General features: G+C 52.4%; 1 protein-coding gene across 2 annotated transcripts; it reads right to left on the bottom strand.

Moving 5' to 3' along the window:
• Positions 1–11,625: 11,625 nt before the first annotated feature.
• Positions 11,626–41,434, bottom strand: RHCG (Rh family, C glycoprotein). Of its 2 annotated transcripts, XM_012643696.1 has the most exons (11): positions 41,227–41,434; positions 32,641–32,827; positions 29,318–29,468; positions 25,899–26,046; positions 24,950–25,116; positions 23,530–23,667; positions 23,214–23,350; positions 22,776–22,900; positions 22,465–22,538; positions 19,432–19,585; positions 18,533–18,590 (listed from the first exon to the last, which is right to left on the bottom strand). In XM_012643696.1, the coding sequence occupies exons 1-10, from the start codon at positions 41,411–41,413 to the stop codon at positions 19,445–19,447; spliced, it is 1,455 nt and encodes a 484-aa protein (XP_012499150.1). In that variant the 5' UTR covers positions 41,414–41,434; the 3' UTR covers positions 18,533–18,590; positions 19,432–19,444. The 2 variants fall into 2 exon arrangements, with proteins under 2 accessions (XP_012499151.1, XP_012499150.1); XM_012643697.1 differs by lacking the exons at positions 18,533–18,590; positions 19,432–19,585 and adding an exon at positions 11,626–12,028.
• Between the last annotated feature and the right edge of the window lie 29,306 nt (positions 41,435–70,740).

Raw genomic sequence — 70,740 nt, forward strand, 5'->3', positions numbered from 1 at the left:
CTTTGCAGGTGTGGAGTGAAGCAGGGAGGTGCATTGTAAATAGGTCAGGGAGGGCTCATTAAGAGAGGGTGACCTCTGAGCAAAGACACGAAGCCAACCCTGAGGCCAGTCCATACTTTCTTTGTAATCAGGCTAGAACGTGAGCCCGGAGAGGCAGGGCATTGGCTGCATTCACGGGTGTATCCCAAGCACCTGTTAATGTTCAGTGCCTATTTGTGGAATGATTGAAGATATGAATGAACGAATGAGTCAAACATTTGGCGTCCACACGTTGCAGGGCTGGTGCTGGGGCTCTCCTGGTGGAGAAGATGCCAGTCCCCACCCTCCTGGGGCGACTGTCTGCAGCCAAGACCGTGTGGGGGAAGCAGTGATGGGGAAGCCCAGGCCAGCTCCAGGGCTCAGGGGGTGGCAGTGCAGGAGCAAGACCACATCATCTCGTTTGTGTCCCTGGGCCCCACAGGGTCTACGACACTGTGGTACCATGTGGACAGGGAGAACAGACCATGGTGGTGGCTGAGACCCTCTAATGTGCTTCTGGCAGCAGGTTGCGGTGACCCACATGGGGTAGCCTGGGGTGTTCTGTGTCAGTGGGGATGGGGACAGGGGGCCTGGGTCCTGATTGCCTCCTAGAGCCCCCTGGGCAGGCATCAGGGGGGGTCTGGCCTGCCTGGGAGTCACCTGCTCCGCCGCTGGGTCCTGATGCCATCCTGTCTTTGTGGGGTGGTGTGGCAGCTTGCCAGAGTGCGTCTACCTGGGAGATACAGGCCTCTTGCACCTGTGCACCCTAGAACAGGGAGCACCAGTGTCCGCACGCGTGAGACAACAGCCTGCCTGCCTCAGGGTTGGCAACAAGACCGAGGGGAAGGAAGGACCTGGCAACACCTGTAAAGGGCAGCAGGGGCAAGGCTGGGTTAAAATCCCACCTGCGCCCAGTTCCCAACCTGAGTGCCCTGCAAGGGCTGCATCCGCCCCTAGGGGACGCCCTTTCCTCATTTTCACAAAAGACTTGTAAGGGCCAGCAGCAGAGATGGGGCACAGGCCCTGTCAGGAGAGAGCCCTCCGGATTCCTTGGGGTTGAAGCACTTTGCTGGGTGTGGACATTGGCAGTTCTCTGGGGCAGGCGAGGCGGGGCTCGCATCCCCAGGGGCGGAGGACAAGGATCCTGGGTGACCTGTGCGTGCGACCTGTGTGTGGAGGTGTGGCCGTGGGCCCTGGGCTGTGCCGCACAATCTGCCCTGTGAGCCGCGCATCTCCTGCCCGGGCGGCATCTCACCGACGGTTCCCAATGCTGGACACCCCTCTCCGTCCTCCAATCCCAGCCCTCCTGCCCATCACTCCTTCTCCTGGGAAGAAGGAAACAGATGATAAAGTTCTTATTTCCATCATATTTGCCACTTCCTGGTCTAAATAAAGAGTGTCAAGAGAATGACAAGCTAAAAGCTGATTACCGTGGCTCCAAGGCAGTGGCCGGTGCAAAGAGCCAACAGGAGAAATGACGAGGTCCAGTCCATTTTGGGTGCCTAACCCTGCAATTCATCAGCACTGGGGGGAGGGGGAGGAGAAGGTGGGGGAGGGTCTGTGCAGGAGGTAGGAAAGTGGCAATTAAAGGGACAGACACTCTCCTCCCCTCAGGGGGTGGTGGGTCTGAGGATGGAAGGGCCAGGGTAGTCACCAAGATCTTAGTTTGGTTATTATTTTGAATTCAAACCTATGCCATTGGTCTGTGGCTAGGGTCTCCTCTTCCCCTACCCCCAAATCCCTAGGATTATGGCTCAATCCAGTTGAGCAGCCTGCCTCTGGGGCCTAATGGTAGAGCAGATGAGGCTGATGGAGACTCCCACCGGCATTTAATCAGCCTGGCAGGAGGGGCTGTTTACAGAAGTGATTTTGTCTATTTGCTCCCAATATGGAGCAGCCTTGGCAGGGAATAGCCCTTTCCTCTGGATAGGCTGGTAAACTCTGCAGCTTGTTTGCAAGCTTATTTTAAACATATGCTATCATAGGAATAAGGATAGCGTGAAGCCTGGTCCAGCTCACACTTTTCATTTTTGACTCATCCACGTTATTAATTTTGATGGCACCTGTAGCATCAAGCATGCTGCAACCTGGCTTGGCATTTCTGGCATTCCCGTGGCTTGTCCTGCGCTGGCGCTGGCGGGACCCCCTTTGTCGCTGGGGCTGTTTTTCAGGATTCCGTGTGCTGCCAGCTGGGGCTCAGGAAGAGGCGTGGAGCCCCAGCCATCCCGGGCCAGCAGCGGTGCCGTCCTCAGAGGCGGAAGTGTGCCCACACTTCCAGGTGGCCAGGCTGGGGAAATGGGGCCTGATCCCGTGTCAGAGAAGCGTCTGAGGCCACAGGAGGCCCTGATCTTCTGACCTCTTAGTCCCCTAAGGATCAGTAAATTAATGCACTAAGCTTGGTTGTTTTTATCTGACTCCCAACACTGTTGCCCCACCAGTGGCCTTTGTATATGCCCTGGGGGCTGAGAGACTACACAGGACTAAAACCCACAGAGGGGTCAGAGGGGAGGGCCTGGCAATTAACCCTGCCTCCTGAGAGGGGTGGAGTCAGGGGTCAGTGGGGGCTGGGGAGGGGCTGACCACCAGCTGCCACACCCGGGAGGTGGCCTCCAGGGGCACCCACAGGTGGGATTCCAGCCGGGCCGCCTGGGAAGAGAGGGCCGCTGTGCTCTGTCGTGCCCCCACGCCACGCGGGCCCTGGGCAGCTTTGCCACGTCCTCTCGCCCCGCAGCAGCGCCACCCTGCTCCTGCCCAGGCATCTTCCTGGGGTGGGACCCCTGCCCCCACCCCATCTGAAGCCGCAGCTGATCCCCCCACCCCCGGCTCTCCCCCGCTACTCTACTTTCCGAGGAGAATAACCTGTGATAATTTTTTCTTCTTCTTTCTGGCAACTAATGGACTCCTTAAATAGCAAAAATTGCGGCCTGTAATTAAGATCTTGCTTTTTAAATGATTAATCATTGTAACCCCTTTGAGCAGCATCCTACTTTCCACTCTTCTCACATTGAAATGCAGATCGTTGGCAAGGGAGGGAGGTGCTCCCAAGCCACTGAGGAGCAATTAAACCTTCCCAGCTGTCACTCGCCCGCCTCGTCTGCCTCCCGGCCTGTCCAGACGCCTAGGAGAGAGCCGGCCCTGCGCTGCGGCGGCGCCAGACTCGCCCGCGGCCTGGCTGGGGGCACCGGCCGGTCTGCCTCTGCCTGACCCTTGCCCTGCTCAGCGGCCCAGATGCCGGCTCTCCCCCACGCCTAGGAAAGCGCTTCCCGTGTGCCTGGCACGTCAGTCGTCAGATCTCATTCAGTTTTCGTAATAGCCACCTGAGAGAATAGGAAGGAGCCGTTGCTACAAAGGCACCAATTCACAAAATTCGTAAGTGGTTGTACCAGGATTTCAAACAAGGACAGGCTTTTATTCTTTCATGCAGTTGGCAGAAGGCCACGGGACACACACGTGTGCCCGCACACCCACACAATTCTTCACCAGCTTGCAAAAGGCTCTCTGGGTTGGTCTCTTTCAAGCCATCCTTGCAAACAAGCGCCATCATTTCTCAGCCCACGGAAGTGTTTTCCAAGCCTTCTCCCTTTGACCACATGAAGGGGTGGCGGTAGGTCGTTAGAGCTAGAAGGGAACTTGGAATCCCCTGAATCCATGTCCCTGACTCATGTCACTCAAGAAGACACTGGGGCCTGGAGGTTAAGGTCACAGGTCGCATTTCCAGCACTTAGCAGGTGCCAGGCCCATAGTTGATGCTCACAGATCTGTTGAATGAGTAAATGTGGAAAGATGTACTTCTCCCTTTAGAGTTCTGCTATTGTGGTTTTCAGAAACAATTTGTGTGTACCTGTGGTGGTGGGGGTTGAGGGCAGGGGGCTCCGCCCTTAGTGACTGTTCCAGAGCAAGAGGCAGGAGACAGAGGAAGAGCAGATTCCTGCGTGAACAGGGCTGCTGTGTGTGGCTGTGCAGATCCCTGCACAGATGTGCTGGCCTGGGACGCTGGAACGATCCTTGCACTGCTGGCTGAGCCAAGGTGTGTGCCTGGATCAGCATGGCCTGGGGCCGGGAAAAGCCAGCTCGCTGCAGAAGGAAATGCCCTCTCAGTCCACGAGGGAGAGCTGATTCCGGTGGAAACTCACGCTACATACAGACGTAAACAGTCAGTGACCCACTGTGGTTAAGATCCTACAAGCCACGACTGCGGGTGGGACGTGGCACCTGCCCCATGGAGGACCATTTGGCAAGATACAAATGCATGTAAGCTTTGGCTCAGCAAGCCTCCTCCTGGGAATTTATTCTGCAGATACACTCACACCGTGGGAGCTGACTTACGTGCAAGGCTATTTGTTGCAGCAGCATTTATGAAAAAGGTTAGAAACCTTTTTCGAAAGGTTGGAAACAACCCAAATGAGTCTCAAGAGAGGACCGGTTAATGAAACACCATGTGGCTGAGTAAAAGGATGAGACAGAAAGGTCCCAGAGATCCCCATGACACTTTGTCCTCGAGAGAAAAAGCAGGGCATAGTAGAGTATGCCACCTTTTGTGTAAAAACAAGGGGAAAAGGAGAATCATGGCTGCATCAGCTTGTTTATGGGCGAAGAGGCTCTGGAAGGACGCACAAGACACTAATAACAGTGATTATCTTTTAGGGAGCGGTGAGAACTGGGCAGATGCATGACAAGGCCACGAAGGAGACTTCTCACTGCCAAACTTTTAATTTTTGTATTAGGCGAAAGTATTAGCTATTCAAAAAATCAGTATGAATGATCTCATATGCCCTCATTGATCTGGTACATGCTTGCTTACAAGCGCCTACGAGTGTCACCCACCCCACCCAGTGGGTACACACTGTTGTGGGAGGTGCACACCTTGAGAAAGCACCACTTGTGGCTTGGCTACGTGAGTGTCCAGGGCTGAATGCGATGACACAATGCCGAGCCCGCTGTTCCCTTTCCTTCCTCGGGGACATTCCAGCTAACGTGGCCTCTTACTTAGGTGGCCTCGCGTTAGGACTCAGCCGATCACCCAGGCGTGGCTCGAGGAGCTGGGGTCCTCCACCCCAGGGCCCCTGCCTCACGCCATTCAAGTCCAAGTCAGGCAACGAGGCTCCACATCCCTTGGGACCGCGGGAGCAGAGAGCGTGTGAGCTCAGGAGGCAGGCCACCCTGGATTGGACCCCCAGGATGTATCCTTAACATTGGCATGTCTGGAAACTGAGGCACGGAGAAGTCAACTGGCTTACTAACGTTCCCAGCTGGTGGCAGAGCCGGGTTCCCCCCAGCAGGCTGTGCCCTTCCCCACGCTGCCGGTCGCCTCCACGTTCTGCGGGTACCGGGGCTTCCAAGGTGTCTGCGTAAACACATCTCCTCCAGGGCAGGGTGCACAATAGGTGCTCAGCAGCAGGAGGGTCATCACTAGCGATTTCTCCTCCCTACCCCCGCAGGAGGTGGCTCACTGGCCTTCGTTCAAGGTATGACTTACAGCAGCCAAAGCGGCAGTGGCCTGGTCCTGCTGGGCAGGTTTAGGACAAGTGCCCCAGGGAGCATGAGGGTCCCCAGGAAATGCCTTCCCTACCCAAGACCTCCCAGGGACGAGGTCTCCCGGGGCAAGGGCACCCCAGGGGGCACCACTATTTTGAAGGGGCAGCCCAGCTCGCCATGCCCAGAACCAGCGCCCTGTCCTGGTCCTCACACCATGGTGGCTCTGTTGCCTCCTCCCAAGATGGCTCTGAGTGGCACAACCCCTTCTGTCCCTCCAGAAGTGCAAGGCCAGGAATATCAGTCCCGACCGCCCTGCTGTGTCAGGTAGGGTTGTTTCCTTACACAAATGCAGCCTTAGGCATCCACACAGCAAGAGGGTGGCGGTGCTGGGGTTGGGCCCGTGACTCAGTGATGTCGGGCAATGGGCTCAGCTTCCCTGGTAGCCCTGGGACTCAAACGCAGGCTCTCGTGACTCCTGGCCCCTCGACGACACATCACACCAGCCCATCAGGGAAAAGGGCCAGTGAACCCTAACCAGCACAGCCAGTAGCTGTCGGGGGCACTGGGCCACTTTGGCAGGGACAAAGGCTTGGGGAGGGAGCCTGGCTGAGAGAGGGGATTTGTGTGGCTCCCAGACTGCACCCCCACACCCCACATCTCCGGCCTGGCCAGGAGCAGACTGGGAGGGAGGCCAGAGACTCCTTCCTCTCCCCGCCCCCATGTCGCATTCCAGGACACCACCCAGAGCCCCACAGTCCGCTGGGCCAGCCCAGCCTGTTCCCATCCTCCCTGGGTGTGATGAATGCCAGGGCTGCTTATAGAGTCACAAATTAGTTGCCAAAGGCATCCCCAGCCGGGCCTGGAAACACCTCCCGAACTGAAAGGGGGCGCGTCTGGGCCAAGCAGACGTCTTTATTCAGCTGTAATTGACGTTTCACAGCCGTCTGTAACTCCGTCTGGAGGCACACAAAGCGCCCCCATGCTTGGCCCGGGCAGCCTCTTTATGTCGCCCCCTTTCATCTGGCAGTCAAAAGTGTAGGAGCCGCCTGGGCTGTCCTGCCTGGTCCCCTGAGCCAGGACAAAGGCAGGCGATGCACACAGAGGCCACCCGGTGAGCCTTTACCTCCCGGAGTGCGTTATGCTAATCCAGCGCCAGCCCAGACCCCTCCTGCATATAGATGGGCGGCAGGGACAGCCTGGAAGCCAGCAGAGCCCTGGCTGCCCCAGAGCAGGGCGGATCCAGGCAGTCAGATCTGAGCGGTGTGTCCACCTGAACCCAGACTCAGTTGGCTGAGGCAGAGGGGGAAGAGACCTCGTAGCACAGCAGCGGTTCTTAGCCTGGGATACGGCCCCCAGGGGGCGGGGCATGTGAACCTCTAAAGTCACAGGCAAATCTATGCACAGGTCCCTTTTTCTAGGAAGGAGATCCATATGTCAATATTTTGTCGGATGCTCAGAAATGTAAGTCATACCGCTGGGCTCATCCAACCTCCCATTTTACAGATGGGAAAGCTGAGGCCCGTAGAGCAGTGAGTCTTGCCCAGCGTCATGGGATGAGTAGGTGTTAGTGATCTCTCTGCTTGTCTAGAGACCACACGGTTGTGAGCATAGAGAGGCCAGGCAGGTTACTGCGAGGGGACGTCTGGGTTCTCAGAGGAGGGGCCTGTCGGGGCAGGGGAGTGTGCCAGGGCAGCTGAGCAACCACAGCCCAGTGTGGCCAGGTCCTCAGGAGAAAACTTAGACTTTTTTAAAATGTGAAATTTGCCAATTTTAAAATGCTGATTTGTATTTTAAAGGCATGGGGTGGGGCACACGTAGCCCACGGACTACGGTTTGAGATCTTTGCTGTCTGCCTCGCTGAGATCCTCTCCTCCACTCTGCAGGCCAGGAAAGTGCCACTGTGGCCACTAACCCAGGCTCTCCCTCCACCCCTCTTGGCCGGAAGCATAAAGAGGATTGCGATGGGGGGCTGGTGCCCAGAAACCCACTCCAGTCGCCCTCAGTGCCCCGGGGCAAGCCTGCAGCCCTCTGACCGGGTGGCTCCTGCTTTCTGTTGTCAGTCCTGACTGAGTGGTCCGTCCCCAGTGACTGCGATTCCTTGCAGCAGATACATGTGTGTAAGCGCGCACACGCACACGCACAATCCATCTTCCAGCTCTGCCCAGGGGCTCAGCCGAGTGATCTTTCATAGCAACGGGAGTAACAGCCAACCAGAGTGGCTAGAACACATGTTGGGGGCTAGTGTGCCACTCATAACTGTGGCCTTCGGGACACTTCCCCTGTGTGTCTTGGTTCTCAGTGACTCAGGTGGGGGAACTTCAGGCACAAGAGAAAGACACACAAAGCTCGGCCAACAGGGAGATGTTTAAGGGAGAAGATGAGGGGAGAGGCCAGACCCCCCTTGCTTATTCAGTGATTGGTCCCTCCTAGCAAACATTCACCGTAGTGTTCATCTTCATGCAGTTAATTTATGTGCATGTAATGGTTCACACTCAAAACGTTTTAAATTAAAAATACAGTACAAGTAGACTTAAATATGTAGTCTTTCTTGTATACTACATATTAGAACATCCATTATACATTTATACATGTATATTACTGTATGGAGTTGTATACACACAACCATGTATACGGACTTGCTGGGTGATTTAAAGGCCCACCATGGGTAATCTTGACTGTACTGGAAGTTCACCTCGAGTACTAGCTCTAACCTCATGGGAGGTAAGACTCCACTGGACCTAATCCGGACCCTGTGCCAAGCACCCCATTGTGCCCTGGGGAGACAGACACAAATTGTGGATATTTTGTCTGTTGGGGGTAGCCATATAAGCACATGAGGAGACTATAAGATGGCCCATGCTACTCAGGAGGTATGCCCGTGGTGAAATGGCATCTGGGAAGCCTTCAGGGAGGAGGGGACATTGGAGCAATTTCTCAAAGGTGAGTAGGAGAGGTTATGGGCAGTCACAGTTTCAGACTTGCTCCTCATGGCTGGGGGACAGCCTGGGTTCAAGTTCTGGTTCTGCCACATACTAGATGCATGACCTTGGGCCAGTTATGTCACCTCACTGGACCTAACCTGCTCAATGGAAACTGTTGATCACCCACCAGCAGCCATCCCTGTCATCCTTGCTGGCTGGGCCTGATTTTTGTCCAGGGCTCAGGGAAGGATAACCCAGCTCTAGAGCCCTAGCCCCAGGCTCAAGGGGAGGGTTCTGGATGGTTTAAGTCATTCACAGGGGGCCAGTCCCCACGCCAGTGACTGATTCAGGCATCGCAATGTGCTGTGCTATTGGCACAGTTATCTACCGCAGCCAGCACTTTGGAAGGCCAAGGTGGGAGGATGACTTGAGGCCAGGAACTGAGACCAGCCTGAGCACCACAGCGAGACCCCATCTCTACAAAAAAACAGAAAAATTAGCTGGGTGTGGTGGTGCACACCTGTAGTCCCAGATACTCAGGAGGCTGAGGCAGGAGGATTGCTTGAGCCCAGGAGTTTGAGGTTGCTGTAAGCTATGATGCTGCCACTGCACTCCAACCTGGGTGACAGAGTGAGACACTGTCTAAAAAAGCAAAACCTAAAACAACAACAATCTTTGATTTTGCTCAATACATCTTTCATGGGGGCAAGAATTAGTGGGGACAGCTTGTCTCTGTTCCACATGGTGTCAGCTGGGGCGGTTTGACTGTGACTAGAGGATCCATTTCCAGGAAAGTTCACTCACGTGGCTGGAAAGTTGGTGCTGGCTGGAGGCTGGTCCCTCAGCCTAGACTGTGGGCCAGGGGTGTCAATTCCTCCTTACTTGGACTTCCTTAGCGCACAGCGGCTGGGTTCCAAGAGTGTCCCAAGAGACAAGAAGTAGAAGCTGACTGTTTCTTAAGGTCTGGGCCTTAAGAAACCAGCGCAGTGTCACTTTTGTCATAATCTATTGGTCAAGCAGTCACCTTGCTCAGATTCAAGGGAGGGTGTAGACTTCATCTCTCGAAAGAAGCATAGCAAAGGATTTAGGGGCCATGTTTTAAAATGGCCATAGCCAGTGAAACATGGGAAGAAATATGTGAGATTTCTGGGAAAGGTTTCTTCATTCTTAAAAAGAGACATAAGTTTACCTGAATCACAAGTGGGAAGCCAACATAAGAAATGAGACAATCCCAAGAAGAACGAGATGATCATGTGCTTGACCCTTCATGATTATGTCCCCAGTTTCATAAGATTCAGGGAAAGGAGAGGATCACTGTGACATCTTCCACAGTTGTTACATTTGGGATAATAACAAAGCATGCCTAAATTCCATATAATTTTTTATGACTTATACTTAAAATCCTGTAGGATTTCAATATTTGATGGGAAAACTCAATATCGTCAAGATGTCAATCCCTCCCAAATTAAAGCGTGTATTCAGTGCCATACCATTGAGATTGGGATTTATGAGCAGACTTTGAAGTTCCTCTGGAAAAGTCAACGTGAAAAATTAACCAGGAAAATTTAGAGAGAGAAGAGATGTTCTCACAGGATGCCAAATCACGTCAAAACGGATGTATGGTAGCACAAATTTTAATGGCAAGAAATTGAAAACAATTTGGATGTCCACCAACAAGGGAATAAGTAAAATGAAATAGAGCAATAGGTCTCAGCTTTGAGCACAGACCAGGATCACCTGGAGGCTGGTTAAAACACAGATTGTCCCAGTGTTTCTGATTCAGCAGGTTGGGGCAGGGGGAGCTCAAGGACTAACACGTTCCCACTTGCTGGTGGTGACAATGGTCCAGACTGTACTCTGAGAACCACTGAATTAGAGAATATTCTCAAACTGATCCGAACACGAGGTGTGTGAGCTGCAAAATAACACCATTAAAAAAAAGAATCCCTAAGGTCGGGCGTGGTGGCTCACGCCTGTAATCCTAGCACTCTGGGAGGATGAGGTGGGATGATCGCTTGAGGTCAGGAGTTCAAGACCAGTCTGAGCAAGACAGAAACCCCGTCTCTACAAAAAATAAAAAAATTAGCAGGGTGGTGGTGTGTGCCTGTAGTCCCAGCTATTCGGGAGGCTGAGACAGGAAGATTGCTTGAGCCCAGGAGTTTGAAGTCGCTATGATGAGGCCTCTGCACTCTAGCTGGGGCGACCGAGCGAGATACTGCCTTGAAAGAAAAAAAACAACAAAAACACCCTAAAACTAAAATGAAACCAACATAGGCATGTATATAATTACACTTGCGATGCCCAGAGCTGCCGTGACCACCTTGATCCTGATGTCAGGTTGAGGCCGATGGCAAGTGGAGGTGGGGCCATGAGACCCACAGGAAAGCAAAACCTAATGAAACTGTGCCTAGAGCCTGGAATATCCCTGGAATGTTCTTGTAATGTGAATTAATAAATCCCTTTATGATTTAAGCCATTTCTTGGTTGGGGTTTTCTGTTATTTATAGTCAAAACTGTCCAACTGCTGTAGTAATGACTATGCAGACTTCTTTGTAAAGATTGAACAAGATCATATAATGAGACTCTTCCTTGCAGCCACCATTTGCTATATTTATTCCAGAAAAGCCTTCTGAGCCAGGCCATGCGGTAGATACTGTCAGGAATTTGGCAGATTCCCTGACCTCCAGGAGCTCAGAGTCTGCAGGAGGAGCCAAGAGAAGCACAAAGAGGAATTCAGCGGCCCATGCAACTGGGAAATCTAGGAATGCCGCCTCAGGTGTGACAGGGTCCCCATTACTCAAATAATACCAACCAGCCTCTTTTTCAATGTGTCTCAGGACTCCTCTTTGTGAGGCAGTTGTATTCTTTCCTGCTGTGGAGGCTTTCCTCCAGGCAGTAGGAGGAGAACATGGATTGTTCGGCCATAAGCTTACATCACAGCATTGGAGCAAGCGTAAAGGAAAGAGAAGGCTCCTCTTTCTCTGCCTCCATATACAAAATCCCAGGGAAGGAATCTGATTGGCCTAGCTCGTGTCGTGTGCCCTTATCTGCGCCCGTCACTGTGATCGGGGGATGGGATACCACAGTTGGCCAACTATGTGTGATGTGTGGGTGTTTACATATATCCCTTACAATTGACAGTAGGCAGATAGATATCTGCATAACAATATTACCACAAACTCAGCAGCGTAAGATGCACATATTTATTATTTCACAGTTTCTGTGGGTCGAGAGTCCTGGAATGGCTTAGCTGGGCCCTCTGCAAGCCTGAAATCAAGGTGCGGGTCAGGACTGGGTCCCCATCTGGAAGGTTGACTAGGGGACAGATCCACTTCCAAGCTCCTGCAGCTCTTGGCAGAAGTTGGTTTCTTGCGCTTACAGGATGGGGGGCTCATTTCCTTGATAGCTGTCAGCCGTCCTCAGTTTCTAGGGGCTACTCTGATTTAGGTCCCAGCACGGCCACCTGCTTCATCAGTGCCAGCAAGGGCATGAGAGACTCCAGCCAGGTGGGTACTACAGTCTTGTGTGGTGGTAATCATATAATCACCTACACAGAATCACATGCATCCCATCACCTTTGTTGTATTCTATTGATTAGAAGCAAGACACAGGTCCTGCCAAGAGAAAGCAAAAAGGAGATGAGGTTATACAGGGGCATGAATACCAGAAAGTGGACATCGTGGGGCCGCTTAAGTGTCTGTCCATTTTATATATATCTATATCTATATATACATAGAGAGAAGATATATACATACACACGTATGTTTATTGAATAGTTTACATGACATATATATCATTGTTCTACACAAATAGTAGTAGCATACCATCAAACGTGACATTCCACTGTACTAGTTAGCATTCATTGCCAGGCTGCTATATGCCAATTATCCCCTTTAATGCTCACAACTCTCTCTGAGATAGATGCTATTTTCCATGTTTTACAGGTGAGAAAACTGAGGCTCAAGGAAATGAAGTGATCAGCTCAAGACCAAACATGTAATTTCTAGCAAGATGGATTTAAAGCTAAGTTGGTCTGACTGTCAGGCATCTACTTTTCTCCCCGTATCAAGATGCTAATGAACAAACCAAGAATCACCTCCTGGATGTTGTCTAGTGAAGCCAGCTGTCTCTGGGCTTGGACACAACTGTATCTATTCCCTCACTTTGAAGTCACTGTGTCTCTTACTCTCAGCCCTTCCCCAGTGACACTTGTGCCATTGAGCCCAAGTAAGCAACTATCAGTTTATATCCTTTCCCTGTGCCTGTATTTTTCTCTTTTCTTTGCCCCCATTCGAATGGGTAGTCAGTTGTGCACTCACTGCCATCATGTTGGGATGCAGCAGCCCACATAACAGAGGTGAGTTCCCCATCCTCCTGGCTTCTGTTTCCCAATGCCTAAGTCCCTAAAAAAATTCCAATTTGTGGTCAAAGACAGAACGTCTTGGAGAAGCAGAGGAGGAAGGAAAGGATTCTCCGTTTTCCAAAACCTTTGGAATATAAAAAAATTCTCCCAGGCTAGGGAGAGGAGAAAGGGGTGACAGAACCATTGGGCATTGTTTCTTGTGCACCTGAGTTTGTGGACTGAGATTCGTAAATGCTCTCAACTTTGGGATGTTTCCAACCCACACACCCTTCTCTTAGTCTTTCTTGTCCCTCCCACCAGGGGTTGGTGTATTTGTGAGGACATTAGTTTGGTTGCTGTATCAAAAAGACCCGAAATAATAGGGCTTAAACAATTAAAAGCTTATTTCTTTTACATAAAACATCTGGGTAGATGGCCTAGTGCTAGAATGGTGGCCCAATAATTATCAGGGACCCAGACTCTTTCTGTCTTGTTGCTCTGCATTTGTTATCATGCAACTTCAATTTCATCTGCATGTCAGCTGGTAGGAAGAGGAAAGGGCTTCCTATCTGGAGCCTGACTTAGAATTTGTACACTCCACTTCTACTCATTGGCCAGAGTTTGGTCATGTGATGATAAGCTAGCTGCAGGGGAGTCTGGGAAATGTAGTTTTACAATGGGAGTCCTTGTGCCCACTTAAAATTCTACCATTAGTTAAGAAGGGTAGAATAGATGTGGTGGGACAATCAGTCTCTGCCTGTTGGCCAGGACAGCAAAGTTTTTCCTATGTGGTCCAGCCCTGTGGCCTTAGCTCTGTATCTTTGTTTAGGAGAGTTGTAGGGGGTTTCTGCTAAATTCAGGCATAGACATTTTGAATATGGTAGCTTCACTTCAGTTGGCACCTTCAGGGAACAGATAAGGGGCGGACAGGGGCAAATAAGTCATGCCCATGTGTGTGAGCCAGTGAGGCAGGGAGGGTGAGCATGGGGATCCTGCCAGCAGTTCTGCACCCAAAGCAAGTTCCAAGGACAACAGTCTTGCCCACCCTTACCACCTGTCTTCCAGATTGGCAGTGCTGTGCCCACACCCCTCACTCTGGTTATCCCTTCCCCCAACTGAAGCACAACTTACCAACTTTTTTTGGCGTGTAAGGTGGCAGGGGGTTGGAGAAAGGACTCTTCTAGGTGTCATCTGGGATTCTACTCTTCTGGTCCCTGCTCAAATCAGGCAGAAATGCTGTGAGCAGTAGGTTCAGGTCCTCTACCCCATTCACACCCGGTATCTCTTCTTCCTGTCCTCTACCCCATTCTCCTAGTGTAGCCAAAATTCATTCATTCATTTGACAAGTACTGAGGCCCTGCGATGTGCCAGGCAGACAGGGTCCCTGCTCCTGTGGAACTCTCTGCTGGGGAGACTGGCAGTTAGCTAATCACACAAAAGAATACATGTCACAGACTTGATTATGCTATGAAGACTGCCGTCCCGGGGTCATCTTTGTCCTCTGCGTCCTCGATGCCTCACACAGAGTTGGGAGGCAGTCAGTCCTGTTTGCTGGCTGAAGGAAGGAATGAACGCACATGGCGGGGGCGGAGCAGAAGGGCAGAGGGACCAGACAGAGCTGGGTTTGAATCTCTCCTCCTCCTCTGCTAGCTAGTGGTCTTGGGCACTTATCTTCTCAGCGTTCTTCTCTGTGAAATGGGATACCCGGCACTTACCCCCCTGGGTTGCTGTCAGGTTCGTGAGCCACTGTGTACACAAAGGATGGCGAAGTGACTGGGGCCAACAGAAAGGCTCCGGAAACTGGTAAGAACTTTCTCTCAAGTCTCTACACGTTCCCGAGTCTGTGTGTGGTGGCCTCACCACTTCAGGACCCATTTCTCTGGCACCTCCTGTGCCACTCCGCAACTGCTCCAGCCTCAGTCTGTCCCCCAGGGGACCCGACGCTGGGGGCGCAGAGCTGCCCACCGTCCCCCTTTGTCCAGCCCTCCCTCTGGCGGTCCTTGCCTCCATCCCCACCCTTCACCTCAGCCAGCCCAAAGGGACACCCGAGAGGATAATCCAAGCTGGACTTTTCTGGAATTTGTGGAAAAAGGCCCCAGGCTGGTGAGGCCCGGGTGCCCCACGCCCCTGGGCCCGCCTGCTCCGTGAAGAAGGGTCCTGCTACCTTCCATTTTCCCAGCCAGGAGGCCCTCGTTCCCACATTACCACATGAATGGGGCACAAGCCCCCCGTCCACTCGAGCAAACAATTTGGCTAGCAAATTGACATAATTACAAGAGACAGAGAGGGAAGAAAGACACCCCCAGCCCCCGGGCCCCCTGGCGGGTGGTTCCCGCTGAGTTCCCCAGGCTTTGTGGGCCCGGTGCTCAGGGCTGATTAGGAACCTCGTGGCCTTTTCAAGAGCCCTAAGTGATTGGTCCCCTTAATCTGATTACAATTTGCAGAGCCCCTCCAGCCGCCTCTGAAGGGCTGTTCTCAAGCACCCTGCTCCATCGTGGGCGAGTACACACACACACACACACACACACACACACACACACACACACAGACTCACGCACACGCACACACGCACACTTAGCGCCCATTCGGGCCTGCCGGGGGAGGGGCTGCGCCAGTTTGCTCACCAGGCCGCACCTCCTCCGTCAGGGACCTCTAAGTCATCCAAGTTGCTGCCCCCAGGCCCCATTTTCTTTGCCCCAAACCTCAGACATGCACGGGGCCTGCCCCTGCCCTGGCACACAGGGTTGCCAGTCTGTAGGGAACCCGCACAGACACAACACCCAGCCGGGGCGTGTGTGAGCACACCTCCCAGTCACCCGCCCCCAGCGTCCGGGACAAGGCTGCCTGACCCCAGCAAGGGCAGCCTCTCTCCACAGCAGCGGCATTTCTGGGGCTCCTCGTCCCAGGGGATTAGCCCCAGCAGGCAGCCTGGACACAGCTCAGGCACAGGCCGCTGGCCGCTCCCCCCTTGGGCTCCAGGCGCTGCGGTCAATGGCCTCAGCCCTCCTCTCCAATTTGTAGCTCTTAATCCCCGGGGCTGAGCCACAATGGCTCCTTTTCCAGTCCCCGATCCTGGCTCTCACGGACCCCAGCCTGGCCTCCCACCCCACAGGGCGCCCCCACTGGGCAGCAGCTCAGAATGGGGGTGGGGCGGGGGGCAAAGCTGGGGCCGAGGCAGAGGGGGCCCTGCCTTGTTAGCCAGTCACCCCTGCCCCAGGAGATGGAAGCTGGGCATGTGTGCGGGGATGGGGAACGTGTGTGGGGCCCTCTAGAGTAACGGCCGGCTTGCGGCACCCCCACCTTTTGGCCACCCAGCCTGGAGGGCCTGAGAAGGGAGTCCCATTCTCCACCTGGGAATCCCGCCCTTTTCTCAGACTATCCCGAAGGCCTTCATCTCTGGACACCAGCCTGGGGCCAGGAGCCAGACAGCAGGGCATGTGGAGCCCAGGTTCACACACTGGAGTCAGTGGCCCGGGCTCAGGTGGCGCATTTGATAACACTCGTGACCTTGAATGCGTTACTTCTCCTTTCTGGGCCCAGTTTCCCCACGTGTAAGGTGGGAAAGCTGCACCCTCTCTCTTGGGGTTGCTGGGAGGTCAACTGGTGTAGGGCACGTCGGGCACAGTGCCCGGCAGCCAGTGTCACTGCGGGCTGCTGTCAACATGCATGTCAGGAACGGGAGGGCACTTGGAGGACAACTGCAAACACAGATGGAGGGACCTTCCCTGGGTACGTCCCTATAGCCCTGGTGGAAAGAAAGTCCAGGCTCTGCAGGGTTCCCGGGGACCTTTACGGTTGAGTTTTCCGGGACAAGCCCCACAATTGCCAATGAGACTTACGCCTGATCACCTGACCCAGCACTGGTTTGGGAAACCGGGACCTCAACCCAGATCTCTCCCAGGGAGGGGCTGGGCGTGGGCTCCCAGTGCAGCCTCAACATTGCCTGGGGCAGAAGCGACTGCTTGACCCCAGTCCTCCCTGCAGCCCCCAGGACCCAGGTCATGTGATCAGGCAGAGGGCTCACCCCAGATCCCTCAAAGCCTAGTCCTAGTTGGGCCTAGCTCTGTTGGCAGGGCCGGGCATGGGGGCTCGGAGGCCCTCCTCCACCCTGCACCCCTCCTGCACCAGGCGCCCTCCATTCAGGCGTGCAGGGCTGGGCTGGGCGGCTCTGCTGCAGAAGGAGGCTGGGGGCGAATCAAAAGAAAACAAACCCACCGCTCCCCACCCCGCCACGCTGCACCCCTGCCGAGCGCCGTGCACCTCCTCCTTTGTCACAATGTTTTTCAATCCGGTGAAGCAAACTGTCCAATTAGAGCTGGGGCCTCCGGCTTCCATCTTTGCCGACGTTTAATTAACATGCTCCTCTTGGCAGCTGCTGACACGTTCCAGAAACAGGTTGTAAAGCGTTTTTGTCTTTACCCAGCATGGAAAATGAGGGGTGTTACATCGCAGGAACATGAATAGGTTGCATTTCAGATCCCTCCTCTCCTCCCTCTCCTCCCCCTGCTCTGGTGAGAGGAATGAAGCCCTGAGTGTGTGTGTGTGTATGTGAATTGCAAGGGGGGGCAGGCAGGGCGGAGCTGGAGGCAGGAGAGACCATCCTCTCCCTCTCCTCTCACCCCTTCTTCCCAGGAGCCTTTGCTCCACAAAAGATATGGATTTTATATCTTATTCTCCAGCCGGCACACTTTGCCTCATCTCTCTTCTAGCCATACCAAACCTCACGTGTTGATTCTTGCCCTTGGGTCTGTGCCCATGCTCTTCCTTGCCATCCTCTTGGTAAACTCCTATTCAGCCTCCAGAACCCTGCTCAGGTGGCCCGCACTGCTTCTCTAAGCCCCACCTGTCATAGTTCAGGTTGTATCAGGTCTGTCCCCCAGCTAGACTGTGAGCCCCCTGAGGGCAGGAACTGTGTGTTACTCTGCCCAGGGTGGTGGTGGGCCTGGGAGATCTAAACTCTTGGAACCTTCCCCCACTGCACGGGGAGAACAGGGCTGGCTTAGCAGAGGAAGGAGGGAAGGGGTAAGGAAGGGGAGATGGGCCCAAAGGAGCCCTCCCTCCCTACTCCCCCACCCTACCAGAGTGCCCAGAGCAGACCCGAGTGGAGGGCACGGCAGGGATGTCAGCTTTCTCAAGGGGCGGGTTTCTGGAATAGTTGATGTGGGGTAGGGAGGGACCTTGAGGAAGGACCCTAGCCCAGAGCTGAGCCCTGCCGGGCGAGCCAGGCTGGAAGCAGTCTCCAGCATCCTAAATTCTGCCTCTTCAGCTGGGGTGGTTTCCCTTGCAGTGTGGGTGGCACCTTGGGTAAGGGCAAGGGTCGGAGCTAGAGGCTGGGTCCCTTGGGTCCTTTTCTCCCTCCAAATGGCCCCACTGGAGCATTCACACCCTTTCTATAAAGAACGTCAGGAATGTTTATTCATGGAGGCTGCCGCCTACATGGCACAGAGGGATCTGGGGGACCCAGGGAGCATGGGAGGTGCTGGCTGAGGGGCAGGCAGGGGTGGAAGAGTCTAATAGGTGGTGGCTGGCAGCTGAGTTGTCTCCCGGGGGGCTCAGGCCTGCCCCAGGCCCCAGCCCACTCTGGGCCTGCTTTTCTGAGTATATGGCCACCAAGACCCCAGGCACGGGCAGGCCTTCTGCAGCCAGAGGCTGGCCGGGATGCCCAGTTTATCCGCAGCTCCTTTCTCCATTCCTAGGCCGGTCCCCTGGGATGAAGGGGAGCAGGAGGAGGCACCCCAAGGCCAAGCGATCAGGCAGGAGTGCCGCTCACTTCTCTGTGTCCTCAGCGAGGTCAGCGCCAGCATCTTCTGGAGCCCCCAGACAGTCCGCGGAGCCTGCAGGGAGACAGCCAAGAGCAGCAGGTCACTGCCGGGTCCTACCGTAGCCTTTCAGGCACCTTCTTCTTTTCTGGATGGGGCTGACATTAGGAGCAACTGGTTACGACCTTGCCTCTTCCCTAGAACTCTAACATCCTCTCCTGCCACGTCACTCAGCCTCTCACTCCAGATCCAGCTATTTCCAACCTCTGGCCCCCAAGGAGATCGAATAACAATAAGAACAATCACAATGACCTGCAAAGACCCCAGTTCCTGCACTTGCCAGCTGTGTGGTCTTGAAGAGCCTGAACCTCTCTGAGCCTGAAGTTCCTCATCTATTAAAAAGGGGGAAGTGGCTACCTCTGCATTGTAGAGATCTGGGGACGGTTAGAGGCAACGGACACGGGCAAGGGCTTGGTGCACTCCGCAGAGGAGGCAAAGAAATGTTAGTTGATGGAAAGAAGGAAGGAGGGAGTGAGGGAGGGTCTCGTGTGCACTGGTCAACTGAATAGAGCCAGACCTGTGAGCTCTACTTTTGTAGATGAGGAAATTGAGGCTCAGTCTCTGGGGTGAAGAGGTTCTCAGAGTCACACAGCTGGCAAGCACAGTCGCAAAGCCAAGTGTGCCCCCAGCACTCCTTCCATGCCTTCCACTCATTCCCTGTGTGTCCAGCACGCATGTGGTCTGACTCTGAACATGCTCGCTGCACCGTAGGCAGGGGGTTGGAAGCTCATATCCTCATTTCTTCAGGCTTGCTTTTTGACCTTTTGCTGCTGGCATCTGAGAGCTGGGCCCCACTGGGAGAACATGCCTGTCATCCCCCACGGACAAGCCAAACCCAGGCTTACCTACTTCTCACCTGCTGTGGGAGCTTAGGGTACCAGGGGCATTGCTGAGGCTACTACGGGTATCGAAGATACCGTGGATAGCACGGGTACCAGAGGTGCTGAGTGTACCCCTGGCTTGAGAGTGGGGTCCTCAGGTATGTAGACAGTGCTCTTCTCTTGAGGTATCTGCAGAAAGAGGAGGCAACTCTGAGAGCCCTGTCCCAGGCCAGGGAGGGTGTCGGTGGTGGAACTAGAACGGCCTGAGCAAGCCAGGAGCTGCAAATGGTGTGTGGCGAGCGCCACCTTGTGATCACCTTGCAGATCACATGCCACAGGTATCCTGCCCCTGCCACACCTTAGGCACTGTCCTGGGTGCTGGGGCCAGGCAGGGATGAGACAGCGTTGTTGCCCCATGAGAGCAATGGTGAGGCATTGCAGTGAAACACATAGTGACAACGAGAGTTGTGAATGCACACAAGAGGATTTTAACCCAGCCTGGGGGGATTCTGGGAGGTTGTGCTGAACCCACTTTTGAAAACTGGGAAGGAGTGCGCCAGGTGAGGGGCAGATGCCAGTTGAGAGGCAGCATGGCAAACTCCCCCGACTGCAGACAGGTCCATAAGTGGGGTAGGGAGAGGTGCGGGGGAGGCCAGAAGTGGATGGGGAGGTGGAGTGTGGGTGGGCGGCTTGGCCCTGGCTTGGCTTCATGTCTCATCCCTATCCTCTGGGAAGCCACCTTGCCTCCCCAGTGAACCACCTAGGGGCCTCAGGGACAGCCTGCTGGTGTTCACTCCCACTGGCATGGAATTTTATCTCTGCCAACCAAGTACAGTCGGCCCTCCATATCCACGAGTTCAATGAACCGGGGTCAAAAATATTCAGAAAAAGCAACAATAAAATAACACAAACAAAAAACAAAACAGCACTCACTTTGTATCAGGTATTACGAGTAATCTAGAGACGATTTAAAGTACATGGGAGGGTGCGTGCACATACAAATACTGCTCCATTTATGTCAGGAACTCGGGCATCCCTGTGGGGGATCCCGAGACCACCCCCTCGCCCCAGGACACTACGGACGACAGTACCTCGCAAGCTATGTAACTGAGAGGTGCGAACTTGGAATGAATTATAAAGATCAAAACAGAACCAAGAGGGAGCTTCTACGTGTGGGAACCGATAACAATTCCGATTTATTTCATCAGCATGAAATCTGTGTGGTTTCTACTTGTGGTGTCTAAAATAGTTTAAGTTCTGACTTTAAATACAGAATGAAAATAATTATGCTGGGAAAAAGAAAGTTTATTCAGAATGTGATAACACGGAACAATGTTTGCGATAGAGAGGCCAAGAGAAAGAGCAGGGCACTGAATAGGGTGTGTAACGTGCTCTCCGCGGGGCAACAAGAATCTACGCAGAGGAAAAAAAGACAGAAAGGAAATATACCAAAAAGATGAACAGCGCTTGCATTAGGGTGATGGGATTTCTATTTGTCTCTATTTCCAGACTTTCTTTTTTTTTTTGAGACAGAGTCTCACTGTGTTGCCCGGGCTAGAGTGCCGTGGCGTCAGCCTAGCTCACAGCAACCTCAAACTCCTGGGCTCAAGCGATCCTCCTGCCTCAGCCTCCCGAGTAGCTGGGACTACAGGCATGAGCCACAATGCCCGGCTAATTTTTTCTATATATTTTTAGTTGTCCGATTAATTTCTTTCTATTTTTAGTAGAGACGGGGTCTCGCTCTTGCTCAGGCTGGTCTCGAACTCCTGAGCTCAAACAATCTGCCCGCCTCGGCCTCCCAGAGTGCTAGGATTACAGGCGTGAGCCACCGCGCCCGGCCTCCAGACTTTCTTTAATAAACTTCTAGACATTTTTAAATTAAGAAAACAAATTTAAAAAGAGTGAATTTGGAAGACTTATTAGTTATGTACGTGAAATTGGTTTATAGTAGATATGAGTTAAAATTACCCTGAAAACTTCTGGGATGGTTTTAAAAATACAGAGTCAAAGGAAAGACAATTACAGGCAGTCCCTCGTCCCTGGGACCACAGAAACAAGCCGGTCCTCACCCTTATCACGAGGGGAGCTCTGCCATCCTGCACCTCCAGTGACTCATGGGGGAGAGTCCTGCCTGAGGTCACGGAAAGCCCGAATTGTGGCATGTTTTTAAAGGAAATAAGCTCCGCAACATTTCACTCCTTTCAGCTCCTAGAACAACATCTCTCAAGTTGGGTTTTTGTACTGACGCTCCTCTAGACGCTGAAAGTGGTAAAATGTCACAGAACACAGTTCCTGCATCAGAATCATCTGGGAGCTTGTCACTTGCAGAGTTCCAGGCCCTACTGAATCAGAATCTCTTGACCGGTGCCTGGGAAGCTGCATTTTTACAAGGTCTGCAGGTGGTTCTTACGGAGACTGGTTGAGCACTGTGCTGCGATTCCTAACCCAGGCTGAATATTAGAATCACCTGGGAAGTTTTAAACACATTCCACCATGCAGGCACTACCCCAGACCAAATGAATCCTCGTCTCTGTGGCTGAGGGAGGCCCGGGTTTTGCAAGGCGCTCAAGCTCCCCAGGTGATTCCCATGTGCATCTGAGGGCTGAAACCCCCTGATCAAATGCAGTGGTTCGCAGAGGTTTTTCATCAGAATCACCTGGAAGGTTTGTTAAACCAGAGTGCTGGGCCCCACCCCCTCGCCTTGGATTGGGGAGGTCTGGGTGGGACAGCACGGGGGACCAAACCATGGGAATCCTGCTCTAGAATAAAGCTGACTGAGGTCTTAGGGACAGGAGTGACCCTCAGCTGCTGCCTGGACTGTGGGCTATTTCTGTCACCCCCTAGGGTGTGCAAAATGACAGGTATACACCACCCCCTCCAAGCCCTGGGGCCCAGAGCGGAGGGAGGAGAAGGGAGGGAAGAGTCTTCAACCCACAGGCTGAAGGAGCAGAATGACATAGGCTCTGTCCCCCACCCTGACTTCTGGCTCCCAGGCCCAGCCCCGCTGATGTGGTGGGGGGTCGCAGAGGCGGCTGCCCTTGTGCGGGGAACACGTCCGTAGAACTCACCTCCCAGTAGACTGCATCATCAAAGCAGTTCTCATCAGCAGCTTGTCCCCAGAATGGCAATCTCAAAATTAACCCTAAATAAAGTTGGAGGTCACAGGAGGTCGGGGAAGACTTTCTCTCCACCTGCCCCAGCTCCTTCCCTCAGCTGGGAAAATCCCTTGGGCTGAGGCCCGAAGCTGCCAGTCCCACAGCAGCAGTGCAGAGGGGGATTCCTGGCAGCTCCAGGCGGCCCTCTGGTACATGCCCTTGGGTCCCCTACCCAGGGAGCCCATGGCAGCGCCCGCTTCTCTGGCCCAGCCACTCTCACTCACCCACGATGATGCCGCCCATCAGGGCCATGGCCAGGCTCACCAAAAGGCCAAAAACCTGGAACTTGCCCTGCCTTCTTGTGGTCCAATCCTTCTTGAAACCTTGAAAGTCAAAGGAATGGGCAAGCCTGGGGTGGAGACAGGAGGGGCGGGTCAGGGCCCACAGAGAGGCCAAGTAACCCCTGGCCGCCACCCACAGATGTGAGCGAGCACCAAGGCTCACCGAACCTTGGGCCTCAGCCTCCCCGTGTACTACACGGGGGGCATGGGACATAGCAGGTGGTCTCTAAGACTCTGTGGAGGCAGAGAGGCCTAGGAAACAACTGGTCTGAGTGGGGAGGGAGGGGAGAAAGGCACAGCGTTGGACGCTGGAGGAACAGCAGGCAGGAGGGGTGGAGAGGGAAGGAGGTTGTTCCGCCCCGCCCGCCCCTCCACATTTACCCTTCTTGTCCATACACTTCAGGGCTGGCACAGGCTGCCGTCACAGCCCCCACGATGGCACCCAAGATGCCGGGAATGCCGTGCAGGTTGTGAATGCCACACGTGTCCTGGATCTGCAGCCGGGACTCCAGGAATGGCTACAGAGGGGGGGTTGGTTTGCTGAGGCCAGAAGCTGCAGCAGGGGTGTGGAACCCTCAATACACAGAGACCCAGGACGTTCCAGCCATGAGCCCCGTTCCTAGAACCCCCTCCCCACTGTCAGAAACACGAAGACCCCAGCATTCTTTGCCCCCCAGCCCCTGGCCCAGGGCCTCACCGTCAGGTACACAAAACCCAGGGTGGAGATGATGCCGCAGAAGAAGCCAACGATGAGGGCGCCGTAGGGCATGAGCATCATCTCAGCAGCTGTGCCCACGGCCACCCCTCCCGCCAGCGTGGCGTTCTGGATGTGCACCTGGGAAGGGCGGGCAGAGTGGGCAGGGACTCAGTCCTCTCCCTGGAGCGCCGGCCTGGAGGAGCTCACTCGTGGTGCGAGAGTGCCGCCGGGGCCCTGGGAGCATGCAGAGGGCTCTAGCCTTGGCCTGGGCTTGGCACAGCCACCCCTGTGTTCTCTGCATGCGCCACTCACCCCACCCAGCAGGCCTGGGCGTTTTCCGTGTGCACACGCCGGTCAGCCCTGAGAGCAATCGTGTGTCCGCCTCCTGTGTGCCACATCCACCTGTGTGCCTAGACTCGCACGTCTGAATGTTCTCAACGTGCGTGCATGTCCACGCCAGGCGCCTGTGGGGCCTAGACAGACCCACGCGCCAGCTGGTGCTCTCCGAGTGCTAACCTGCACCCAGCACCGTGCTGCTGGCTGGGGCGACTTCATCCCGTCTCCTTAAGCCCTCGAGGTGAGGACAGCTATCTTTCCACATTTGCGGATGAGGAAATTACATTGCAGGGAGCTTGACTGACTTGCTGAGGACCACAGAGCTAGCAGGAGGCAGAAAGGTGTCTTGATCCAGAGCCCCTGTCCTCGACCCTGTTCCCGGCCGCTGCCTGCGTAGGTCTGGGCGCACACAGGCACACCCACGCCAGCGTGCTGGATTCTCGTCCCCACCTCTCTGCAGAGTGACAACGTCCCCCGATAACAGGGACTTCTGACAGTGTCTCGGCACACATATGCCATGTCAAGAAGCTTGTGTCAGACTATGAGATGGAGAGTTAGTGTCTTTACTTTTCTCTGTATAGAAAAATCTGCCAAAATCTATGGGTTGTCCCAATGGTATGATACAAAGGATACTATGCAACACCATCCCCCAAATCTTCCCCAGTGGAGGGGACAAAGCAGTGAAGGGACTGCCACTCTGAGTGTGTGGGGGTGGGGGCATCTGGAGGCTCAGAGCCTGGCACAGAGCAAGTGCCTGGCAGCCCTGTTGGGCAGCCCTGTGGCAGAACAGGTCACCCCAGAACAGCCGTCAGCACCCCAGGCTGTGGCAGGACAATGGGGAGGAGGAACCAGCTCATCTAGAGCAGCCCACAAAGCCGAACCTCCGAGAATCTGGTTCTGGGTTCTGCCGAAAACTGACTATGTGCTCAGGATGAATCATTTCTCCCCGAGCCCCAGTTTCTTCATCTGCAAACGGGTGCGATGATCCTGATGCCGCCTGTTTCCCAGAATTGTTGGCACAGCGTGGTGATCGGCATCTGCCAGCCCAGGCAGGCCGCACCTCCCCCAGGGCCCCCCTGCTCACCATGTCCAGCTTGCCCTTCTTGTGCAGGGCGCTGGACATCGCCACCGAGGTGAGCACGCAGGCTGCCAAGGAGCAGTAGGTGTTGATGGCGGCTCGGTGCTGGCTATCGCCGTGGTAGGATATGGCTGAGTTGAAGCTGGGCCAGTACATCCACAGGAAGAGGGTGCCTGGGTCAGACCAAACAGGGCCAAGGCGCCCAGGAGGAGAGGCATTAGATGGGGCCCTGCAGAACCCAATCAGAGATCCTGTCCTTTAGCTCCAGAGATGTCACTTGACCCCCCGCCCCACCGCAGCTCAGCTGTTCCCACCTCTGCAGCTTTGCTCATGCAGGGGCTCTTCCCGGAAGGCACCCCCCCGCCTTACGCACCTGCCTAACTCCTGCTCAGCCTTCCACGCTGCCCCAGGAGTCTACTCTGCCCCCCACTGCTGGGCTAAATGCCCCCGCCCTGCTCCCACGGCTCTAGGAGGGAGAATCTTTTCTCCCTCCTGGGGAGATTATCCGAGTGGCACTGCCGTCACTTCCACTACACTAGGAGGAGCCCCTGGAGGGCAGGGCTGGGTTTTAGGAGACCAGAATGGGTACGGTCAATATGTGGTCTCTGGAATGAGTGGACAGATGAAGTAGGAAGGCACGTCTTGCCCCAGCCCCGGGATGTAGTGACCAGTTTCTAGTTGCCACCTTGTCTGCCTTGGGGCATTCTAGGGAAAACACAGGATGAGTGACCAACTTCTTTCACCCCCATGGGGAGGAGGGACAGACATCTGGGATCCTGAAGTGTCTACAGGCAACCTCCCTCTGCCCTTCCCCCAGAGGGAATTGGCAGCCACCCACCAGAACCCGTGGGAATCACGTGTGATCATGACGGCCTGAACTCGTCACGGAGGCCCTCACCCATCGTGGCCCCTTTCACCAATCATGGTGGCCCTCAGTCATCATGGCAGCTCTCACCAATCATGGCAAAGAGATCCGAGTGGTACGCAGAACTCTGTCTCTCCTTGGTTTGCTCTAGGTTGCGTCTGTAGAGGATCCGGGTCACCGTGAGCCCAAAGTAGGCGCCAAATGTGTGGATGGTCATGGAGCCCCCTGCATCCTTCACCTGGGGTGCAAAGGGCCTGTCAGGATATGGCACCTTCTCTCCCTCCCTCCCCATAGCTCTCCCCACACCCCTACACACACACACACACACACACAGAGCTCCAGCTGTCTCGGACTCTTCAGGGTGCAGGATGGAGCCTGGGAGCCCCCACAGACCAGTCCACTGCTAAGAGGGAGAAGGCGGGATCCCTGAACCCTGTCTGTCAGCCTGTCAACAAAACGCCAGGGCACCCAACAGCTGGGACTGCTCCTGGATGGGGAAACCCAGGCGTGGAGAGAAACCCGCTCAGTCACACAGCCGGAGGAGGCGAGGCAGAGTTAGAACCCAGGGCGACCCTCTACCTCGTCTGTCGCCCGCTGGCTTCTGCCTTGTCTTAACGGCTGGGAACTCTCTTCCCTCTGGTCTCCCCTGCCCACATTTCATTTCACACCATTGCTCCTGGTTCGACAGCCCCCTCAAGACTGCCATTACCCACCTCCCCCCTGCAGCCTGTCACACCCTCGCCCTCCGATCTCCCAGACGACCTCCCACCACCCACCCCAGCCCTGCCCTCCCCTCCCCAGTCCCCCAAAGTCAGAGCACGCAGAGTCGGTCCCCCCTCGTCTGTCCTCTGCACCTCTCACTTGACCGCTTTAGGTCTCAGGTTCCTCATTTACAAAGTGGGGGGCAGAGCGACTTAGCAGCGCTGTCCTCAGGACCAGAGCAGACCCCTGTGCGAAGCCCCTGGCAAGGGTCTGGCACTCAACGGGTGCTTGATTGGTGTCAGCCCCCTCCCTCCCACCCCCCACACAACTCCCCTCTCTTCAGCCTCCTCTTCCTCCCCACTCAGAGCCAACCCCAGGGGACCAGAATCACAGACTCACTCCTTCACTCCAGATGGGGAAACCCTTGTGATCCAAGGTCACACAGCTAGTTGTTGACAGGGGTTTCCTGACTCCCAGCCTGGTGGGTGCCTCTACTAGCTGTGTGACCTTGGGTGAGCCCCTTAACCTCTCTGAGCCTCAGCTTTCTCATCTGTAAAATGGGGGTAGTAAGTGTGCCTGTGTCAGAGATGAAGATTTAAAGAGTTAACCCATGCAGGGCATTGAGATCGGGGCCCAGCAGAGGGCAAGTACTCCTTTCATGTCAACAGCGATTATTGTGTTTAAGCTTGTCTCAGAGGGAGGCTGAGACTGGTATTCGTTAAGAGAATTTCCATAGCAGATTGGGGAGGGTTTTGGGGGTCAAAGGAGCTTTCCCTGCCTCTTAACTTACCCCCAAGATACTACCTTCTCAGCTGTCTCAGAACTCAGCGACTGGCCCCACGGCCTCCCCCGCTACAAGCCTCGTCCTTTCTCTGCCTCCCCCCTGGCCCACTCCCCGAGGCCTGTGATGCAGCCGCCCCAGCTCTGGAATCCTCCACTTTCTCCTCGCTGCACTAGGCCGGTCCCGGCCCCACCCCCTCTCGCCAGCATGGCCAGGGGAAGCCTGGTAACTGGGCTCCCGGCCTCCCAGATGTTCTTCGACAGGCCACAGCCAAAGTGGCATTTCCTTTACCCATGTCTGCCCATGTCACCTCCCGGTTTAGCTCCCCACTGCCCCATAATGTAGCCGAGATGCCTCAACACAGTCCCCAGGAGTCCCGCCCCAGTTACCCTTCCGAACTCCCCTCCCAGCACAAGCCCCCGTCCAGCCAGACCGAGCTGCAGGGGAGCCGTCACCGTGGGTCAGCCACCAGACCTTTGGACGCTGTGCCCCCTGCCCCCAGTGCCCCTCTGCCTGGTGAGTTCCTAGTTGACTTCCAGCTTCGACTTCTCTTCCTCCAGGAAGCCTCCCTGACCTGCCAGGCTGGTTTAGGCGCGCTCCGAGGGGCCAGCCAGCCCTTGGCGCACCCCGCATCGCAGTGCATGGTCACTGCCTGCTCACTTCCTGGTCCTCACCAGACTCTGAGCCTCTTCCCTGCTCACCTCTCTGTCCCAGAGCCCGAGCGGTCCCTGACACGCAGTCAGACTCCCGGATTCATTCACTTGACAAACACGTGTGGAGCACCTGCCCTTACCAGATAAGGATAAGCGTCTCCAAGAAGAAATAAACCAAGGCACCGTGACAGAGAGTGAGCGGGTGTGACAGAGAGTGACTGGGCCAGTGAGGTGGAGCCCTGCAGCCTGGGGGCGTCCGGCAGGGCCCAGAGGGCACGTGTGTGCCGAGACTCAGCAAGGAGAAGGACTGGGGACGACCACGCCGGCAGAGGGGACAGCCTGTGCAAGGGCCTTGGGTGGGACCGAGGTGGCATGTGCGAGGAGCAGACAGCAAGCTGAGGCCAGGGCGCAGGAGGATGGGAGGAGGGGGCCCATGCGCCTGCGGAGTGGGCGGGGCCGGAACCCGAGCCTTACGCAGTTTGGGGTTTGTTCTAAGTGAGAGTAACAACCATGGTAGGTCTTCACCAGGGGGATGGCCTGATATGCGTCATTTACAGGCCACTTTGGCTGCTGGCGGCAACTGGCTGGAGGGGTGTGTGAGGCAAGGATGAAGCCAGGGAGGTGAGTCAGGAGGAAGAGATATGGTGGCCTGGACTAGTCTGGTGGCTGAAAAAAATGGCAAAATGAATGACTGAATCTAGGGTGGCTACCCACCCTCCAGGAGGGGGGATTCCAGGCAGAGTCCAAATGTAGAAGCGGAAGGGGCAAACAAATGTGTGGCTTCCCTGAATGACCCACCCTCTGCCCCCACTGCTCAAAGGCACCAAGGAGGTTTCTGAGATACAGTCAGAGATCTAAGGTACCCCTTACCTGGGCCATTGAATTGACCACTCCTAGGTGACAGCATTCCTGCCATAGTCTATGCGAATGGCACCTCTTGAGTTGTGCAGTACACAGCCTGTGCAGCTGTACATGCCACCTTGGCCACTCCCCTGGGAGCCATCCTTACAGATTTGCCCTTAGAGGGCAAATACACTGGGTCCTTTCTTTAGCAGAGCAATCTGGAAATGTGGTATGCGTGCAAGACTATGTGCAGGAACATCCCATTCCTTCCATCTGATGTGTGGGGAAGAGAAAGGAGGGAAAACCCCAATATTCAAGGAGCCCCTGCCCTACCCCGGCACTGGGCTGATACACTGGGTGAACTACTGCACCTGCCTGTGGATGCCATTACTCCCACTTTACAGATGTGGAAACTGAGGTTCAGGAGGTTCAGTGACTTGCCAGGCTGACATGACTCCCAGCTCTATCTCTATCCCCCTGCCGTCCCCCCAGTTGTCCCCTCCCCGATCCCTGTTCTGAGCCCTGCTCACCTCCAGCAGTTGGAGGAGAATGAACTCATTCACTGAGAACAGGGTCACTTGGAAGAAAGTCATGATGAGCAGCTGGACAGGGCTGACTTTGCCCAGAACCGCGCCAAAGGCCACGCAGACAGAGGCCACGCAGAAGTCGGCGTTGATGAGGCTGTGGGGAGACAGGCCAGGGAGGGCTGGGGCGACAGCAAGAGGTGCCACTCCAAGCCCTGGGTTTGGGTCTGGACTTTGACTGGACTTTGATCGTCTATGGATTTGGGCCTATGGCTTAACCTTTCTGAGCCTCAGTGTCGCCACCTGCAATAATGGGCACATAACGTTTAGGGCTACTCTAAGAACTAAGAGAAACAATACAGCGAAGTGCCCAGGGCGGCAGTGGCACACAGTAGGTGCTGCCCCTTCCACTGCAGCCCATCTCCGCCCCCACTCCTGGCAGACAGTGTGTGCTCAAGGCACCCATGCGGTCTGGCAGCTGTTGTTGAACATGCCCCGTATTTGAAGCCCTGCCCTGCCCTCTATCTTCCACCTGCCCTTCCAGAACCTCCTCTCACTGCCTCCTCCTTCAGGAAGCCTTCCTGATTCCTCCCACCACACATGGTCTCTGCCTCCAGACCCTTATCTCTCTCTCTGCACGCACCTCTCCTGCTGGCCACCAGGGCCTTGCCTGGGTTTGAGCTACTGGGACCTTCCCTTCACCCTACCTGTGAGAGAGGATCTATGTCCAGGGAAGAGGGAGAGCCACCCTGTAGGAAGTAGGGAGCTGGGGTGGGACTGGGTGGAGGGAGGGGGCTGATGAAGAGGTGGGCAGGAGGAGGTGCTGTGTGGCCGAGGCAGATCCTGGTTCCGTCCACACGTCCACTCTGCCTGACCCAGGCTTCTTGCTCCCTGCCCGCAGCAGAGCTGCCTTCAGCGTTCCAAGGCAGACCTTCTCTGGCGTGAGAGTTGTTAACGGGGTGGGTGTGTGGATAGGAGGGGCTACTTCCTCAAGGCTGTCAGGACTAGAGGAGACCCCCCTGCTCCGCTCAGGGGTATGTGTGTGTGAAAGAGAAAAGCAGGTGAGGGGCAAGAGGTAAGCTATTTGGAAGCCAGTCTGTGGAATGGGGCCAGGGCCCCTCCGAGACAGAGTGCTCACTGGAATGTCTACACAGCACTGCCTTGCTCACCACTGTGTCTCCAGGGCCCAGGGCAGGGCCTGGCTGAATGACGGTGGTTACTAAGTGCTAGGCACTGGCATATCTGCTACGTACTGCACATGCCCTCTGGTACCATACCTGAACCGTACAGGACAGGTACTGTCATTAGCCACAGCATATAGACGGGACACGGAGACTTAGAGAGGCTGAGTTACTTGCCCAAGGTCCCATAACTGCAGCCAGAAGACCCATCTTGTTGGAAGTGACCGCTAGGGAGGAGAGAGAGAGAACGGAAAAGTCCGCACCGTGGGCCATCAGCACCTGGGAGATGGAGTTCTGGATGCCACATCTCGGGAAGGCCTGAGGAGGCATGGGCGGGGCTTGCGGAGGAGCAGTTCCCTAGATCAACAGGTGAGGCCTGGAGGGCTCTTCAGCAGGGACAGGACAGAAGCCAGGAGGCAGGTCCACATCTCTGGGTCCACAGGTCAGGTCTGGGGACAACAGTCTCATCCCAGCCCTGACCACCAGAAAACTGGCTCCAGGTCATTTGCTGAAAATCAATTTCCCAAAAGCCAGTTCGCTAAAACTCAATGTTTCAAGTGACCAACTTGCTCCCTTTGAAGATTTTTTAAAAAATGTATACTTTTTTCATTTAGCCATAGCTATTTTTCTGGGGTGGCCAATGAAACATATTAGAGGTGTTTTTATACTTTGGGTCTATGGCTTAGGGAATGTGAGCTCCTTGTGTATTTTGAACTTCAGGGTAATACGCATGTCAAGGATTTTATACACAAAAAGACTGATTTATCCGTTCCAACACATGTCTAGTCAACTATCTTTCCTGTTTCTTTTAATTCATGAATTCGTTAATTGGCTTGAGTAAATTACTCTTTTGCAAATATTTGGCATGTGTTTTAAATTTCGGACACCTGGCCTGTGATGCCTGGTTGGTGCCCTCCATGAGACAGCAGGGGTTTGCCCTTTAAGTGTGGTTTTCTGGCAGTCTGCCTCCCAGCGCTTTCTGTGGACTGTTTGTGAGCAAGCTAATGAATGTTAATTTCCGCCTACCAGCGATGACTTTCTCAAATTAGAGAACATTTTATTTAGCCAAACTTGTCATAGGTCTGCAGAAATATTTTTCTTTTTTTCAAATTTAGAAAAAATGTTTTTTCACTTTCCTCCCCAACCATGTCTGCAGAAATAGAAGACTGTCTAAACTGGACTTGAAGAACCTCCCATAAACCCAAACTTGGCTGAAACTAGGAAAATTCTCCCAAAGGCTCTGGATTCAGTCCCATGCAACACAAATTGCTATAGGGTTCATGAGTTGCCACAGGATAGAGAGTTCGACAAGTGAATCCAGTGAGCTGACTGCTTTGCCATTGATTTTTGGCAAGTTGGCTGTGGGCGAATGTATTTTATAACCAGCTGGTGGTGCTGTGGGGCAGGGAAGCGTGCTGAGGCTTGCAGGAGGTCACCCCAGCACAGAGGGAGGGACTGAGTTATCTGATGGGAAGGGCCGGTGGTACTCATCGGACCAAAAGGTCATCACAGAGAAAAGCCCTTAGGAGGATGGCAGTGAGAAGAGATGCGGGTAGGGTGCCCCACCCTTGGAGGCTGAGGTAGGGAGGGGGCTTCAGCCCTAAACTCGGCACACACCTGTCTCACAGCTCTTTCCAATGCCCGTTCCCTGGGGCGAGTGGGACGAGGCAGGGAGGGGCATCCACCTGGCTGGGTTCCCCAGTGTCCACCGGGGCTCCCGGGCTGCGGTCTCTCAAGGCACGGGGCTGGGTAATTTCGATGTGTCAGGGCGGAGGGCCTGGGCCCAGCCCCAGAGAAAAGTCTGGCCTCAAGTCCAGGCAGCCTTTGTCGTAGGAGGTAGGGAGACCCTCCCGGCACCTGGGCGCCATTTGAACTCCCTCCCACTCTGGAGAGGCGCTGATCAGGAAGCCGTGTGAGTGCGTATGCATGTGTGTGTGTGTGTGTGTGTGTGTGTGTGTGTGTGTGTGTGTCTGTGTATGTGTGTGTGTACACACGTGAGCGCACAGGTGCATGTATGTGGCAGGCCCATGTGGCCTGGAGGGGGAGCAGTCGTACAGTCCACGATCTGCCACCACCGGGCACGCCCCTCCCCGGCCCGCCCGCCGGGCCCCGCCCCGTCCATCCCCCGTGGGCCCGCCCCGCGCTCACTTCTCGATGCCCAGGCTGATGTGTCTGTCTTCTACGTGGTGCAACCAGCCCTGCACGAGCAGAGCCCACTGGATGCCGAAGGCCGCCAGCAGGAAGTTGAAGCCCACGGCGCTGAAGCCGTAGCGCTGCAGGAAGGTCATGAGGAAGCCGAAGCCCACGAACACCATCACGTGCACGTCCTGGAAGCCTGTGGGGAGAGTGCCCCCTGCAAAGCCCTCGCCAAGGCCCGCCAAGGCCCTAGGTCTGGCCAGTGCGGGCAGCGCCCCTTCTCCCCTCTGGCCGGCAGGGCTCCACCGCCCCAGCCTCCTTCCCCCATCCCCACATCTGAACTCTGGGGCTGGGCACGGTGAGGAGTGGCTCCTCTTCTGGCAAAATCTCCACTCCCCACATCCTGCCATAAGGGCCTCTCGAAGGGGCTGGGCTGGGGGGACCTGAGGTGAGCCTCCACCTTAGACCATTTAATCCCCTGGGCTATAGCGACAAGAGATTCCCGAGCACCTTCTCGGGAGATGACCCCTCCTGTTCCACCCTCCTCCCCTGGTGGCTCCGCTGGCCCAGGGTGGGGGTGGGCAGCCAGGCGTTTGAATTTGGGGCCAGGCGTGAGTTGCACCCAGAGTCTAGGGTCTAGAGCCCAGATCCTCTGGGGCCATGGTGGCTTGCCCTGTCCACCACGGCCCCATTCCTCTGCTACCGGCCAGTGCTCATCTGACCAAGGAGTGCCTTGGTCCCACATCCACCACCTTCAGCAAATACACTTCCCAGCATCACTGAGACTTGACTTTGGACCCCAGTTCCTTCATCTCCTGGATGGATGACTCTGGGAAAGTTACTTAAAATGCTCGGAGCTCGGCACCTTCCTCTGTAACGCTTACCCCACAGAGGGTGCAGGGATTAAACGCAGATTGTATCCAGTACAGCGTCTGCGCCACACTAGTGATCGGAATGGGCAGGTGTCATTATTTATCGTTACTCAGGCGTGGCCTAATTCTGAGTTCGGACCCAACTCTTCTGCTAACTCACAGTGTGGCCTTAGCAAGCCACTTCCCCCTCTCAGAGCCTCAGTTCTCTCAACAGTGAAACTAAAGGGACAGATTAGAAAGATCTCAAGCGCCCTCCCAGCATTTACATGGTACGGTTCTAGACTCCAGGAAAACAACAGAAGGCAAAGAGCTCTGAGAATCAAAGAGAGTTACAGCAGAATAATACACGGAAAGGATCTGCAGATGTCCTGGGACGCAGGGGCCAGATAGAAGGGCTCCCACTGGCCAATCTGGAGACAAGTTTGAGCACCGAAGTAATTATGTGCCATGATGAATTAAAACCCTTAAAATAGGGAACCCATGAGTTCACACTGATAATAAATAGGTGGATAAATAAAGGAGGGAGCAGGGAGGGCTCTTGCTTACAGGAGAAGGCTGAGGGCTCCACTGTTAAAGGCAGAGGGTGCGCTGGAGTTAGAAAATCATCATTTTCACAGTAAAGACTCGATTGGTGGATGCTCAATGCAGGGGGACATTTTGATTAGGTGCAGGACACTTGCGGTGTCTTAAAGAGTCTCTCTAAGGACTGCTTATTAGTTGCAAGGGAGGGAAAACAATGGTAATTATATAGGGGAGAAATTCAGCAGCATATTGGCTGGGTGATCAAAATTAACAACACCCATGAGGGACAAATGGCCATTGTGTACCTCTACATGTGATACCCTGAAAAGGATATAACACCTATAAGGTATTCTGGCCAAGATTGTATAACCCGATCTAATCATGAGAAAACATCAGACAAACAACGTGAGGAACGTGCTATTAAAAAGAACTGGGGGGGAGGAGGGGGCAAGGGCAACATACGTAACGTAAACATCTGTACCCCCATAATATGCTGAAATAAAATAAAATTAAAAAAAAGGGCTGAGGCTATATTCTTGAAAAATGTCAATACATAAAAGACAAAGAAAAGGCCTTTGAAATGTTCCAGATTAAAAGATATGCCAACTAAATTCAACACCTCACTCTAGACTGGATCCTGTATTTGGTGGGGTTGGGGGACGGGGGAAGTGCTATAAAGGTCATTATTGGGTCAACTGAGAAAATCAGATACAAACAGTAGATTAAAGTATTGTATCAATGTAAATCTATGAAGTTGATTACTGTGGTTATGGAATAGAATACCCCATTCCTAGGGAATATACTGGAGCATTTAAGGGCAGAGGGCCATGATGTATGTAACTGATACTCAAATGGTTCAGAGAAAAAAACACCCATGGGTGTGTGTGTCTAGGGGTAGACGGCACAAATAGCTGAATCTGAGTTAAAAATATATAGTGTTCTTTGCACTATTTCTGTTTGAGCAACTTTTTGTAAATGTGAAATTATTTCCAAATAAAAAGTCGAATAAAAGGAGGGGAACTTCAGGGCCCTGCCCCTCCCCCCTAACCTGCTCCTCATCCCCGGGGTCCCCATTCCTGCCCTCCCTCTGTGCTCCAGCTGCTCTGGCCTCCACCTCTTCCTCAGGCCCACTCTAGAGTCTTGGCCTGTGGCCTTCCCTCCAGCTGGGATGCTGTTCCCGCAGAACGGCCAACAGATCTCAGCAAAATGTCACCTCATCAGAGAGGCCTTGCTGACCACCCAGTTTAAAGTAGATTCTCTCCTACATGGCACCCTTTCTTCTTTCACCATTCTTGTTACAACTGGAAGTTATATGTCTGTTTGCTCGTCTATCCCACTCGCCTGTAAAACTCGGAGAAGGCAGGGCCGTGCCTGTCTTGTTCACTGTGGCATTCCCAGCACCAGGAGAGTTCACCCTCAGCGAACATCCGTGGATGGATGAATGACTACTGTTGTCGTCTCAGCAGCACCGGTTACGCCCGCTGAGCAGCAGTCCAGGAGCCCCAGGTGGGATCACGGTCAGGTGGGGCTGCAGTCCTCTCCAGCCCAAGCCCCCACCCACAGGGCTGTTGGGCACTCGTGCCCACTTCTGCCTGGCCAAGGTGGTAGGGAGCAATGCTTACGCCACGGCTGCTGTGACCTTGCCTGCCCATCTGCCCCCATCTGTCTCTCCTCCAGGCTTCCCTGAGGCCAAGGCCACAGACCCCTTGGCTAGCAGCCACGTGGAGGAGGCCGAGGGGCCCTGGCACACCGGAGGAAAGCCGTCCGAGCTGATGCGGGACAGCCGTGTGTCCTGCCCTCCTCTGTTGTTCCGAGTTGCGCTCGCAGTTTAGCTGCCGTGCCGAGCTCACAGGAGCAGGCGCACCTCAGTGGGGGAAACTGAGCTCGTGTATGTGAAAGCCCATAAATGGTAGTATGGTTATTCTGGGGAGGACTGACGGGTGACAGACTGGAAGAGAGGTGCGAAAGGGAGGAAGGCGAAAAATTCAGATTACAATTCCAGAAGCAGGGAGGGGAGTTGGCAGGCTGGCAGGGTGGCAGGGTTGTTGACAAACGCAGGGCCAGGGAAGAGGTTGCTGCGTGGCAGGGAGGTGCTGGGTCTGGTCCTGGCCACGGTGAGTCTGAGGAGAGCACGGCGGTGAGGGCTGGTCCGGCAGCGTGGGAGAGACGGAGGCTGGCTGTGGGGGGTTGGCGCGGGGGTCTGAGGCTGGCAGGCCTGCAGATAGAGCTGGGAGCTGGACGTGGGAATGGAGGGAGGGAGGGACGAAAGCGGAGAACTGGCTGAGCCCTGAAGCTTGCAGACAAGACACGGAAGGTGCTGGCAGGAGGTGGGAGGAGCCCCTGGGAAAAGACAGCCTCACGGGGCCTTTAAGGAGAGGGCTGTCAGCTGCCGGGGGGCACAGAGGGCAGCGGCAGGGTGAAGAGGACTGAGGGAGCCCGACGGGGTAGGTCTCTGCAACGTTGGGGCTGCCTTGGCCTCCCTGTGGCCCAAGAGCAGGAGCAGGTGTCCTTGGCTTCCCGGTCCTTCCTCCCTGTCTGTCCTCTGTTCTTTTCCCCGCTTCCCTGGGTGCCCTGCCTCTGTTTGACTCTCTCTGGGGGTGTCTCTTTTCTCTCCCAGCCCTCGGGGACACAGACACCAGCTTCGCTCTCCTGGGCACCTCCGGAGTCACTCTCTTGCTCCCTTTATCCCCCAAACTGTCCTAATTTAGCACCAAAAGTTATCAGTTTATTCATTTCTGTTTCATAACGTTTGGTGCTACCTAAAATGATTTCAATAGTAATGATCTGAGGGTCCAAACCGCATGAACTTCAGAGGACGCAACCTCTCTGACGCAGTTGCTTTGTCGTACAAGGGGAGGCAGTGACCGGGCTCCCCAGAGGCCTGCGGCGCACATTTCGTGAGATAACCCACTCAAGGCCCGGGCTCTTCAGCAGTTGCTCAACTACAGTAGCTATTGTTTCTCTTTTTCTCTTTCAAGACTGACCGGGTGCTTAGCATTGGGCTGGCAACTTGCTGAGGGTCAGTGGTGGTTGGTCCTCAGCCCCGCACCCCACCCTGGGTGACTCAAGCTGCACAGAACCTGGAGGTCCCTGATGGGACAGGGCTGGCGCACTGGCTTCAAGCCACACAGGCTGCCACCAGGGGGCATCAGAACACAGCTGCTTTCCCCGCTCCTCTACCCCCATTCTAGCTCCCACTTCCCTCTGTAGGTGAGTCCCCCGCCAAGCTGGCAAAGTCCCCCAAATTGGAGTTTCCCACACTGACGGGCCACTGCAGTCTTCCTCTATGCCGAATCAGCACAGAAAGGGTGGTGCTCTTTCCCTGGGGGCCAGCCCCGCCTGCACTGTTTTCTTTGAGACCTAGTGGCCCGTCCCCCAACTCCCGCCATACTCTGAGCCCCACCGCCCCCACACCAGCACTGCAAAATCTCCTGGGCTGTGGTGGAGGCAGCAATGCCATAGAAGACCCTGGAAAGCAGGTGGGCATGGGGTAGGAGGGCTTGGCTCTGACCTGCCTGTGCCACTGGCCAGCTAAGAGTGTTAGGCTCCTCTGTAACCGTGTTTCCTCCACCACAAAATAGAGATAATATTAATAAATGCTCTGCCTGACAGAGCGGGCAAAAAGCGCCCTGTGGCCGGGCATGGTGGCTCACGCTTGTAATCCTAGCACTTTGGGAGGCTGAGGCAGGAGGATCGCTTGAGCCCAGGAGTGTGAGGTTGCTGTGCGCTAGGCTGATGCCACTGCACTCTAGCTTGGGAGACAGAGCAAGACCCTGTCTCAAAAAAATAAAAAAATAAAAATAAAAAATAAAATCACTTCATATGGGAAGAGCACACAGGCATTTAAATGTTATGATAGTTCAAAGCAGTATTCAGGCAGGCAGTCCTTGGCCACATCTCTAACAGGAGCCGAGCCTCCACTTACACACCTTCGTGGGCGGAGCGCTCACTCCCTTACGGGAAAGCTTGATACCAGCATTCACTGTCCCTTCCCTTTATGCCATGAGATGAGAGCCCTACCGGTCACCTGTCATCTTGAATCTTTTTAGGGATCCTATACTTTGAATACTACTCCCACCTTTACAGACGAGCACACTGAGGCTCAAAGTGGTTAGGCAGCTGGCTCGCTCCACTTAGAGATGGGCCCAGATCTGTTTAATTCCAAAGCTACACTGCCGTCCGCTTGCGGGGAAGTTTGTCCTTTATCAAGTGGAACTGACTCCGAGGTGCAGGTCCCCAGGGACTCTGGGCAAGCCTGGCTGCTTTGGCTCATGGAACGGTCCTTCAGGTGTCTGAAACCGGAGCTTCCTCTGCCCCAAGTCATCTCCTGAAATGTGTCCTGTGCCTTCCTTGAGCTTTCCAGGAAACCTCTGGAGCCCAGGCCCTGGTGACTCCTCCTTGGGCCTACCTCCCTGTGGCCACTGCCCTCGGCCACTCAGGCCCTGGAGCCCTGGGCTGTGAGGACGCTTCGTGTTCCGCAGCAGCAGCTACTGCCTACACTGCAGGCCTCTCAGGGCACTGCCAGGGCGAGTGCCCAGCTGGCTCTGTGCCTGCTGCCTGCCTAGGGGCCCATACCCGGGGAGTGTCCTGAGGCCCAGCCAGCTGGGCTCCTCTGGAAACTCAAGATGCCCAGCAGGCGCAACTAATCCCCTGGGCAGAAATGAGGCCCGAGCCAGCGCCGATGGCCTGCAGCCAAGAACCAGGAAGGTACCAAGCAAGGGCCGGCCCTCACGTCAGGGACCTGGGAATCCCCTAGCTGCCCGGAACAGAGCTATGAGGACCCACATGGGCCAGGATGCCTTGTGCCCTCTAACTGCTAACCACAGCCACCGTGAGCAGGGCAGGGGACAGGGACGGGGAGAATAGAAGGGAGGAGAATGGTCCAGCAGTGTGGACTCAGACCCTCAGGGCTGCTATCCGGGCTCCCTTGTTTCCTAGCAGGGTGATCTTTACAAGACACTTCTCTCTGGCCTTAGTTTCCTCATCTGTAAAATGGGGGTCATAACCTTGCTTCCCTTGCAGGGTGGTGGTGATCGTTAAAGGAGGGAATGCACGTTTGCTTGGAGGGGCTGCCACTGCTTCCTGCCCTCTCCAAGGAGCACTGAGGCCATGGTTCTGTCCCTACACACCTTTCCTCTGCCATTTCCTGCTCCAAGGCCAAGAGCGCCCCAGTGCTCACAGGAGACATGGCAGGAGAAAATCAAGGCCCTCCTTGATGGCTGGAAGCTGGGGCTGTCTCCCCACCTAGCACCCGCCACCACAACCCCTTTCACAGACTCCACTCTTGGGCCACCTTGGCCACTCGCCCCCCTCCCAGCACCCCCTTTTGGTGGGTCTCCGCCTCTCAGCTTCTCCCCTCCTCACCAGCCACCGCGTCCGAGGAAGCCATCACAGATCTCTCCCGCCCAGAACACTTGGCCCCACTGAGGCACCTCTCTGCTCCTAACAGTCTGGGACCGGAGACTCAGGATATGCATCTGTCCAGAGTGGCCGTAAGCACTGGCTTGCTGGGACAGTCGTGGTTTACCCCCGGGGCCTGGCAAATTACTACTAGCACCCCCCCCCACTCTTACAAGTGTCTTCACTCGGTATCCTCACCTGGATCTTTGTTCATGCGGTAGATAAGTGCTTGTCGAGTGAATACATGAAGGTGGGTAGGTGAGTGGGAGGGAGGGGGTAGGATCTGGGAAGACGTGGGGCCTGCAGCTCCCTCCACTGCCCAGACACATCCAGGACCTATGAATGTCCCTGGGGGCCCGGCCCCTTACACTTTACTTGGGGGCTGCCTCTGGGGCCAAGTGGTAGCAAGAGCTGGAGGGACGCAGTGGGACAGGCAGAGGAGGGTCCCCAGCCTGCCTGCCTCACCACTTGCAGGTAGGTCCCCCACCAAGGAGAGGAAAGGTGGGCAGTGTGCAGTGCATTTGGAGCCTGAGTCCCAAGTGCAACCCCAGAGAGGGGCCACAGCTGTCAACATCTTTTTTATAACATGGCCCAAGTGCAACCCCAGAGAGGCTGTGGTCTCACCAGCATGGGGCACACCCCTCTTCTGTCACCTCCCTTCTTCTAGGCACCATGTAATTATTCGGGTAGCCTGTGATGGCCTTATCTTTTTGGCAGCTACTTAATATAGCTGTCTCCCACTGAGCCTGCAGCCCGCCAAACTCAGGCTGTTTTCCTGCAAGCTGCCGTTCTGAATGAGTGCAGTTATTTCCTCGCACCCAAGGAAAACGTCATTTCTGGAGGTAGAGGATCCCCTGTGGCTGAGAGAGTACAGCCATGGAGGGGACAGCAGTTGAAAAGGTGGCTGTTGGGCATGAGCTTCAGGGTCGCTTCCAAAACTGATAGTCTCTAACTATGTGAGCACCAACAGCTAGAAGAATTGTCACTGGCTGCTGGTGGGTGGGGGGGAAGATCAGAGAGCACCAGGGCATGGAAAGAGTCCCGGGCTGGGAGTCCTGAGGTTGGGACGCTTAGAGTGACCTTGGGCCAGTTCTCCCAGCTCCCACATGCCAGGGCGTCCGTGTTTAGTGGTCTTGCGGGAGTCGCGCCATCGTGGAGTGAGGACTGTGTCCCAGCACTCTGCTGGCGCCTTGCACACCACAGCCTCACCCCACCCCTGCGAGGGAGGCCCCACTGCTACCCCGATTTGATAGATGAGGAAATCAAGGTTTAGCAATGTTGACATTTGCCTAAGGCCACCCACCTAGTTAATGGCAGAGCCATGATAGAAAGAAGGTCCCCGGTTTCAGGGTCATGCTCCTAACCACAGCACCCCAGGTACCAGAAAATTCAGGGGTGCTTTTCCCCCTTTCCAAGCCAAAAGAAGATGGGTGTCACTGCCTCCTGACCCACCGCTGGTCCCACATGCGATGGCCTCACCGAGCCATCCCTGTGGCCCTTGACATGGGACCCACGTCCTTATTTGGAGTACGGGCACAGCTGGACAAGGGAGCCAGGGCACCCCACTGGTGGGCGCTGGAGGTGGGATGCGGGTCTTTGAGGGAGCCGAGCAGGGCTCTCTGACGGCGGGGAGGTGGTCAAATAAAAAGCTCTGCCTGGTGAGTTTTCTCTGCTCGTTTTTCACAGGGAAAAGGAGTCTGCACATCTGGGGGTGGTGGGCGCCCCATGGGGAGCCTGCGCGGACCGTCCCGTGGCCAGGCGCGACTGGCACCGGTGCCGCGGGCCTGCAGGAGGCGGGACTTACTCGGGTAGCGGTAGTAGAACTCGTTCTCCAGGTCGCTGGAGATGTTCCTGCGAGTCTTCTCTGTCCACCAGTGGGCGTCGGCGTCGGGGTCGTAGCGCACGAACACGCCGAAGAGCACCACCATGGCCACCTGCAGGAGCAGGCAGGCGAGCGGCAGCCGCCAGCGGAGGTTGCTGTTCCAGGCCATGCTGGTGCCTGGCGGGAGGCGGCGGTTTGGGCGCTGCCAGGCGGACCCGGACGCTTATGAGCCCCGGGCAGGGGGCGGGGCGGGGCGGAACAGCTGACCCGGTGCCGCCCGCGCTCCGCCAACCGACGGGGACACCCGCAGGGCCGGGGCTCGCACCTGGCGGCCCAGCACGGCCCAGGCCCCCCCAAGCTCCCTGGGTTGAGCTGCGGGACAGCCGCAGGAGCAGGGGCCGAAAGGGCAGTGGGCAGGCATTAGGGTGACACTGGGCCTTTCCCCTTTTGTTCTGGGGAACAGAGAAAGAAGGGGGGCATCACTGGCCCCCCGCTGAGACCAGAATGAAGGAGTCCCCGACATAAATCAGCGTGATCTGTCTTTTCTTTTTCTGATTACAAAGTTCATACAGGGTACATGGAAAACAAGGAAAGTGAGAAACTGTCACAGACCAGAGAAGCCTGGGGACGTGGGACCACGTAACAACTCAAGGCCACGCGGTACCCCAGAGTGGCCCTAGAACAGAAAGAGGACGTTAATGGAAAAACTGGTAAAATCCAAATAAAGTCTGAAGTTTAGTTAACAGTGATGCTCCCACGTTGGATTCTTGATTGGGACAAACGTACCATGGTTATGTAGGATGCCAACAGCAGGGCAGACTGGGCGAGAGGTATACGGGGGCTCTACCTTCTTTGCCCCTTTTCTGTAAATAGAAAATTATTCCAAAATAAAAGGGTATTAAGAAGAAAAAACATGTATAAAAGATGGCAGGAACAGTTTAACTCAGCCCAGCGCAGTGCCTGCCTGGCGTGGGGCATGCACTCAGCACCTGTTCATTTTCCCCCTAGTGCCTGGAACAACAGAAAAGTATGTGTCACTTGAGAGTCTCCAGAGAAAGGTGACAAGTTTGAGGAAACTGCGCAGGCAAGCGTGGAATGGTGGCAAGACGGCTGCCTAAAGGCTGGGTCCAGTGTCTGCCTCCCCCACTGAGTGACCTTGGCCAAATTCTTAGTCGCTCTGGGCTTGAGGCCTCACTTGTAGAATGAGGGATGTGAATGGGTCATCTCCAAGCTGCTTCCGGCTGCAGGTGCCCCCTGCCCGGGGAGCCTGCCCCTCTGATGCTTTTTCCCACCCACATGCAGTTTTCTCTCTGGTTGGACAAGCTGAGTGGCATCCCTTCTCTGCTGTCTCCAGCCCTGCCCAGGACCTAAGTCACCCAGGAAGGGCCTCACCCTCAACCCTGGAGTGACATCACCCATACCCACTCCGTCTGCACCCTGTGTGGGGCCGGCAGGCTCCCATCCTCTGCCTCCTCAGCCTCCCCTCCCAGGCAGCCCCTCCTCCTCTCCGCACCTACCCTCTCTTCCACCCGTAGCACCCTCCTGGCCACATCACGGACAGTCCCTGTCTCCTGTGTGACAGCACCCCTCAGACTGCGGGTCCCTCACCTCGTGCCCCCTGCACAATATTCGAGAAGGAGGTGAGACCACAGCCAGCTGCAAACATCAGCTGTGCAGGTTCTACAGGCCCAGTTACTCCAGGTCCAAGCAGAGGGGCGGGGTAGGGCAGGGAACCTTTGGGATGAGGTGGGTGCGGGACACACAGCCCTCTGGAGTCATCCGTTCCCACGGGGGGACGTGAATTCCTTTAAGGGCTAATGATTTATTTATAAGTCTCTCCCCTGCCAACAGCACAGTGTGAAGCACAGAGCAGGAACTTGGGAGTGTTCTGGAAGGACGGAAGAAGGGGTGAATAATATTCTTTGAGCACCTAGTGTGTGTTCCAGGCACTGTTCTGGGAGCTGGGATATGGCAGTGAACAAAAGAGGCAACAATCCCTGTCCTCGTGGGGCTGGCACTCTAGGGGGATGGGGAAGGCTGACAAAAAGTGAAAACACGGGGTAAGTAGAGCACAGAGTATGTATGCGGCAGGGACAGGGGGAGGAAAGCGGGAGAGAGGGCCAGGAGTACCAGGCACACAGGGTGGCAAAGGAAGGCCACGCGGAGGCAGGGAAAATGGATTCCTCTGCCCCCAGCCGGGCCCTGGCTTGGAGATGGTGCCCCGAGCCCCACAGCAGGGTGATGCTTCCGCCCTTTTCTGAACGCCCCAGGCAGCTGTCCCCTTCCTTGGCTGCCCTGGTCTTAGTGGTAGTCCAACCTCTCAGTTTCTGACCTGGAGTGGCCAGACATTTTATTTCTGGAGAAAAAATGGCTACTATTCCGGAAGCCTAGGAAAAACGGCCTCTCCCAGAACATTTTGTCTGTGGCTCACATAAGGCCAGGCCAGCAAGCCACCTGTGTCGGGGAGGCCCGGAAGCTCTGCAGAGTGCCTGTCCTTGTGGGGTGAAGGGGGCTGGGGCCAGGGGTCAGGGCTGATGGGATGGCAGGGAGTGGAGATCTCTCTCCCCACCCTCCCCCCTCCCCAGTCTCCGAGTCATGCGTCCATTCCCTTGCCCTTCCCAGGGCTTCCCTGGCCTGCAGTCCGTGCTTCTGTTTCTGCCTGTGGCCTTCTCCCTACTCTCGAATGTCAAGGGCATCTAGAGAGAGCCTAGCTTGAGATCATTGCTCAATAACTTTTTTCCCCAATGAATGAATGGGTGAATGAATGAATCCCTTCAATTTATTCCACTAATCAAAACACGTGCTGAGCACCCACTGCATACCCAGCTCAGTATTAGGCCCAAATAGCTGTACAAAGGTGCCCCCAGGTTTGCCCTATAGAAGAGGAGGCACAAGTTTGCCCCCAGTGGCTAAAGCAGAAGGAGCCCTCTCCTGTATAGTTGAGGAGAGCTCGGTGGGCCCTGGGTGAACAGGTGGGCTTCATGAAGAGGTGAACTTCGATCCAGGCTTTGCAGGGCGGGTAACAGGTTGACCCGCCTCCTCTGCCCTTTGGTTTTTCTTGTCTCATGCACCCGCCACCAGATGATCCCAGGCCCCTCCCCAGTCCCAGCCCCACCTGGCACTTTAGCTGACAATCCACAGGCAGGAACTCTTGACTTGTCCTCGGAAACCAGGGTTCAAGAAACCCGCTGCTCGAGTCCATCGGGCCAGGCAGGGGTTTTCCTGGGGAATTAGCCACTTCCTCCTAAGATATGTGTGCCTTGACTAGCAGGGATGACTGGTGGCCAGGACAGGATGTTTCTCTCCCCAGCCAGGGAGAGGCAGGGTGTGGGAGCCACGCTGGCATATGGGGGGGATGTGGTGAGGGGGGATGTCGTGGGGGACAAAAGGTGGTTCAGACTGTTTTTCTTCAAGGCAAGGTGGGGTCTGCGTGCTCTGGTGTGGCTATCTTAGGGGGTGTGGTGCAGGGACAGTCACTGCTGTCACCCTTCCCTCTGCCCATCCCTCTTGGCAGAAGACCATCAGCACCCTTGGCATCTTTGGCCTTGGTCCCACAAGCAGCCTGAGGTGGCAAGAGCAGCAGGCTGGGAGTCAGAAGTTGTTGGGGATGGTCCCAGTTCCACAAATCTGGCCCAAACACACCACCTCTCTGGGCCTGTTTCCTCTGCGTGTAAGTGGGCACTGCCCGTCTGCTGCTCAGCCCCCTGGTTTGCTGTGATGCTCGGAGGAGACCATGCAGCACGGTGCTTAGCACCTTGGCCCAGAGGTGCAAAGGGGTCAGGGCTTGAGTCCCAGTCCTGCCCCTTCAGGCAAGCTGCCTAACCTCTTGGGCCCCTGCTTCCCCATCCATACAATGAGGGTGACAGTAGTACCTAAAATGACCCTAATGCATGTGATGCTTTTAACACAGAGCCCGGTAGCAGGTACTTGACGAAGCGGTAGCTTATTGTTTGCAACTAGAAATGAATGGGAGTTCTTTGTAAACCAAAAAGTGTCACAAATATAAGTGGGTTGCTTCCGTGATGGTGGATAATGACATTCCCCTCTGGTGCTCCCTGAAAAGTTGGCCCAGGAGCGAGGCCCATGCGCTTCCCGGAACCGTAGGGCTCAGGGCAGGGGTTCGGGGCCCTGGGAAGCAGCTCTGGCCATGCCGCCCCTGCAGTCCCTCAAAGCCACAGACAGTGCTGCCTCCCACACTCCAGGGAAATGTCCACGCGAGTGGCCTGTGGAGTGAGGGAAAAGGGTGCAGGTCTTGAAAAACTCTCTCCTCCGTGACAACTTGTGGGATCAAAAATAAGAGCAGCAACAGTGGGAAACCGGACATGATGCTCCCCGTTGGCTACTCGGAGAAGGACACAGCATTCCACTCTGCTGTTCCCGCCAGAAGTGCATGCCCTGAATCTCGTCACGCGGAAGCATGGCAACCCAGATTGAGGGGCATTCAGCAAAACAACCGGCCTGGATTCTTTAAAAAATTGCTAGCATCACGGGTAACAAAAAACAAGCAGGGGAACTGCTCAAGGTTAAAGAGGCATGACAAGGACCCAGAATGCTTTGGTTGATTCTTGGTTGGCTCCTGGATCAAAGCAGAAAGCTGCACAGAACACTACTGGGACAAGCAGGGAAATGAAGTGAGCACGGTATGTCAGCTAACGGGATTTACCACGTGCAGCTTTTTGAGGGTCAGCATTACACTGTGGCTATATAGGCGACTGCTCTTGTTCTTAGAGATGCCTGGATTAGAGGTAAAATGCCATGTGTCTCCAATACACACTCGTACTGAGAGAGACGAAACCAAAGTGTTGAATCCAGCCGAAGGGTAGATGCACGTTCATTGCACTATTCTTACAACTTTCTGTTGGCTGAAAGATCTGTAAAGCAAAAAGGTGGAAGAAAAGCCCTTGTGGGGCTGTCAGCTGGAGTCTGTGATATCGACTAGGAAGTATCTGACTTTCCAAGCCTGCGGCAGAAGCCACGGAATCAAAGGCCCCAGGGGAGTCCTGCATACCTTCTGCCCAATTACAGCTCAAACCCTGCAGGGCTCTCTGCAGTCCGATGGCATAGGGTCCAGCACATCCCAGGGGCTCAGCACCTACCCCGTGCTCGGCGCCGTACGAGGCACTCAGACATCAGACGTGCCTCTACTCTTTCAGTGCGCACGGTTCATGGGAATCTTCGCTCGCTTCCTCCTGCCGCTGCAGGGTAGCGTACATACACACACACAGCAGTCCAAGCACCCGCGGCAAAGCTCAGGGTTCCGGGAAAGGTGGAAGCAGAGATCAGCAACAGCAGCAGCCTCCGCGAACCCGGTGCTCTGAGGAGCCAAGCACAAAGCTAAGCCTTCTCTGGCCATCACTGTGTGTCCCCTTCACGACACCTGGCCATGCGAGCAGGATTTTTTTTTTCCCCACAAGGTGGAAACTCTGGCTCAGAAAGGTCAAATCACTTGTATAAAGTCACACAGCTAGTGGCAGATCAGGAAAAGATCGTGATATGACCTCGGGCATGAGGAGGTTTAAATGCTGGCTGGGTGGTCCAGGGCAAGCCAGGCAGAAGGAACCACCTGAAGGGGGACGTGGGAAAAGAGGGGTAGGGCAGGGTGTCTCAGCTTCAGCGCTAGTGACACATGGGGCCCAACAGGGGGCTGTCCTGTGTGCCACTGTGTGTGGTAGTCGGCAACACTAGCACCCCCAGTTGTGACACCTAAGAATGTCTCCAGACAGTGGCAATGTCTCCCAGGGGTTAAAATCGCCCCGGCTGAGAAGCACTGGGGAGGAGCGGCTACATTCTGCCCTGGGCTGAAGGGCAGCTCCTGGCACAGCCCTGCTCCTGGCAGGAGGGCCGTGCCTCTGCCCTGAGGGTGGGCAGGTGGACAGGGCCTGGCATGAGCTCTGCACTCCTTGTGCCGGGTCTCCCTACAGAGCAGGGCCAGCAGGTGCTGGCCTAGGCTCCTCCAACCATACTGTCGCGCCTCCATTTCTGCCTTGGCTGCCGTGATGGCTAATTTAATGTGTCAACTTGACTGGGCCACAGGGTGCCCAGATATTTAGTCAAGCATTATTCCTTCTGGGTGTGTCCATGAGGGTGTTTCTGGATGAGATCAACATTTGAATCGGTAGACAGAGTAAAGCAGACTGCCTTCCCTAATGCGGTGGGCCTCATCCAATCAGTTGAAGGTATGGATAGAACAAAATGTTTGACCCTGTCTCAAGTAAGAGGGAACTACTTCTGCCCAGCTGCCTTCGAGCTGGGCTACCAGTGTTTCTCCTTCCTTCAAACTCGAACTAGAGCACTGGCTCCTCCTGGGTCTTCAGCCTGCCGATATCCAGACCAGAACTACAGCCCTAGCTCTCCTGGGTCCCCAGCTGCACTGACTGCAGATCTCAGCACTTGTCAGTCCCCACAACTGTGTGAGCCAACACCTTATAATAAATCTCCCTCTCTCATATATATATATATATATATATGTAGTTGGCCCTTAAACAACACGTGTTTTAACGGCATGGGTCCACTTAATATGTGAATTTTTCAATCAAAGTTACACCGAGTGTGCCTGCCTCTCCTGTTTCTCCTTTCACCTCCTCCACTTCGGCCTCTGCTGCCCCTGAGACAGCGAGACCAAGCCTGCCTCTTCCTTATCCTCCTCGGCCTACTTAATCTGGAGATGATGAGGATGAAGACCTTTATGATGACCCACTTCCACTTAATGAATAGTAAATGTGTTTTCTCTTCCCTATGATTTTCTTAATAAAATTCTTTTCTCTAACTTACTTTATTGTAAGAATACATTATGTAACACACACAGCATATAAACTATGTGTTAATTGACTGTTTATATTATAGAAGCTTCCAGTCAACAGTAGACTATTAGGAGTCAAGTTTTGGGGGAGTAAAAAGTTATATGAATTTTTTTTTTCAAGATAGGGTATCACTCTGTCACCCTGGCTGGAGTACAGTGGTGTGATCATAGCTCACTGCAGCCTCAAACTCCTGGGCTCAAGTGATCCTCCCACTTCAGCCTCCACAGTAGCTGGGACTACAAGTGTGCACTACCACACCTGGCTGAGTTTTGAAATTTTTGTTTTGTAGAGACGGAGTCTCGCTATTTTGCTCAGGCCGGTCTTGAACTCCTGACCTCCAGTAATCCTCCTGCCTCGGCCTCCCAGAGTGCTTGGATCTTAGACGTGAGCTATTGTGCCCAGCCTAAAGTTATATGAGTTTTTGACTGTGCAGTGGGTCATTGTCCCTAATCCCTGCATTCTTCAAGGGTCAACTGTTTGTATATATGTATGTTATATATGTATACACACCACACATACACATATAGATACATATGCTATTGTTTGAGTATTCCACCAAAACTCATGCTGAAATTTAGTTGCCACTGACAGTGTTGGGAGATGGAGGCTTAAGAGGTGATTGGGTCATGAGGGCAGAGCCCTTGTGAGTGGATTAATGCTGCTGTCGTGGGAGTGAGTTGGTTCTAGGAAGTGAGTGAGTTTTTACAAGAGCAGCTTATCATGAAAGTGAGCTCAACTAGCCCTTGCAGTCTCTTCCACGCATGTGCGCTTGCCCTTTCACCTTCTGCCACGTTCTGACATGGCACGAAAGCGTGGTCAGATGCTCAAGCAGACCATCTTCCCAGTCCCAGAACTGTACAATATAAACCTCTTTTTAAAATAAATTACCCCACCTGTGGCAACAGAAAACAGACTAAGACTATATGCATAATACATATATGTACATACATGTATAGGTACACACATGTACAGTCATGTGCTGCATAACATTGTTTCGGTCAACGATGGACCACGTATATGATGGTGGTTCCATAAGATTCTAATACCGTATTTTCACCGTACCTTTTCTAGGCTTAGATATGTTTAGATACACAAATACTTAGCATTGTGTTGCAGTTGTCTACAGTCTTCAGGACAGTAGACAACTGTCCTGTACAGGTTTGTGGCCCAGGAGCTACAGGCTGTACCACACAGCCTAGGTGTGTAGCAGGCATGTGTAAGGCTGGGTTTGTGAAGCACACTCTATGACGTTCACACAAGGACCACATCACCCAACAAAGCATTTCTCAGAATGTATCTCCATTGATGAGTGACACACACACACACACACACACACACACACACACGTATGTATGTATATCCTACTGGTCTGTTTGCCTGGAGAACCGTAACAATACAACTGCTCTCCTTGGAAAGTACAATAAGCTGCAGCCACGCTGGGCTGGACAAGCGTGGGGGGAGGCAGGCCTGGCCCCATTCATCACCTGCAGGACCCGGGCAGTTCACCCCACTTGTATGTAGAGACAAACACACCTGCTTAGAGGAGTCCTGATGGGTCCCTGCTGCAGCCTCAGGGCTCCAGGTAGGCCTGGAACTCCACACCGTGAGCAGAGAGGGAGGGGTCTTGCACACGGTTGTCCCCTCCACCCCCATGCGGGGCAGCTGGAGTTCTCTCTGCAGCCCACACAGAGCTGCTGGTCTCCAGACTCTATTTTAAGAGTCCCTGAGCCCCTGGACAGTCAGGTCTCTAGGAATTCATCATCTGCGAATAAAGCACAGCCAATATGCATGGCATGGCCAAATCAGAGTGCCCCTTGGCCACACACACCCTGGTGATACCACCCTTACAAATTAATGAAAAGGGGTGCAAGGTGAGAACTGTGGTAAGGGTCTAGCTAAAAATAAGGCACAGGCCTAGCTAAAAATAATGATAAGAAACTCTGATCCCTTCCTCACATCATACGCATTAATTCAAGATGCTTCATAGACCTCAGTGTGAAAACTAAACCAATAAAACTCCTGGAAGAAGACAATAGGAGGGGAACTTCATAAACAGGCAAAGATCTTTTAAGCAGGAAATAAAAGACACTTACTATAAATTTTAAAAATTGGTAAATTGAATTTCATTTAAATAGAAATATCTGCACGTCAAAAGACAAAGAAGAGGACGAGAGATTTTCATAATACATATATCCAACATAGGACTTGTATCCTAAACGTATGAAGGTTTCCTACAAATCAATATGAGAAAGACAACTAAACCAACAAAAATTTGGGCAAAAAATTTGAACGAGCACTTTGCAAAGGAGGGTATCTAAAGGGCTAGTAAGCATCTGAATAGGCACTCAACACCCTTAGTCATAGGGAAATGCAAAATAAAACCTCAGTGAGAATCTATGGTGCTCTCATTGAAATGGCTTAAAATGATAAAAGGACAATAGCAAGAGCTGTTGAGGAGATGGAGCAGCTGGAGTTCTCATGCACTGCTGGTGGGAGAATCAACTGGTAAAAGCCAAACATACTGAACCCCAATTCCCAGCTGTTCCACTCCTAGGCATTTAGCCAGGACGTGGTGGTAGCTGCACTTGATAGGCAGTAAGGAGGTATGTTGTTGTGGAGAATTTAATACAGAATTTAATAATAAAAATGACCAAAAATCAACCTTCTTTTTATTATCTGTTGCTGCATAACAAATCACCCCAAAATTTAGTGGCTTAAAATAGCAATAATTCTTTTTAATCTTCCATAATTTTTGTGGATTTGCAAGTGTCTTGTCTGGGCAGCTGTTGCTTGAGATCACTCACACAATTGCAGTCATATGTCATCTGAAGGCTTGATTGTGCCTGGAGGTCCATTTCTAGGGTGACTCACTCACATGGCAGCAAAGTTGATGCTGGCTATTGGCCAGGGGGCTCAGGTCCTCTACATAGGGACCTGCCCATGGAGCTGCTTGGATGTCCTCATGGCTTTCCCCAGAATGAGCCATTTAAGAGAGCAAGGTGGAAACTACAATGCCTTTTATGGCTTCGCCTTGGAAGTAACCCATTGGTCACACAGTCCAGCCCTGATTCAACATGAGAGGCGACGAACCAGGGTGGGAATACCAGGAAGCAAGGGTGCAGGGTTGTGGGGAAGGGGTCTCACGGAGGCTGGCTACCAGGGATGCTGTCTTACTTAGCCCTGTATCCTCAGCCACCACCAGGGAGCCTGGCACACAGCAGGGACTCTGTGAGTGCTTGCTGGATTAGCAAGCAGTAGAACAGGAGGATGGGGCTTTTGGAGTGGCTCTCTGCTGGGGAGCACCACAGCACGGTGTGCTCACAAGGAAGAAAGGACCCACAGACTCCTGCCGGCCCTGTCACCTGGATTGTGGTTTGTGGGGGTGAGGGAGCTGGGGCACAGGCTGCCTTCTGCCTCTAAGAACAGAGCAGAGGCCCTGAGAGGGGTCTCAGCTTGCTCTGCCCCTAGGACTGACAGCCAGTTAAAGACCAGAGGTGTGCCCCCTGGTATCCCCCAATGACCTCTCTGGGATGAACTGATTTCAGCATGAGGGAAGACACCAAAACGTGCCCTGGGCACACGCAGGTGAAGCTGCAGGCCTGGGATGAATTGGAGGGTGAAAGCACAAGGACAGGGCAAAGGTCAAATGGGCACCATGTCCCACCTTATTTTTCCAACTGCCTGTACAGGAACTTAAGGTGGGCGTTGGAGCTGGAGAGCATTCGGAAGGCTTTGCTGGATGGGCACAGAGTAGAATAAGAGGACAGGGCTTGCCCGTGTGGCCTCTCCATTGATGACAATGATGACGGAGTATGGGAAGGAGATAAAGGCCTATGCAGCCACACTGACCCCAAAGTCCTTAGCTCCCCCCAACCTTAGGGTCCCTCTGTCCCTACTGGCTCTGGTGGGAGCTGCCCAGGTAGCTCTTCCGGACTCTGCTCCATCCTGGTAAGATCCCACCCTCTGATCGAAGCCCCCTCTGACCTTATTCCAGCTCTTCCAAACCAACTTCCCCACTGCGTGCTCCTCTCTGATTGCCTCCTGTGCTTCCTTCCGCCCTCCAGCCCATCTTTCTCTCTCCTGTTTTGAATATAACATATCAAAACATTTTTATATTACACAATGCACGCTTATTTGTTCTCCTTTCCTCACACAGTTGCAGTGGGTCTCCTGCCCTTGCCCCAGTCTCTCGTCCTGGTCTCCAGCTCCCACGTCTAACCTCAGGCTGACTCATCCTGAAACCGACTTCTCCAAGGTCAGTCCTGGTCTTCCCACGGGATACCTTTTGAAACAGTCCCCAGGAGAAAGTTGGAGAGGGTGGGATTTATCCACAGAGACAATCAATGTGCCGTGTGAGCTAATGACCTCTGAAATGGGTCTTTCATCAAATTATGGTCCAAATATGGCAAGTGGATCAGGGTGCCCAGGAGGGTCCGTGGTAGAGGCAAGAGTAGTGAGAAAGATTCCAAAGTACATTCCTGCTTAAAGCTGACCTCACACCTTTGCTTAACATGGCTTCAAGGGCTTACCCAGGAGGGAGGGACAAACCTAATCCCAGCTTTCTAGAAGATGAAGAGCTGTCCTCTACAGAGCAAAGAGACCAGTTTTTCTTCATTTTTTTAAAGCCTTGGGGATAAAGCAAAAAACACTGGATTAAATGCAGCAGGAAGGATCCGCATTCAAAATAAGGAAGAACTGCCAACCTGCTGGTGAGAACTGCAACGCCTGGGCAGGACCTGGCAGGAGCCGTTGTGCAAGCACCGCTGGGAGTCCTGAGCACGAAAACGGACCCTGACTCAGTTGCGTCTGAGGACTGAGCCAGAGCCAAGCCCTGCAGTGAGGGCTGCGGCCGCCCACCGCAGGGCCAGGTGGGCCGGGCTGCCAGGGGGGCAGTGGCACGGGATGGTCGGGGAGCCCACCCCAGCCAGCAGGGCTTCGGGGCAGGGTTGTTTCCATGGAGCAGAAGGGCCGTTTGGGAACCTGGAGCAGAACCCAACTTGCCCTGAGGATCGGGCTCTTGTCCACCTTCTTTCCTGGCCAACTCCTCATCCTTCAGGACTCAGTGCAGATGTCGCCTCCTCCAGGAGGCCCTTCCTCAGGGCACTGAGCACACAGCGTGAACTCTGGGACTCACTGGCTTCCCTCTCTGGACCACAGGTCCCTTGAGGCGAACGGTGGGTGATTCATCATTATGTCCCTTGTGCCTGGCAGGTGCTTGGGAGAGGTGGAGGGAATGAGGGAAAGGAGGAGGAGGGGAGGAAGGGAAAGAGAAGGGGAAGAGGAAGGTAGAAAGGGAAGAAAGAGGGAGAAAAACTGCTGTGCTCAGAGGTTACACAGACGGCCAAAGCCCACCCCTGCTCCGTGGACACTGGCTTTACCAACAGCAACCCCACCCCAGGCTCCCGACAGCTGGGACTCCGGGCTGCTTACAGCTTCCCGCCCCGCGCAGGCGCAGCTCAGGGAGCGGGCTCGGCCCAGGCCGGCGGGTGCGGGGCTTGGGGCTGGGATTGTGGAGGTTGTGACCCGCACAGGCTGGCAAGTGAGGATGGGTAGCCCTGGGGGCTGAGGGAGAGCTGGGCAGCAGGTGAGTCTGTGAAAACCCATATTAGATCTAGTTCTTGTTCATTTCTGCTCGACTCACATTATAATCCCAGAGCTGTGTTCTTAGAGGGAAATGTACTTTCACTTAATTTAATGTTGTTCACAAAATGAAAATAACGTTATTGCCATTTTCGATTATAAAGAAAGCCCATTACAACAAATACAAACAAAGAATGCAAAAGTGACCTGAAATCCCAGAGATAACTATTGTCAGTATTTTGTTGCATAGTTTCTAGAATGTATATATATATTTTTAATGTATTTACATACTTGCATATTAATTTTTTAATGTATAAAAGATTTTTTTTAAACAAAAAATATGGAACCATACTATACATAGAGGGTTTTCTTTCTTTCTTTTTTTTTTTTTTCTTGACACAGGGTCTCACTCTGTTGCCCAGGCTAGAGTGCAGTGATATCATCACAGCTCACTGCAGCCCAGGTTGGTCTCGAATGCATGGCCTCAAGCAATCCTTCTGCCTCAGCCTCCCAAACTGCTAGGATTACAGGCTTGAGCCATCTTTCCAAGTCTGTTTTATTTTTTTTGAGACAGGGTCTCGCTCTGTCACCCAGGCTGGAGTACAGTAGAGCCATCATGGTCACTGCAGCCTTAAATTTCTAAGCTCAAGTGATCCTCCTGCCTCAGCCTCTCAAATAGCTGGAACTACAGGTGCATGCCACCACACCCAGCTAATTTTTCTTGTCTTTTATAGAGACAGGCTATATTGCCTGTCTATATATTGCCTAGGCTGGTCTCAAACCTCTGGCCTCAAGTGATCTTCCTATTTTGGCCTCCCAAAGTGCTGGGATTATAGGTGTGAGCCACAATGCGTAGCCTACATAGTATATTATAACCTGCTTTTTTTTTCACTCAGTAATGCCTTATGAACACTTTTCCATACCAGTAAATAAAATTTCACATCATTACAGTGGCTGTAAATATTTTACTTAATGAAGGTACTATAATTTATTTAACCCCTTTGGCCATTTAGCATTTTACTCCAGTTCTTACTGTTAAAAACAACTTTTGGAAAAAATTAACCCCTGCAACATCATTAAAACAAAAACAAATACACTATAAAAGTTAGATGAAAAAAATCAGGAGTGATTTTGAACCACAAGTTTTAGAAACAATTTCTTTGTGAATAATCAACCATATCATTCATTAAGTCAAATATTGTGGGGGGGAAACAAAGAACTGGGCAATATCCGGGACTGAGATGATTGATAGAGAGGTGCGGGAAGGGAGAGGTTTATTAGGAAAGGAACGCTGGGGGAATTGTTTTACAAAAATAGACTTCTCTACATATAGTTGTTTTGAACAATCTGTTGCCTGTAATCATTACATCTACCAATTCCTTTTTCTATTGCACCCTTTCAGGGTACTGAGCGTTAGTTTGTCAACAAACACTAGGGATCCTTCCCTCTCCCAGGCACTGTGCTGGGCTCTGGGGCTGGAGCAGTGAATGAGACCCACACCTTACCCTCCTGGCAGTTAGCCTTAGTAGAGAGGCACAGGGGATGCTCACGCCTTCAGCAAACATGGTCATCTGGGTCTCTCAGGGCCAGCCTTCTCCCCTCCTTCTGTGGCCCTGGGCGCTGCGTCCCAGAGCCTTCTTCCCAGGAGTGGGGGGCCACTTGTAAACAAATCAGGATGCTGGAATCCCCTGCTCCTACTGGCAGCTGCTCCGTGATAACCTGTCCCTCCCTGTCTACTCCACAGTACAAACCTGCCACCAGACCATTCGGGTACATGGTGTTTTCGCTACAGTTCTTGAGACAGGCAACTTTCTGATTGGTTTTCATGATGCTAAAAGGGAGCTTGAAGGTCACCTTGTCTGACCTGGCCTGCTGAAGCTTGAATCTTCTTTCTGTCAACCTGAAATAATCGAAAAGACCAGAATCCAATAATTTTATTTATTTATTTAATTAATTTTTTAAAGAGACATAATTTTGCTCTGTCTCCCAGGCTGGAGTGCAGTGAGTGATCATAGCTCACTGCAGCCTCAAACTCCTGGGCTTAAGGTATCCTCCCAGTTCAGCCTCCCAAGTAGCTGGGATTACAGGTGTGAGCCACCACGCCCAGCCTCAGAATGTAGCTTAAAGGGTTTATTCAAGCAAGATGCTGGGAGTGGCCATCTGGGAGACAAACTCCAGAGAAAAGAGGGCAGTGCTCCAAAATTACAAGTTCCTGCTTATATAGAAGGAAAACAAAGAAATTTAACAGGATTGCAACACTTTCTATACAAGGCTGGTTTAAGAGTTACAACAAATTAGTTAGTTATAGCTATAGCTATTAGTTAGTTATATTTCTTTACATCTGGTTTTCTTTTCCTTTCCAGTGTAAAAGTGTGTTTTTAACATTCTGTCTTAAGACAATGTAGTAGCCGTGAAGTCTTCATATGAGAGAGATAAGAGGGAAGTTAACCTATAGTGAAGACCGACAGTGAAGAGAGAGGGACGGGGTCTTCCCTGGTGCCCTTCAGTCATTTGCAACATTTATAAAATAATGCAGGTAAGGAAGAAGGCTTAATCTATAACAGAGAAACAAGGGTTACGGCTGCCTTGGTTACAGCTGCCCGTCACGTACTCAGGCCCCATAATAACATTCCTTTAAGGCTCAATATAATTTCAGTTCCAACAGCTTAGATTTTGAATTACTTACTTTCACATCTCTGATCCCCATCCCTCCCCTCTAGAGGATGCCTTAGATTGTGAGAGGTACTTTACCTCTCAAGGTAGCGTAATTAATTATTCACTGGATACTTCTGAATATTTATTGACCTATTCAATCAAATGGTATGTATTGAGTGCTTACTCAATTCAATAAAACGGTATTCTTACTATGTGCTAAGAAATAAATCAGTGAATAAAACAGACAAAATTTTGCTCTTGTAAATCTTACCTTTTAATAGCATGGGGTGGAGAAGACAAACATTAAGCAAAATACACAACTTATAGAATGCTAGAAGGTAATAAATGCAAAAAAAGAAAAAGAAAAAAAAAGAGGGGACTAAAAGGGATCAGAAATGGCAGAGATAGAGTCGCAACTTTAAATAATATTAAAACATTAACAAGCATTATTTAATATTAAGTGTTAATAAGTGAATTTAGTAAGGTCACAGGATTCAAGATCAGTATACAAAAGTCAAATATATTTCTATATATTAGCAATAAACAATTGGAAATTGAAAAAAAAATTTTAACATTATTTATAACAGCAGCAGAAAACATGAAATATTTAGATATAAATCTACCAAAATATGTGCAAGGTGTGTCTGCTCAAAACTATAAGACACTAATGAAAGAAATCAAAGAAACCTAAAAAAATGAAGGGGAATACCATGTTTATGTATTAAAAGATTCAATATTGCTAAAACATAAATTCTCCCCACACTGATACAGATTCAATGCAATTCTAATAAAAATTCCAGCAGATTTTTTTTTGGTAAAAGTTAACAAGCTGATTTTAAAGTTTATATGGAAAGACAGTGGAACTAGAATGGTCAAAACAATTTCAAACAAGAATAAAGTTGGAGAATTTACACCAATTTCATTACTTACTCTAAAGTTATAACAATGAAGACAGTTTGCTGCTACTGAGAGGATAGTATAGGTCAATGCAACAAAGTAGAGTCCAGAAATAGACCCACACATATAGGGTCAATCGAATGTTAACAAAGCTGCAAAGGCATTTCAATGAGGAAAGAATAAAGCTTTCAACAAATGGTGCTAGAACAACTGTACATCCATGTGAAAAAACAAACAAAACAAAAAAACCACAATCCATACCTCACATTACTTACATTTAGCTCAAAATGGATAGACTTAACGGTAAAACCTAAAACTATAAAAATTCTCAAAGAAAACAGGAGAAAGTCTTTGTGACCTTCGTTTATGCAAAGATTTCTTAGACAGGACATCCAGAGCATGAGCCATAAATTTTTTTTTTGATAAATTGTACTTGATCAAAATTAAGAACTTCTGATTCTTGAAAGACTCTGCTAAGAGAATGAAAAGATAGATGACGGTCTGGAAAGAAATGTTTGCATGTTGCATATCCGATAAGAGCCTCGTATCTAAAATATAGAAAGAACCCTTAAAACTCAATGATATAGTTCCTCAAAAATTTAAAAAAAGAATTACCATATAAGCCAGCAATTCCACTTCCGGGTATACAGCCAAAAGAGTTGAAAGCAGGGTCTTGAAGAGAGATTTGTAGATCCATGTTCATAGCAGCGCTGTTCACAATTGCCAGAAGGTGGAAGCAACCCAGTGTCCAATGATGAATGAATGAATAAACAAAATGTCATATATACACATAATGGAATATTATTCAGTCTTGAAAAATAAGGAAATTCTGACATGTGATACAACCTGAAGACACAATGCTCAGTGAAATTAGCCAGTCACAAAGGAACAAATACTGTATCATTCCACATATATGAGGTACCTAGAGTAATCAAATTCATAGAGACAGAAAGTAGAATAGTAGTTGCCAGGGGCTGGGGAAGGCAGAATGGAGAGTTATTGTTTGATGTGTACAGAGTTTCAGTTTTGCAAGATGAAAAAAGTTCTGGATGGATGATGGTGATGGCTGCAAAACCATGTGAATGCATTTAATGTCCCTGAACTAGACACTGAAAAATGGTTAAATTGGTAAATTTTATGATGTGTATATTTTACTACAATCAAAAAAATAAATTTAAAAAAACTCAAAAGGAAAAACATCTACGGAAGCATAGACGAGGCACTGTTAAAATCAGTACTGGGCGTGGAGCCGGGGAATTAAGGGAGGGGTAGGTGGATGAGAAACAGTAGTGGGAGGGGGACTTTCACTGTGTTCCTTTTAAGGTTTTTTCAATGACTATATTGCCAATTCAAAACATTAAAAAATATAATAATAAAAATTTTTAACGTTCTTCTTGAATTGAGCAAAAAATCTGTCCTACAACTGTGTTGAACAAGTCAAATCTCTTCTCTATGTGTCAGTCCTTTCATACTTTAAGACAATATTCTGCCCTCTCTGAGCTTCCTCTTCAGCACCAGGGACACTGAGCTCTGCGGGTGGGGTGTCTGGTCTGCGGGCTCTCTGGTGGCTGTTTGTAGTTTGGGAATACCCAGCATCTACCCCCAAAGCATCCTGCCTCTCCTTTGCAGAATCTCACACTGTGCACCAACTTCCCACTAGGAAAGCGAGAGGTGCCACTTGGCTCCTCCCTCTGTCTACTCTGGTCAAATGAGGAGGAAGCCTGTGACTCAACTGATCAACTTGCTCATGCTAGGTGCTGCTCTTTAGCAAGTGCTGCAAGGAACTTGGGTCGTATTTGTCCTAGCAGAGGTGGCCCAGACTATTTGGACTGGACAGTCCTCATGCTCTCTCCTTTGTGGGGGGTACCTGCTGCCCAGTCCTCCAGAGCTCCTTGATTCTGACCCATTTTCCAATCCTGGTCTTCCAGTCTCCATCAATTCTGTGAGCCCTACAGGTCTTTCAATAAGTTATCTTTGCTTAAGCTAATCAGAGCCATTTTCTGTGGCTCATGAGCAGGAATCCTGACTGCTAAAAGCTCCAATTTAATATGAATTTGGGAGATGTGACAGATTGTATTTCGCAAGATGGCCTCAATGATTTCTCCCATCCCACATGCTAGTCAACAATATAACCTTGTCATTCCTTCCAGGGAAGGTGAGGTCTATCTTCCCTACTCTTGGATCTGAGTGGGTTTCCACAAATAAGTATGGCAGAAGTGATGGCATGTAACTTCGGAGACTAGGTCATAAAAAATCATGCACCTTATGCCTGGGCCCTTTGAGGTGCCTGCTCTAGGGGGAAGTCAGCTTCCATGTAAGAAATCCAACTGGCCCAACCAAGATTGTCATGCTGAAGAGGCACATGTAGGTGGTCCAGCTGACAATCCCAGATGGAGCCCAGCCAAAGCCAACATCAACTGCAGGCGATGTGAGTCATCTTGGACACACAGCCCAGTCAAGCCTTCAGATGATGACACCTCATCCAACATCTGACTACAACTGCATGAGAACTGCCCAGATGAGCCTTCCCAAATTTATGACCCACAAAATCATGAGCAAAAAAAAGATTGCTTCAAGCAGCTAAGTTTTGGGGTCATGTGTTATAGAGCAATAGAAACTGGAAAAAAGAAAGTCTCGCTTGCTTTCTTATCTTGCCCCACAGAAAACTGCATATTCTCAGCAATCAGAAAGATAACAGGTGAAAGGCAAGGAACCCTACACTTACTGAGTCCTACCACAGGACGGATCCTTTTCAAATCCCATCTAGTGTAACCCTCCTGATTCTGTGAGTCGGGGACAACTCTTCCCGTTCTAAAGAGAGGAAGTCGTGGTTGAGAGAGGACAAGGCTGTCAGACGCTAGCAGTGCTCTTTCTGCCAGAGCAAAGCACCCAAAAGCAAGACTGGAGGAGCAGCAGTCAGGCAAGCAGGTTTGATTCAACAGCACGGCACTGCAGGATAAAGACTACCGGAGCTACGTGATAATTTTAAAGTGATAAATCATCCATACTGCTTCACCCACACATTAGTCAAATGGCAGGTGGAACGTGTAGTCCGTGAACTCTAGAACTTTCCAGTTACAGAGTGTTACAGGGAGGAAACTTTCAGTGCCTTCACACTTGCAAATCACCTCCTTCAGTTCTCAGACGCTGTGTGCCGACCTGGGCTGAGCCCTCCAGGCGGTTAACTCCAAGACACGTGAGGCACAGCGATACCTCTGTGAGTTCCTTTCATGAGCCCAGACGCTTCCTGTACATTCTCCATGATCCGCGAGATTGACATCATTATCCCCTGTGACAGATGGAGAAACAAACAGTCACAAGGGATTAAGTTATTTGTCCCAAATGTCACACAACTAAGTAGTGCCGGCTGAAGAAGAGTCCAAGTGGAGCAGAGAACGGGGGGGAAGGCCGGAGGACAGGCTGTGCGTCCCTCTGGCTCGGAGCCCTGAGGCAGAGCCTCAGAGACACCCACCGAGGGCCCCTGCCAGCTGTGGTCCGGGGGAAGAAGAACTAGCAGAATATGGGGTCCCCAGAGGACGCGGAATCAAAGACACCGGAGAAGGAGCAATGTCCTCATCAGCCCGTGGATGGGACAGAATCCCCAGGGATGAGTCTCACATTCATTTACTCCCCAGCTAGGAGGGACCACCTGATCCAACCCCTCAATTCAGACATGAGGCAACTGCAGCCAGAGAGAAAATGGGACATGCCAAGGTCCCCCAGCTCGTCAGCGCGAGGGCAAGACAGGAGTTCCTATTCCCGACTCCTGGGCCAGTGCTCTTTCAGAGTCACCTTCCCGTGCTCTGGGATTAAACCTGGGCTTTAACGAGGGTGACCCTTTAAATTTATCACCCAAACCAGAATGAGAACAGGCATTATTAATAATTACACCAGGACATCAGGCATCAACAGGACTGCCCCAGGCAAATGTGACATATAGTCACCCTAGCATGACAGCTGAATGCCACCCACTTGCCCACCAGGAAAGCCTCTTTGTAGCCTTATGGCTGACAGGGCCTGACAACCCGTCATCACCCTCCACACCAGGTGAGGGACCAAAGGATCAAGCAGCCCTGAGGGTCTGGTTTTCCCAGGGGTCCTCAGGGTGTCGAGAACTGGCTGCTCATAACTGTCCTCTGTCCCTACCTGGAACTGTGTACGCATAAACAGAGGCCTCATTTGTACCGTCCCCACCTATCAGGCGGCAAGCGCCCTGCCGAGCCGGCAGCACTCCAGTTTCAGGTGCTTCCCCCGGGCGCTACCCACTGAACCGAAGCTTCCTCACTGCGGAGCTGTGTGGGGCCCTCCTGTGTGCTGCAGGGTGGTGGGGGAAGGTCTCTTCTGGCCTGGCAGCCAGGTGACAGCAGAAACTTCTAGAATGTGAGGAGCACACTGAGTGGCTTGGGCTAGCCATGCTATTTCCCACACACACACACTTCGGCCCTCTCCAATAGTCACCCGCTTCTCAAAGTTTACTGTACACACGAGTCCCAGGGCTCTTGGTACACCGCAGGCCTGCAGAGTCTGGGTTGCTGTATTTATTTCTTTCTTTTTTTGAATGATATGGTCTCACTCTGTCACCCAGGCTGGAGCGCAGTGATGTGATCATAGCTCATTGTAGCCTCGAACTCCTGGCTCAAGCGATCCTCCCGCCTCGGCCTCCCGAGTAGCTGGCACTGCAAGTGCACATCCCCATACCCCGCTAATTTTTGTTTTCAAATTTTTTGCGGAGACAAGGTCTCACCGGTCTTGAACTCCTGTCCTCAAGCGATCCTCCCGCCTCGGCCTCCCAAAGTGCTGGGATTGCAGACACGCCACCGTGCCTGGCCCTAGATGCTGCATTTCTAAGAAGTCCAAGGTGATGCCACTGCTGCTGGCCCAGGGGCCACTGGGAAGAGCAAGACCATGTGTGTCCTCCCTTCCAATCTCTTCCCTGCATTCAAGTGGCTGATCCTTCTTTGGATATCAGCAAATGGGCCTCGTCAGAGAGGCCACCCTGATACTATCTAAAAGAGATTCCTCCTGTCTCCCTCTCTTACGGCATCCTGCTTTCTCCCTTCAGAGCTATAAGCATACCTTGTCATTGTCCTCTTACGTGCTTGTGACTGATTGTAGCAGACTGTTACTGTATGGCACTGAACGATTGTAACTCTCCACATCCACAGTCTTGTGAAGCCTCTTGCCGTAATGACTCTTGGCCTGTGCACGTGATTTGCTCGGACCAATGGCATATTAGCAAGATGACACAATCGCAGGCTTGAAAAATCACAGACACATCCGGCTGGCCCTCTTGGAACGCTGCTGCCAAGTGATGAGCCTGCGCTTGCTTCCTGGAGGCCCCTGGCCCAACAGACAGCCAACACCAGCTGCCAGGCCTGGGAGTAAGTCCACTTTAGATCATCTAGCCCCAGCTGCACCACATGTTGACTGCAGCCGCATGAATGAGTCCGGAAGAATCACCCATCTGGGCCCAACCCAAAGTGCTGATCCAGCAATAGTGAGCACATAAAAGGGTCATTGTTTTAAGTTACTAAGTTTTGGGGTTGTTTGTTACACAGCAATAGATAACTGATACACTGAAGTATGACTCTATTAGGGCTGGAATGAGGTCTCTTTTTTTGACATCTTATACCCAGTGTTTTAAATTTATGAATGAATAAACTAGCCTGGATCTGTCTGATTCTAAAGTCCACAGGTTTCTGCTCCACCACCCTGTTCCCAGACAAGCCGCTCACCCTACCTATAGACGGGTCAAGGATAGGACCTGTACTCTAGCCAAGGCTAATCAGTGCTTTCCAGCCACAGTGATCAGTTAAGGGATGAGTATGTGCCCTACACTAATCCAATCGGATTGAAACTCAGGACTTCACTGAGAGTGCTGGGGAAAACACCTTTTCTTTCCCAGTCAACGTGAAGGAGAAACATGCTTAGCAATGATTTTCAAAATCTGACTAATCAGAACAGGCCATTGCGGGAAGCAAGGACTTCCAGGGCTGCAGCCGTGCCAGGCGTTGACTCTGTAGTTGCATTTGGGGAGGTCCAGGGTGGCTGGTGGATACTCTTGGGACGGTGGCTATTTACCGATGAGTGCAGAGGTTTTCCAGCATTATAAACTATTGCTATCAAGGCAACAGTGTGTGGTGCCATCCGCCCTGTGTGTAGTCCTGAGAGCTGCTGGGCCACGGTGGTGGTCCTGGGAAACGCAGAGAAAGAGACCAGGCCCCGGTCAGAGCATTTAAGCCCTGGTTTATCTTGTGCTAAAACTGCTGCTGAACTTTTCAGTCCCATGAGCCCAGAAATGTCGTTTTTGTTTCAGCCAGGGGTATTGGACTTCCTGTTGCTTGTAATTGTCAGGATCCTAACTGATAGACCATCTTTCTTTTGGAAATACAGCTCTCCTTGAAGGTCAACCAGATGATCCAGATACTCTAAAACTAACCCAAGTCTAAGCTAGACCAAGAGAGGACTGAAGCCCGCGCTGACTCACACCACTCCTGCGGAGTCGCTTTCACTCTCCCGCGCTGTAGGAAATGCCTTGCACAACTCGTCACTGAGACCACCGGAAAGGTGCCCTTGGGGGCGGGGCTCCCCCCTTTACACAGGGTCTTTCGGGTCTTCTAGCTATGCCTCTCCTAAGCAGTAGGTTCATTTCTACCACATGGGCACTATAAACTGCATAACTAACTCGTTTTTCCTTTTTGTCTTGGCTGCCAGGAAACCTCATACCAAATATGTACCCATTTGCAGCAAAAATGTACAACTCCCTGGTGTGTCTTTTTATAGTAGCTTCATTTCTGATTCGATCTGATGTCCTTATCCTTGTTTTACCCTATCACGTTCTCACTTACTTTCGACTTATATAATCTCGCTGCATTTTATGTGTCCCTATATGGAAATAGAAGTTATAATCTGAAAAAATCACTTTGATTTAGGTTTGGTAAAAATGAAAAGAAACTACAGGGAGGAGTACTGCTATATCAATGACTTTGGATTTCGGTAAAGAAAAAGGAAGGGGGGTGTGGAAGGATATTTAAATCCCAAGGATCTCACGAGCATAAAGAATCAAGACACCAGACAGGTGGGAGGAAGCTCTTTTTAAAATGTTAAGCCTCTGACTCATTTAGGTTCTGCCAAGCAGCAGCAAGAAGTCCCCTAAGCAAATTGATACAGAATTCCTCCCCGGGTGGCTATTTAGTGCTAAGTACAGAGTCCCCATACCTAGGAAGCCCTTAAAACAATATATATTATTCATTTAATATAGAAAATGTTTGTGGAAGGAACCGGAATTTCCTCCCTCATGCTGTAAATGAACTATAGGTTCTTGTGTTAGAAAAGTCTCAGACTCCTGGGTATAGTTTTTCTCTTTAGTGGCCATACAAGTTGGAAAAAAAAACAACAACAAAAGGGGCTCCAGCAGATTCAAACTCAGACATAACACAGAGCTTGGGTTCCTGGATAATCTTAGACTAATTTAAGTCCTTCCTCAAACCAGACCTAATACAAATAAGTAAAACACAAACCAAAAGTAATTCAATGAGCACAATTCTCAGTTGACTTAGAAAGTGTTGAAAAATTGAGAGAAATGGCCAATAAAAACATGGAAGGGGAATCCATGAAGTGCTCCAGAGAAAGTGTTTTGGGCGTGAGGGAGGCAGTTGGACAGGACCCGCTGGGAAGGGACGTGAAGAACAGGCAAAGGGAAAGAGAGCTGGGGGAGAAGAGGGTAGAGTGTTATGGAATAGGGGGAGGGGCAGGGGACACTCCAGCTGGGGGGTACCACACGGTAGAAGCCTGCAGGGAGATGATCCTTTCAAGCGCCGCCATACACAGAGTGACACCTTTGAAATACTATCCTATCATGGCCTCTGTCTTCATGCGGGTCCCATTTGAAGCATCCCATGCTTTTAAAGAAAAAGATTTCATAATCCTCCATCCCGCCTGTGACTCACATTGGCTGAGCCGGCACGCGCCCATCTGAAGGGAGATCTGCCCATGCGTCACATCCAAAGGAAACACGGCTCTTACCCTGCGTGTCTTGTTTCTACATTTCCTGGGTGTGCAGTAGAGGCAGCAAAAGAGAAATCATATCAGCTAACGTTCGCTAAAATGCTCCTTACCTGTTTCTACTCCTGGAGACTGACTTCTCGGGGCAGCTGTGGCTGGTTTGGATGGCATCCTCTATAGACTCCACAGTGGTGGCTCTCCACGCGTGGTCCCCGGACCAGCAACATCAGCATCCCCTGGAAATGTGTTAGAAATGTAAATTCTTAGGCCCTATGGTAGGCAGAATAGTGCCCCCACCAAAGACGTCTACATCCTAGTCCCCAGATCCTGTGACTATGTTACTCTGCATAACCAAAGGGACTTTGCACTGTGATTAGTTAACGATCTTGACAACGAGCTATGATCCTGGATTACCCAGGTGGGCCCAAGTAATCTCAAGTGAGAGAGAAAGGCAGGAGAGTGGGAGACAGAGGAGATGTGATGATGGAAGCAGAAGTCAGAATGAGGCTATTGCAGGTGTGAAGATGGAGGAAGGGGCCGCAAGCCGAGGAATGCAGGTGCCCTAGAAGCTGGAGCAGGCAAGGAAGCAGATTCTCCCCGAGAGCCTCTGGAAGGAACACAGCAAGGCCAATGCCTTGATTGGAGCCCAGAGAGACTCGTTTTGAACTTCACATCTCCGGAACTGTAAGATAATAGACTTATGTTGTTTAAGCCACAAAATTTGTGGTGATTTGTTACAGCAGCCAAGAGAAAGGGATACAGGCCCCATCCCAGACCTGCCGAGTGGGAAACTCCGCGGGGGGCGCCCAGCACCCGCGTTCAGAGGCGTGCTAGAGTTCGAGGACCGCTGCTCTCCAGTGGTGGCTCTTGACCTTCATGGCACATCACACTCATCTGGGGAGTTTTTTTAAAAAACACCAATACCCAACTCCACTCCCAGAAATTCTGGTTTAATCGGTCTGGAGTAGGGTTCAGGCATCCCATTTTCAAAAGCTCCATGGAAGGTTCTACTGCACTGCCCAAACTGAGCGCCTGGGATTCCCTGCTGCTTCCTGCTTCTGCCTGAGCTCCCCTCTTATCTCCCCTACATACTGGGTCCATGCGGTCCCCTGAACGGTCAGAGGGGGCTTCTTCCTGAGATGGCAGGGGAGGGGTTTGCCAGTATCTCTACTTCAAGAAAAAATTATATATAATACATATGAACATATATAAAATTTTTAAACTAAAATATGTTAAAATTCTAATTAAATAAAGTTATTTTACATTTATATATATATATATACACATACATACACACGCCTGTCACAAAGCCAGCACTCCGGTGCAGAGCACAGGTTTAGTCACACGCCCCTAGAGAAGGATGTTGGACAGTCTGGTCCCACCACGCCCTTTCCAGTTGGGGGAATGGAGGCCCAGAAAGAGGAAGGGACTAGTCCAAGGTCACCGGAGTGAGGCGCAGAGCCTGCAACAAAACCCTGGTCTTCTGGTCTAAAGCCGCTGTCCTTTCACCTCCCACCTTCACTCTGGCTCTGTTCCCTGTGGCAGGAAATGGAGGACTCCAAGCAAGGACCTGGCTCTTTAAAACAAAAAAATCAAACCACTGCCCTGCCCCCCTCCTCATTTTCAGGCAAGGCAGGAAGGGGCCTGTGCAGCGAGCAAGTGCTGGAACCCTCTAGAGGTGACCTTGAGCTGGGGCCCCACGGCAGGAAAGATTCCGATGACCCAAGATAAGGCAAGATCTGCGGTGAGCAGAGGCAGCCAGCTGGGACTATCGCACCTGGAAAGCAGCCAGCCAGCTTCCCACCTGCCAAGGCAGGAGAGGGGCAGAGACAGAGAAGGATGACTGGGAGGGGAGCAGAGGGGACATGGCTGGGCCTGGGGCAAAGACCTGCAAGGAGCCTCCTCCCCACTGCAGAGGCCCTGGGCTAACAGAGGCAGGGGACCGGGTGAGGTGAGATCCTCTGGCCCCCGCTTCCCCTCCGCACTGTCCCCTGAGGCACACACGCACAGGACGCTCCCCACCACCACCAAGGTTGTGGGGAGAGGGAGTGGGGGTGGGGAACTCAGCGTGGCCGCAAATGGCAGGTTTGGGGAGGGGCAGTAGTGTGGAGTCCTTAAAAGCACAGGCAGTGTTTGGAATCACACAGAACCCGCCACTTTCAACCGTGTGACCTGGAGCAAGTCTCTGAGCCTCTCTGGGCCGGTTTCTTCTGTAAAAGAGGGATAGCCAGCGTGGTGGCCCGCGCTTGCAGTCCCAGCCACTCCGGAAGCTGAGGCGGGAGGATCCCTTGACCCCACCACCACCCCCCTGCCTTAAAAAAATGGGGCTAATACTGGGTTTTTGTGAGGAGTCTGAGAAGAAGAGGCACAAACAAGCATGTCCTCAGCAGCATCGGGAAGTGCTCAGCCGGCCTGGGTTCAGATCTCAGCCCCGCCCCTCCGAATACCCGGCAGGTGACCGCGCTGTGCCCCTTTCCTCTCCCGGAAAATGGGGTGGCAGTGGCACCTACCTGACAGGAGTAAGTGAACTAACGGATGGAGATGCTTAGGACAGGGGCCTGCTCGGCTGTGCTCCAAAACAGCAGCTAGCTGCTGTCGTTATTGCTCTTGCGCCAGCGCCGCACCCCGGGGGTCTGCTCCACCCCTCGGCGACTCTAGACACAGCACTAGGGCCTAGAAGGTTTTCGTACCCACAAAAACCTGAGAAAAAAAGTATTACCCTCAAAATATAAAAGGAAAACTACAAAATCAAAATTAGTGACCATTTTGTCAAATGTCCACAAAACATATTGTTATTTCAACTTGAGCAAATGTATTCAGAAACATTCAATAAGGTTTGAAATCAATTTATAGGTTCGATTTTTCTCATTCTTCAAGAATTTAAGTGAGTGATGATGGCTAAGAATTCAGAACAATCATAATTTATGTACCTTGTAACCAAATAACTTCAAATGCAAAATTACAAAAATTATTTTAGTAGATCATTGTGAGAGAGTTGAAAAAGACAAAAATTTTACATGTTTAAGGAATATATCTAAAGCTTAAGAAAATGAATGGGAACAGTACCCTCCAAATTCAGGATGATAGTTACCTCTGCAATCAGAGGATAGGTCAGAGAAGGGCACACAGGGTGTTTCAGCCATTGGGGGGGTAACATTTTACTTCTTAAGCTGGGTGGTGAATCCCACAGATTTCTATTATTCTTCGTGTCTTTATTTTACATATGAAAAATGTCGTAACAAAATTCAAAAGTCTGTTTTTGTAGCAAAAAGAAAAGAAAGAAATGTCCCCGGATAATTTCAAATTATTTTATAGCAAATTTGTATTTAATGGAAATGTTGGGGGTATTTTAATATATTTTAGATAACGTAAGACGGGGCTTCCAAAAGTGCAAGTCTCCAAGGCCCTGACTCTACCAATGGTCCTCCAGGCCCCAGAGCTTCACCTGGCGTCTTGTTCCGTTTGGGCTGCTGTAACAAAAATACCATAGGCTGGATGGCTTATAAACAATAGAAATTCATTTCTCACAGTTCTGGAAGCTAGGAAGTCCAAGATCAAAGCACTGGCAGATTCGCTATCTGGGGGGAGTCTACTGTCTTATACATGGCACCTTCTTGCTGTGTCCTCACCAATGGAAGGGATGACTCAGCTCCCTTGGGCCTCTCTTATAAGGGCGCTAATCCCACTCATGATGCCTCTGCCCTCATGATCTAATCACCTCCCAAATGCCCCACCTCCTGATACCATCACATTGGGGGTTAGGAATTCAACATATGAATTTTGGGGGCACACACACATTCAGACCACAGCACCTAGGTTCTGGTTCCACCGGAGAAGCCTGAGGTACAATGAATAGTCAGGCGGCCCCTGCAGACCCTGGCGGGAGCTCAATGTCTTTATTGAACAGATGTCTGTCTGTAAAGTATAGATGTGTGTATTTCTCCCTGTGTGCTAAGTAGGGAGGGGTAGATACATGGAGGTGTAAGAAAGCTGGAAGGTGCCACCTGCTTCACATTTGCTCTGTGCTAAAAGCTTTCTGTGGATTTGCTCCGGAATCCACAGTGGAAGTCCTCTGTGGGGTTGGTAGTCCTCTATGGGGTTGGTACTATCATCCTCCCCATGTTAAGAATGAGAAAACTGAGGGTCAGAGAGGGCAAGCACATTTCCCATGGCCACACAGCTGGTGTATGGTAAAGTTGGGACTGACCCCAGAGCCCTCCCTATTAACCACGACACTATCCTACATACTCAAGTGCACAAATCTCTGATGTCCAGGATGGGATTCTGGATCTCAGGCCCTTTTCCCATTCTCTGCACATCATGAAAGTTTCAATATTACCGTGTGAGCAGAGAGAGAGAGAAGGAAGGAAGGATTGAAATGAAATTTCTCTCCAGCCCCCTGGAGTCAGATTTAATCCGGTTTAAAGAAAATTAGGAATTGTGATGTTTCTTGCACACCTGCGTGTGGCTGCAAAGTACTGCATGTTGTACATCCTTTATCATATTTAATTCTCAAAAGAACCATGCCTCCATTTTACCAAGGAGGAAAGTGAAGTTTCTAGAAATTCAGAGACTTGCTCACAGTCACAGAGCTGGTAAATGGCAGAGTGGATCCTAAGCTACCCTCCTAATGTCCTGACTGTCTAGACGTTTCCAAGGAGCTAGGGGGAGGCAGACAGGTGCTCAAGCCTCCATAAGGTGACGTGGTAAGTGCCAGAGTGCACCAAGTAAACACAGGCGAGGACAGGAGCAACTAAGGAGGGGTGGCGACAGCCTCCTGGGGGAAGCAGGCTGAAGCCGGGTGCTCAAGGAGGAGTAGGAATGAGCCAGGAGAAAAGGGTGGGGGAAAGCATCAGGTGGAAAGGCCCAGAGACAAGAGAAATGGCTGGTTCTCCCAACAACTAGCAGTTCAGAGAGAAACTGGCCAAACACAAGCTGTCTATAAACCACCACTGACCACTGGCCCAACCCACCAGTCAACCCCTCAGGTAGCAGCAGCAGCTGGGACCTGGCCCAGCTTGCCCCTACCGACAACGCGATGGGATGGCTGAGGAGCTTTGCCTGGGGTCAGCTCTCAGGAGCCCCAGATCCTGAGGCTTCGTCTCCCTTCCCTTCCTCCATTCAGGCATTGCCCAGGGATGAGCTGGGCCAAATGAAATCACAAATGTCTCCTGCCCCTGGCTCCTTCCCATGTCCCCCTGGTTTATGTCACAGCATTCCCAATGTGCCTTATGGCCAAATTGGGCCAAGTCATACCATTTACTTCAGTGGTTTTCAGGCTTCTATGGGTGTCCCAGTCACTGGGGATTGTGAAGATGCAGGTCCTGATTTGGCAGGTCTGGGGAGGGGTCTGACATTCTGCAGTTCAGTCATGACCTCAGGTGATGTTGACGTCGCTGATCCGCGGACCACACTCTTAGGAGCATCATCCAGGCAACTATGTACAGAGCTCCTACGGCATGCTGGGCGTGTGCAGGCTACTGCCTATACATTTTCTAATTTAATAATTACAGCCACCCTCTGAAGTGGAACTTACTGTTTTTAATAAATAATTTTCAGA

Source organism: Propithecus coquereli, unplaced genomic scaffold, assembly GCF_000956105.1.
Source record: "Propithecus coquereli isolate 6110/MARCELLA unplaced genomic scaffold, Pcoq_1.0 Scaffold20, whole genome shotgun sequence".
NCBI classification, from domain to species: Eukaryota; Metazoa; Chordata; class Mammalia; order Primates; family Indriidae; genus Propithecus; species Propithecus coquereli.

Bases quoted from the DNA above. Each gene is read 5' to 3' on its own strand.
- RHCG (XM_012643696.1), bottom strand. From the start codon at position 41,413: ATGGCCTGGAACAGCAACCTCCGCTGGCGGCTGCCGCTCGCCTGCCTG. The intron at 26,047-29,317 runs GTGAGCAGGGCT...TTTGCACCCCAG, and splicing joins TTCTCCTCCAACTGCTGGAG to GTGAAGGATGCAGGGGGCTC. The intron at 25,117-25,898 runs GTGAGAGCTGCC...GGTCTGACCCAG, and splicing joins GGATCTCTTTGCCATGATTG to GCACCCTCTTCCTGTGGATG.